General features: G+C 44.3%; 2 protein-coding genes across 2 annotated transcripts; both read right to left on the bottom strand.

Moving 5' to 3' along the window:
• Window positions 1-37,857: 37,857 nt before the first annotated feature.
• On the bottom strand, window positions 37,858-39,396 carry LOC123107594 (putrescine hydroxycinnamoyltransferase 3-like). Its single transcript, XM_044529565.1, has one exon. The coding sequence runs from the start codon at window positions 39,272-39,274 to the stop codon at window positions 37,970-37,972; it is 1,305 nt and encodes a 434-aa protein (XP_044385500.1). The 5' UTR covers window positions 39,275-39,396; the 3' UTR covers window positions 37,858-37,969.
• A 6,437-nt stretch (window positions 39,397-45,833) lies between these two features.
• On the bottom strand, window positions 45,834-47,417 carry LOC123107592 (putrescine hydroxycinnamoyltransferase 3-like). Its single transcript, XM_044529564.1, has one exon. It carries the CDS (start codon window positions 47,268-47,270, stop codon window positions 45,966-45,968), a length of 1,305 nt encoding a protein of 434 aa, XP_044385499.1. The 5' UTR covers window positions 47,271-47,417; the 3' UTR covers window positions 45,834-45,965.
• Between the last annotated feature and the right edge of the window lie 24,672 nt (window positions 47,418-72,089).

The raw sequence follows: 72,089 nt of genomic DNA, 5'->3' as shown, positions 1-72,089 counted from the left end.
CGCCAGGGAGAGATCAAGTCGTGTGTCTTGCAGCCCTCCTAACCTCAAGTATATATAGGGGAAGGGGAGGGGCTGCGCCCCCATCTAGGGTTCCCTCCCTAGGGGGCGGCAGCCCCCAAAACCTCTCTAGGGTGCGGCCAAGGGGGGAGAGAGCGGGGGCGCACCTAGGGTGGGTCTTAAGGCCCATCTGGACCTAGGGTTTGCCCCCTCCCACTCTCCCCGCGCCTTGGGCCTTGGTGGGGGGCACACCAGCCCACCTGGGGCTGGTCCCCTCCCACACTTGGCCCACGCAACCTTCTGGGGCTGGTGGCCCCACTTGGTGGACCCCCGGGACCCTCCCGGTGGTCCCGGTACGTTACCGATAAACCCCAAAACTTTTCCGGTGACCAAAACAGGACTTCCCATATATAAATCTTTACCTCCGGACCATTCCGGAACTCCTCGTGACATCCGGGATCTCATCCGGGACTCCAAACAACATTCGGTAACCACATACAAACTTCCTTTATAACCCTAGCGTCATCGAACCTTAAGTGTGTAGACCCTACGGGTTCGGGAACCATGCAGACATGACCGAGACGTTCTCCGGTCAATAACCAACAGCGGGATCTGGATACCCATGTTGGTTCCCACATGTTCCACGATGATCTCATCGGATGAACCATGATGTCGAGGATTCGATCAATCCCGTATTCAATTCCCTTTGTCTAGCGGTATTGTACTTGCCCGAGATTCGATCGTCGGTACCCCGATACCTTGTTCAATCTCGTTACCGGCAAGTCTCTTTACTCATTCTGTAATACATCATCCCGTGATCAACTCCTTGATCACATTGTGCACATTATGATGATGTCCTACTGAGTGGGCCCAGAGATACCTCTCCGTCACACGGAGTGACAAATCCCAGTCTCGATTCGTGCCAACCCAACAGACACTTTCGGAGATACCTGTAGTGTACCTTTATAGCCACCCAGTTATGTTGTGACGTTTGGCACACCCAAAGTATTCCTACGGTATCTGGGAGTTGCACAATCTCATGGTCTAAGGAAATGATACTTGACATTAGAAAAGCTTTAGCATGCGAACTACACGATCTTGTGCTATGCTTAGGATTGGGTCTTGTCCATCACATCATTCTCCTAATGATGTGATCACGTCATCAACGACATCCAATGTCCATGGTCAGGAAACCGTAACCATCTATTGATCAACGAGCTAGTCAACTAGAGGCTTACTAGGGACATGGTGTTGTCTATGTATCCACACATGTAACTGAGTTTCCTATCAATACAATTCTAGCATGGATAATAAACGATTATCATGAACAACGAAATATAATAATAATCAATTTATTATTGCCTCTAGGGCATATTTCCAACAGTCTCCCACTTGCACTAGAGTCAATAATCTAGTTCACATCGCCACGTGATTAACACTCACGGGTCACATCGCCATGTGACCAACATCCAAGAGTTTACTAGTGTCACTAAACTAGTTCACATCATCATGTGATTAAGACTCAATGAGTTCTGGGTTTGATCATGTTTTGCTTGTGTGAGAGGTTTTAGTCAACGGGTCTGCAACAATCAGATTCGTCTGTACTTTGCAAATCTCTAGGTCATATTATAAAAGTTGCTTCCACGCTCCACTTGGAACTATTCCAAATGGTTGCTCCACTATACGTATCTGGTTTGCTACTCAGAGTCATTCAGATAAGTGTTAAAGCTTGCATCGATGTAACCCTTTACGCCGAACTCTTTATCACCTCCATAATCGAGAAACATGTCCTTGTTACTCCAAGGATAATTTTGACCGCTATCTAGTGATCCACTCCTGGATCACCTTTGTACCCTCTTGCCAGACATGTGGCAAGGCACACATCAGGTGCGGTACTCAGCATGGCATACCGTATAGAGCCTATGACAAAAGCATAGGGGACGACATTCGTCCTTTCTCTTTCTTCTGCCGTGGTCGAGCTTTAAGTCTTAACTTCATACCTTACAACTCAGGCAAGAACTCCTTCCTTGACTGATCCATCTTGAACACCTTCAAGATCATGTCAAGGTATGTGCTCACTTGAAAGTACCATTTAGCGTTTTTGATCTATCCTCATAGATCTTGATGCTCAGTGTTCAAGTAGCCTAATCCAGGTTTTCTATTGAAAAACACTTTTCAAATAACCCTATATGCTTTCAAGAAATTCTACACCATTTCTGATCCACAATATGTCAACAACATATACTCATCAGAAATTCTATAGTGCTCCCACTCACTTCTTTGGAAATACAAGTTTCTCATAAACTTTGTATAAACCCAAAATCTTTGATCATCTCATCCAAGCGTACATTCCAACTCCGAGATGCTTACTCCAGTCCTTAGAAGGATAGCTGGAGCTTTGCATACTTATTAGCATCTTTCAGGATTGACAAAACCTTCCGGTTGTATCAGATACAACCTTTCCTCAAGAAAATCGTCGAGGAAACAATGTTTTGACATCCTATATGCAAGATTTCATAAATAATGCAGTAATCGCTAATATAATTCCAACAGACTCTTAGCATCGCTACGAGTGAGAAAGTCTCATCATAGTCAACTCCTTGAACTTGTCGGAAAAATCTTAATGACAAGTCGAGCTTTTTTAATGGTGATACTTACCATCATTGTCCGTCTTCCTTTTAAAATCCATCTGTACTCAACAGCCTTACGACCATCGAGTCGTTCTGCCAAAGTCTACACTTTGTTTTCATACATGGATCCTCTCTCGGATTTTATGGCCTCGAGCCATTTATCGGAATCCGGGCCCACCATTGCTTCTCCATAGCTCGTAGGTTCATTGTTGTCTAGCAACATGACTTCCAAGACAGGATTACGTACCACTCTAAAGTAGTATACATCCTTGTCATCCCACGAGGTTTGTTAGTGACTTGATCTGAAGTTTCATGATTACTATCATAAGCTTCCACTTCAATTGGTGTAGGTGCCACAGGAACAACTTCCTGTGCCCTGCCACACACTAGTTGAAGAGACGGTTCAATAACCTCATCAAGTCTCCACCATCCTCCCACTCAATTCTTTTGAGAGAAACTTTTCCTCGAGAAAGGACCCGATTCTAGAAACAATCCCTTATTGCTTTCGGATCTGAGACAGGAGGTATACCCAACTGTTTTGGGTGTCCTATGAAGATGCATTTATCCGCTTTGGGTTCGAGCTTATCAGCCTGAAACTTTTTCACATAAGCGTCGCAGCCCCAAACTTTTAAGAAATGACAGTTTAGGTTTCTCTAAACCATAGTTCATACGGTGTCATCTCATCGGAATTACGTGGTGCCCTATTTAAAGTGAATGTGGTTGTCTCTAATGCCTAACCCATAAACTATCGTGGTAATTCGATAAGAGACATCATGGTATGCATCATATCCAATAGGGTGCAGTTATGATGTTCGGACACACCATCACACTATGGTGTTCTAGGCTGTATTAGTTGTGAAACAATTTCCACAATGTCTTAATTCTGTGCCAAACTCGTAATTCAGATATTCATCTCTACGATCATATCATAGACATTTTATCCTCTTGTCACGACGATGTTCAACTTCACTTTGAAATTACTTGAACCTTTCAATAATTTAGACTTATGTTTCACCAAGTAAATATACTCAGTATCTACTCAAATCATCTATGAAGTAAGAACATAACGATATCCACTACATGCCTCAGCACTCATTGGACTGCGCACATCAAGATGTATTACTTCCAACAAGTTGCTTTCATGTTCCATTTTACTGAAAACGAGGCTTTCAGTCATCTTGCCCATGTGGTGTGATTTGCATGTCTCAAGTGATTCAAAATCAAGTGAGTCCAAACGGTCCATTTGCATGGAGTTTCTTCATGCATATACACCAATAGACATGGTTCGCATGTCTCAAACTTTTGAAAAAACGAGTGAGCCCAAAGATCCATCAACATGGAGCTTCTTCATGCGTTTTATACCAATATGACTTACGTGGTAGTGCCACAAGTAGGTGGTACTATCATTACTATATTATATCTTTTGGCATGAACATGTGTATCACTACGATAGAGATTCAATAAACCATTCATTTTTGGGTGCAAGACCATTGAAGGTATTATTCAAATAAACAGAGTAACCATTATTCTCCTTAAATGAATAACCGTACTGCGATAGACATAATCCAATCATGTCTATGCTCAACGCAAACACCAATCTTGATGGTAGAGGGAGCGTACGATATTTGATCAACCTTGGAAATACTTCCAACACATATCGTCATCTCACCTTTAGCTAGTCTCCGTTTATTCCGCAACTTTTATTTCGAGTTACTAACACTTAGCAACCGAACCGGTATCTAATACCCTGGTGCTACTAGGAGTACTAGTAAAGTACACATTAACATAATGTATATCCAATATACTTCTATCGACAGCCTTCTCATCTACCAAGTATCTAGGGTAATTCTGCTCCAGTGGCTGTTCCCCTTATTACAGAAGCACTTAGTCTCGGGTTTGGGTTCAACTTTGGGTTTCTTCACTAGAGCAGCAGCTGATTTGCCGTTTCATGAAGTATCCCTTCTTGCCCTTGCCCTTCTTGAAACTAGTGGTTTTCACCAACCATCAACAATTGATGCTCCTTCTTGATTTCTACTTTTGTGGTGTCAAACATCACGAATATCTCAAGGATCATCATATATGTCCCCGATACATTATAGTTCATCACGAAGCTCTAGCAGCTTGGTGGTAATGACTTCGGAGAAACATCACTATCTCATCTGGAAGATCAACTGCCACTCGATTCAAATGATTGTTGTACTCAGACAATCTGAGCACAAGCTCAACAATTGAGCTTTTCTCCTTAGTTTGTAGGCTAAGAAAATCGTCGGAGGTCTTATACCTCTTGACGTGGGCACGAGCCTGAAATCCCAATTTCAGCCCTCGAAACATCTCATATGTTTCGCGACATTTCAAAACGTCTTCGGTGCCTCAACTCTAAACAGTTTAACTGAACTATCACGTAGTTATCAAAATGTGTATGTCAGATGTTCGCAACATCCACAGACGACGTTCGAGGTTCAGCATACTGAGCGGTGCATTAAGGACATAAGCCTTCTATGAAGCAATGAGGACAATCCTCAGTTTACGGACCTAGTCCGCATAATTGCTAGTATCAACTTTCAACTAAATTTTCTCTAGGAACATATCTAAACAGTAGAACTTAAGCGCGAGCTATGACATAATTTGCGAAGATCTTTTTGACTATGTTCAGGATAATTAAGTTCATCTTATGAACTCCCACTCAGATAGACATCCCTCTAGTCATCTAAGTGATTACATGATCCGAGTCAACTAGGCCGTGTCCGATCATCACGTGAGACGGACTAGTCATCATCGATGAACATCTTCATGTTGATCGTATCTACCATACGACTCATGCTCGACCTTTCGGTCTCTTGTGTTCCGAGGCCATGTCTGTACATGCTAGGCTCGTCAAGTCAACCTAAGTGTTTCGCGTGTGTAAATCTGTCTTACACCCGTTGTATGTGAACGTTAGAATCTATCACACCCGATCATCACGTGGTGCTTCGAAACAACGAACTGTCACAATGGTGCACAGTTAGGGGGAACACCTTCTTGAAATTATTATGAGGGATCATCTTATTTACTACCATCGTTCTAAGTAAACAAGATGCAAAAACATGATAAACATCTCATGCAATCAAATAATAGTGACATGATATGGCCAATATCATATAGCTCCTTTGATCTCCATCTTGGGGCTCCATGATCATCTTGTCATCGGCATGACACCATGATCTCCATCATCATGATCTCCATCATCGTGTCTCCATGAAGTTGCTCGCCAACTGTTACTTCTACTACTATGGCTACCGGTTAGCAATAAAGTAAAGTAATTACATGGCGTTGTTCAATGACACGCAGGTCATACAATTAATAAAGACAACTCCTATGGCTCCTGCCGGTTGTCATACTCATCGACATGCAAGTCGTGATTCCTATTACAAGAACATGATCAATCTCATACATCACATATCATTCATCACATTCTTCTTGGCCATATCACATCACATAGCATACCCTGCAAAAACAAGTTAGACGTCCTCTAATTGTTGTTTGCATGTTTTACGTGGCTGCTATGGGTTTCTAGCAATAACGTTTCTTACCTACGCAAAACCACAACGTAATATGCCAATTGCTATTTACCCTTCATAAGGACCCTTTTCATCGAATCCGGTCCGACTAAAGTGGGAGAGACAGACACCCGCTAGCCATCTTATGCAACTAGTGCATGTCAGTCGGTGGAACCAGTCTCACGTAAGAGTACGTGTAAGGTCGGTCCGGGCCGCTTCATCCAACAATGCCACCGAATCAAGATTGGACTAGTAACGGTAAGCATATTGAACAAAATCAACGCCCACAACTACTTTGTGTTCTACTCGTGCATAGAATCTACACAATAGACCTAGCTCATGATGCCACTGTTGGGGAACGTAGTAGAAATTCAAAATTTTCCTACGTGTTACCAAGATCTATCTATGGAGAAACCAGCAACGAGGGGAAGGAGAGTGCATCTACATACCCTTGTAGATCGCTATGCGGAAGCATTCAAGAGAACGGGGTTGAAGGAGTCGTACTCGTCGTGATCCAAATCACCGGAGATCCTAGTGCCGAACGGATGGCACCTCGACGTTCAACACACGTACAGCCCGGTGACGTCTCCCATGCCTTGATCCAGCAAGGAGAGAGAGGGAGAGGTTGAGGAAGACTAAATCCAGCAGCAACACAACGGCATGGTGGTGGTGGAGGAGCGTGGTACTCCAGCAGGGCTTCGCCAAGCACCACAAGAGACGAGGAGGAGAGAGGTAGGGCTGCGCCAGGGAGAGATCAAATCGTGTGTCTTGCAGCCCTCCTAACCTCAAGTATATATAGGGGAAGGGGAGGGGCTGCGCCCCCATCTAGGATTCCCTCCCTAGGGGGGCGGCAGCCCCCAAAACCCAGCTAGGGTGCGGCCAAGGTGGGAGAGAGGGGGGGCACACCTAGGGTGGGCCTTAAGGCCCATCTGGACCTAGGGTTTGCCCCCTCCCACTCTCCCTACACCTTGGGCCTTGGTGGGGGGTGCACCAGCCCACCTGGGGCTGGTCCCCTCCCACACTTGGCCCACGCAACCTTCTGGGGCTGGTGGCCCCACTTGGTGGACCCCCGGGACCCTCCCGGTGGTCCCGGTACGTTACCGATAAACCCCGAAACTTTTCCGGTGACCAAAACAGGACTTCCCATATATAAATCTTTACCTCCGGACCATTCCGGAACTCCTTGTGACGTCCGGGATCTCATCCAGGACTCCGAACAACATTCGGTAACCACATACAAACTTCCTTTATAACCCTAGCGTCATCGAACCTTAAGTGTGTAGACCCTACGGGTTCGGGAACCATGCAGACATGACCGAGACGTTCTCCAGTCAATAACCAACAGCGGGATCTGGATACCCATGTTGGTTCCCACATGTTCCACGATGATCTCATCAGATGAACCATGATGTCGAGGATTCGATCAATCCCGTATTCAATTCCCTTTGTCTAGCGGTATTGTACTTGCCCGAGATTTGATCGTCGATATCCCGATACCTTGTTCAATCTCGTTACCGGCAAGTCTCTTTACTCGTTCCGTAACACATCATCCCATGATCAACTCCTTGATCACATTGTGCACATTATGATGATGTCCTACCGAGTGGGCCCAGAGATACCTCTCCGTCACACGGAGTGACAAATCCCAGTCTTGATTCGTGCCAACCCAACAGACACTTTCAGAGATACCTGTAGTGTACCTTTATAGCCACCCAGTTACGTTGTGACGTTTGGCACACCCAAAGTATTCCTACGGTATCCGGGAGTTGCACAATCTCATGGTCTAAGGAAATGATACTTGACATTAGAAAAGCTTTAGCATGCGAACACGATCTTGTGCTATGCTTAAGATTGGGTCTTGTCCATCACATCATTCTCCTAATGATGTGATCACATCATCAACGACATCCAATGTCCATGGTGAGGAAACCGTAACCATCTATTGATCAACGAGCTAGTCAACTAGAGGCTTACTAGGGACATGGTATTGTCTATGTATCCACACATGTAACTGAGTTTCCTATCAATACAATTCTAGCATGGATAATAAACGATTATCATGAACAAGGAAATATAATAATAATCAATTTATTATTGCCTCTAGGGCATATTTCCAACAAAGATGATGTCGGATATCCTTGTTATCTACCACCGGGTATTATTTCCAAATACTTCTTGTCTTTTGACAATTGGTACTCTCTTATGTGTGGTAGAAATTATTGATCATCTTTACATTGGCCTTTGCTTTTATTTGCTTTATCTCTTGCCTAGGATTGTGTCAACTCCCATTGTATTCCATACCACTTGTGGATCTTGTTAATTTCTTGACCTTGTCTAGTGTTTTCTAGATATAGTGAAAGTGGTGATCCCACCTCGTGCATTTTGTATTCAAATGAAAATTCTCTATAATGCACTAGTCTTGGGGGAGCTATCCTATTCTCTATAAAACGCTCACCTTGTGATCCTTATCAAGTGTATGTTGGTGGAATGCAAACCGTTTCTTTTTGGTACTTTGTGCCATTATGAAACTTTGTAGAGCACTTGGTTTGTTTGGAATCATTCTCTCTTTCGGGAGTTTGACATCTTTCTTTTTGAGTGTATCAATGGATATCTCATTCCTTGATGTATATTTTATGGATATCCTCTAAGTGATGATTTATTCATTTGGTATCTTTTCTTCGCTTGGTATTTCTTTGTCTTTTGGTCTCGGTTCTTGATAGTCTTGAGCATGCATATTAATTTGATGTATTATTTTTAGCATGCTTTCTTTCTTGGACCCAATATATAGGGGAAACTCCACCAAGTCTCAAATTGGATGAGATGTGCATGAAATTCATTTTCATATCTATATGCACATATTTATGTGGAGTTTGTCCTATGTGTTGTTGGTTCTCTAACTCTTTGGTCCCAATGAGTTCGGGTACCATTTTGTTTGTGTTGTTGTTCTAGGAACAAGTGGAGATGCATTGGATGCTCGGCTCACACACAAGGAAGGTGTTGTCACCATGTGCTTATTGGAGTCAAGCTAGGATGATCAATGAACTACTTTGTACCTTCAATTGGTATCTACTACATCCTTCCAATGTTATCTCGGTAACAAGTATCTTCATATACTTCATGCACACATTTCTTGCATCAACCTTGTGTAGGTTGTATCATGGCATGTTATCCATTCCATCTTGTGATACTTGTTTCCTTTCTCAAAGAATCTCAACGATGATCTCATGTTGCTAGTTTTGATGTCTTTGATGGGTGTGTGGCATGTTATATACTATAAGACCATATCTAGCCATGTGCTATGCTTCCAAGCAAATATCTTATTGGTATATGTATGACCTCCCTTTGGATATCTTGTTCCTCGTGTTGTAACTATTTCGGCTGTATATCCTTCTTTGTAGATATATATCATCATGATTTCGTCTACCTAGAATCTTATACACTTGAGAGAAGTTGCATATCTAGTTGATATCCTTTCTTTCACGTCCACCTTGTCTTTCTTATGTTATTTCTTTGGTGGCTCCGTGAAAGCTTTTGCCTTGAGTGCGTGTCTTCTATCATTGCATCTTGATGCGCTCTTGTGTGGTGAAGATTATTTTCCTCATGCTTATCTTTACGAGGTTTTTGCCATCTTAATTGGCATCCCTCGTCTTGATGCGCCTTTCATCTTCTATCTTCACCGCGGGTTGTCACAAGCATAGGTTCTCTAGATGCTTATTAGTAAACTTGTGACCCCCTTTTGCTAGTTGTGTGTGGGCATGACAGGCCTTGCACCATGTATCTCATTAATTCAAGACTATATTGATGCTTAATGCTCATCCATACATTAGTCTTCTCAAGTGCATTGCCATAACTCACACATATCGGTTTTGGTTGAGCCTATTCTTAAGTTTCCTTTTTACATGTTGCTCAACCATGTGTTTGTTGCAAATACTAGGCTCTGTTTCCTATATGCTCACTTGCACTTGTTGTAAGTTCCTGTTGATTCTGGGTGAGCTATGATCCTATTTTGCGCACTTTGTATCCAAATACAAAAATTCTTATGTGTGAACAAATCATGGGGAGCTACTCTAGTTTCCTTAGAACACTTCTTTGCTCTTATCATAATATCTTTTATTTATGTTTCATGTAGGATCATTGGTCTAGTTGGTTCAATTGGTATCGTTTCATAGCTTGCTTCAATTGGTATCCTATGATTGCTTGTTTGCTTGTTTCTCTCTTTGTTATGTCTTTGTGGCATATCTTTCTGTTGCAATCTTTGTGCCTCAATATAGTTTGTGTTCCTCCAAGTATTTACCTTTGGTTTTGTGTGTTGCATTTCACTCACTTGTTGAGAAATACACAATTTATGGACGACCACAATTGATATTGGCCTTCTAAGCTTTTCGCCATTTTGGCAATCGATGCCAATGGGGGAGAAGTTTCAGAGAGTTTTGTGGAGAAGTTTAGAGGGTTGTCTCTTCTAGCTTTGGTTTGTTCCTACGCATACGCATCTCCTACACATGCATTATTAGTTGTTGCATAGCATGGTGATGCATAATTCCTTATATAAACTCTCTTGAAAGTGATTGTCATCAATTACCAAAATGGGGGAGATTGAAAGGACATGCGGTGCCCCCATGTGTGGTTTTGGTAATTGATGACATTCTCTATGGACTAATGGTTGCATTGAGTTATATTTGAAGGATTTGTCCATAGGCATTTCTTGAAGTCCATGTGTTGGTTTCAAGGAGTTTATGTGTTGACCAAGGTGCTATTAAGGAATTATCCAAATATTGGTCATGTGAGTGTTGAGCTTATTGCAAGCATGTCTTGAAGAAGAAGATTGTGTGATCATTCATGTTTACCTTCAAGACATCATCCAAACGAAGAGAGTTGGAAAGATTCAAGGTTGATCAAGACTAAGTCAAGAGAGAATCAAGTTGATCAACTCACAAAGAGTAGAAGATGTACCGAGAGGGATCAAGTGATCCCATGGTATGGTAAGCATTGTCCATTGCACTTTGTGTACTAACCCATGGTCTATGTGAGAGTCTATGTGGGGTTAGGTACGTGTCCATGGGCTTGCATCAAGAGGATGATATCATACAACCCATGGGAAGGATGACATCAAGTGGTGATCGTCATCAAGATTGCCGTGTGCAAGTTCAAGTGGAGAATCACGAAGAGATCAAGTGCTTGAAGCTTGCCATCCATTGTGGTGTCAATGGATTTGTGAAGATGTGCCTAAGAGTGGCTCACCCATAGTGGAGTATGGGGGAGCAATCATCTAGTCTCCATCGACCCAACGCAATCAAGAAAGGTGGTCCATCTTGAGGAGGACAAGATCGTCATCATCTAGCTCAAGTGGATCATGTGCAAGGCAAAGGTTTGCCCTTGATAGGTTTTCTATTTTACCAGTCTCATGGTGGTAGTTGGGAGAACGGGTTATAGGATCGATAGCCGTACTATCAAAGGGGGCTCTCAAGTGAGTAGCTTGATCGTATCGTTCGTCGAGAGCTCAAACCATTGCATACTTGCATAATGTTTCTTGGTTCTTGTTTGGTTCTCTTTGTGAGTCTTAGAGCTTATTGTCATCTTGATGACAATCTTGAGTTCATCGAAAACGGCGTTCGCATGCGTCTTCTATGATGTTTTCGGTGTTGGAGGTTTTACTAGTCTTTTCCGAGGATGGGTTCTCACCATTTTCTTATGGGACTTTTCTCATTTTCTTCTTATTGATATTTTCTATCAAGATTGTGTTATCCCTTGTCACTAGCTTTCCAACAAACTTGGTTTCGTCGAATTCGGAGTCCGTTTGCAAAAGTTATGGCAGTTTTGGTGTTCTGAAAAGGCTGCAGCGGTACTATCGTGAATTGGAGCGGATGTAATTTTTTACTACCGCTCCAGAGCGGTACTACCGCGGCTCCTACAGCGGTAGTACCGCTCCGGACCAAAAACTTGTCCCAAGTATTGCGGTGGTAGGCCCAGATGTATTTTTTTAGTACCGCTCGCAAGCAGTAGTACCGCTACCCTTTGTGGTAGTACCGCGATCCCTAGCGATAGTACCGTGAGGACGAGCGGTAGTACCGCTCCGGCGGTTCTACTGGCCTTTTGCCTCCTCGTTGTTGTGTTTCAAAGGACTACTACCGCCCTAGCGGTAGTACCGCTCCTTGGAGCGGTAGTACCGCTCGGTGCGGGCTGTGAGCATAACGGTTGGATTTTTCCCCACCTATAAAAGGGGGTCTTCTTCCCCAACGAACCATATATCTCTTTAGCTCATGTTCTTCCCCCATTGTTGACCTTCTTCGAGCTTGCTAACTCTCAATCCCTCCAATGATTCTTGCTAGTTCTTGAGGGAAAAGAGTGAGGAGATCTAGATCCATGTTTCCGCCAATAACTTTCTCCTCTATGTGAGGGGAACCCCTTGGATCTAGATCTTGGAGTTCTTCGTGTTCTCTTCTTTGTTATTCCTCTCATTTTCCTCTCTAGCATTTGTTGCTTCGGTGGGATTTGGGAGAGAAGGACTTGGGCACTCCGTGTGCCCTTGCCATTGCATTTGGTGCATCGATTTGAGTTCTCCATGGTGATACATGGAAGTTACAAGTTGAGAAGCTTATTACTCTTGGGTGCTTGGTACCCTTGAGCTTGTTCCTCTTGGGTGCTTGTGCTCCCTAGACGGTTGAGGTCACCTTGGAGCCATATTCCATTGTGGTGAAGTTTCATGGTGTCGTTGGGGAGTTAATCCCAACCTTTGTGGTGTCCGGAGCTCAATCATTGTGGTATAAAGCTCCGGACAAGTGTTGGGGTCTCCAATTAGGTTGTGGAGATCGCCCCGAGCAATTTGACGGGTTCCAGTGACCACCCCCAAGGGTTGCCAAAGTGTACGGGTTCGGTAACCGCCCCCAAGGGTTGCCATTTGTACGGGTTCGGTGACCGCCCTCAAGGCTCCCTTAGTGGAATCACGACATCTTGCATTGTGCGAGGGCGTGAGGAGATTATGGTGGCCCTAGTGGCTTCTTGGTGAGCACTGTGCCTCCACACTGCTCCAAACGGAGATTAGCATCCGCAAGGGTGTGAATTTCGGGATACATCATCATCTCCGCGTGCCTCGGTTATCTCTTACCGAGCTCTTTACTTATGCACTTTACTTTGTGATAGCCATATTGTTTCTTACTCCCTCCATTCCTAAATATAGGGTGTATAGTTTTTGGCACGGAAATTAAAGAACGCACGTGGAGGGAAATTTTCACAAGTTTTGGGCGAGATTTCACCTGACTAATTGACATGAGAAAATAGAGGAGCTTGCCTGATATAAGGAAATGTAATCAAATCCCTAAAAAAATTATCCAAATGAATGGTGCAAAGCAATACACCTTATATTTCGGTTTTTTCTCAAAAATCTATACACCTTATATCAAGAAATGGAGGGAGTATCATATATCTTGCTATCACCTAGTAGTCTATCTTGCTTAGCATAAGTTGTTGGTGCACATAGGTATGCCTAGTTGTTGTAGGTTTTGTGCTTGACAAATTAACCGCTAGGTTTATTCCGCATTTGTTCAAGCCTAAACCGTAATTATTTTAAAACGCCTATTCACCCCCCCTCTAGGCGACATCCACGATCTTTCAATTGGTATCAGAGCCTCGTCCCTCTTTGTTAGGCTTAACCGCCTAGAGAGTAAAGATGTCGACTAGGGGATTAGGATTCTCTCACACTCTTAGTTTCGATGGCACAAATTTTGATGTTTGGGTAATTCGCATGCTTAATCTCTTTAGGGTCATGGACCCAAATTTAGAGCGAATTGTAGATATGGGTTTTTCTCCTCCAAAGGATCCTCAAAGATTATCTTTAGAGGATGATAAAAACTCTTATCTCAATGCTCAAGCTTCTAATGTGCTTTTCGATGCGTTGAGCAATGTAGTTATATTTCAACTCATGTTGTTCCGGGATGCTCATGAGTTGTGGACAAAGCTTCAAGATAAATATGGCGTTACCAAGTTTTGTGGGGATGATTGTTCTCCCTCCACATCCGGCTGTATAGTCTTCTTAACTTCTTCTACTTCACCTACATGTGGCTTGCCAAAAGGTAATGATATGGTGAGTAGTGTTGGTCATTGCAATGATGATAGTATGTTTATTGTGGATGATCCTTCATCACTATCTTATTGCAATTCTCCTTCTTTGGGCTTTAACACTTCGAGCACTCCAAATGTTTCACATGTTTGTGTTGATAGTCCTTGCATATCATGTAGAAATTGCTTGACTAAATCTCATGATGATATGCTTGCTATATCTTGCTGCCATGATGAAAATGCATGTATTTCCTCGAGTTGTTGTGCTAACAATGTAGAGGAAACCCAACACTCCATGGAACAAGATGTGGTCTTGTATGGTGCTTCAAGGGATCCTAAATCATCATCTATTGCATTTTGCCTTATGGCCAAGGCTTCAAAGGTATCTCCCACTTTGAATCCCAATAAATCTTGTGATGATATTGATGATGGCAAGAGTGATGATGATGTTGATTATGATGAAGAGAATGATGATGTTGCCTCCTTAAAAATTAAGGGGGAAATGATTTTTAAAGCTCTTCTTAAGAATAAAATTGCTCGTTCCAACTTCATGGAAATCATGTCTATTGCTACTGAGGGCAAGAAATATATTGATGAGTTGGAATCTCGTCTTGAGGAGCATGAGGTCACCATTGATAAAATGGAAGGTCATGAGCGTGATTACGCTAATGAGATTGCGGACCTCTCTCAAGCTCTTGAACTTGAACAAACCACCAAGGAATCTCTTGAGGAGACTTTTGCTCTAGAATTATCTAGAGTGAGGGAATCTCGTGATAGAGCTCTTGTGGTGGCCAATGATTTTGAAACTAAAAATGCTAAGCTTGAAGTTTGAGCTCATGCTAGACTCCTTGAGGATTTTGAGCACCTCGAAAATGGCTCAAGGGTCATTAAGGGTGAGCTCATCAAACTCACCGAGTCTCATGCTCAACTTGAAGCTTCTTATTTAAAAGAGCTTTCCAAGTTATCCTCTCCTCTTGTTGTTAATGATGATGCTTGTGCTACTAACTCTATTACTTGTGAAGCCTCCATTTTGAAGGAGAATGTTGAGCTACGGGCTCAACTTGAGTTGCTATCTAGCAATTATGGGAAATTGGAAGAAATTCATGAAAAGTTCTCAAGCTCTCATGATGATCTTCTTGTATCCCATAATGAGCTAAGGGTAGCTCATGAGGCCATGATTTCTAAGGTAACATCTAGTGAGCCTCATGTGGATACTAGCACTACTTCTAGTCAAAATGTTATATTGCCATGTGCTAATCCTTGTAATTCATCTACTCACAATGTTGGTACATCTTGTGATGAATTGCTTTCCTTGCCTTGTTGCTCTAACGATGAAGCTTATACTTCCTCTAGTACTTTTGTTGAGACTAACCATGTAGAGGAAATCAAAGAGCTCAAGGCCCAAGTCACTTCTTTGAAGAAAGACTTGGAAAAGAGTCATGAAGGGAAATCCACACTCAACAATATCTTGAGTGTGCAAAAATCCCCCAATGACAAAGGTGGACTTGGATTCAACTCCAAGAAGAAGAAGAAGTCCAAGATGATCAAGAAGAAGAGCCAAGAACAAGTCAAGAATTCGGCCAAGATTATTTGCTTCAAGTGCAAAATTGAAGGGCATCATGTTAGATCTTGCCCATTGGAGAAGAAACACATTAGTGACAAGCAACAAGGGAAGCGGCCACAAGTTCATTCTCATGCTCAACCTCAAGTTGAAGAAAAGCCTCTTCCCAAGAGGACTCAAGATTATGCTTCTCAAGTTGAGAAATCAAATGAGAAGAAAGTTAAGAGTAGACGTTGCTACCTATGTCACGAGAAAGGCCACCTCGCCTCTTCATGTACTAGTGGTAACTTATCCAACCCAATTATTATTGATGATATCTATTCTCTTGGGAAGGATAATGTTGGCAATGTGTTTGCCAAATTTGTTGGTGCTCAAAGTGGTGTCGAGAAAAGAACCATTTGGGTAGCCAAGCCTATTGTGACTAACCTCTTAGGACCCAACTTGGTTGGGGACCAACAAGCTCAAACTTGATCAATAGGTGATATTGGAGGTCTTTGGAGACTTGGCTACATTACGAAGAATTAAGGGGACTTCATCATTCTTATTGTCTCAAGCCAAGTCATTCGGGTTATCAAGTTTCTATCTTATATCCAATGTTCCTCCTTGCGGGAACTCGTTCTTAAATTGTTTACTTGAAAGTTACTTGCCCCTTAGCATGTTGTGGTTTTGTACCTTGCATGTGCTTGTATATGTTGTGCTTCCAATTTGCTTATCTTTAGAAATCAAGTATGTGTATGTTTGTTTGCACATCACGTACGTGTGTGTGGTGCGCTGAGCCTTTTGCATCTTGTACTTTTCTTAGTTGGCTCCTGTGAGAGATTAATGGAATATCCCATTATGGGGGAGTGATGTGCTTTGTGCACCTCACAATCCTATATATGTGTGTACATGAGTAATACCATCTAGTATTGATATTTCAAGATTATCTAGTCGCTATGTGGTATGTCTTCTCATGAGAAATTCAAATTCTATATTGTCCATTAATTATCTCATGTTGGATCGTTATTTTGCCTCTTGTTTATCTTTAATTGGTATCACATTATGGGGGAGTAATATGCTATGTGTAATTACTAGCCTAGAAAATGTGTACATGTGAGATATTGTCACCTAGAATTGATATTGTAAATTATCTTGTTCCTAGGTGACATGTTAGCTCTACAAGTTGCAATTTGCTTTTTGTTTGGTGTGAAGATGATGTCGGATATCCTTGTTATCTACCACCGGGTATTATTTCCAAATACTTCTTGTCTTTTGACAATTGGTACTCTCTTATGTGTGGTAGAAATTATTGATCATCTTTACATTGGCCTTTGCTTTTATTTGCTTTATCTCTTGCCTAGGATTGTGTCAACTCCCATTGTATTCCATACCACTTGTGGATCTTGTTAATTTCTTGACCTTGTCTAGTGTTTTCTAGATATAGTGAAAGTGGTGATCCCACCTCGTGCATTTTGTATTCAAATGAAAATTCTCTATAATGCACTAGTCTTGGGGGAGCTATCCTATTCTCTATAAAATGCTCACCTTGTGATCCTTATCAAGTGTATGTTGGTGGAATGCAAACCGTTTCTTTTTGGTACTTTGTGCCATTATGAAACTTTGTAGAGCACTTGGTTTGTTTGGAACCATTCTCTCTTTCGGGAGTTTGACATCTTTCTTTTTGAGTGTATCAATGGATATCTCATTCCTTAATGTATCTTTTATGGATATCCTCTAAGTGATGATTTATTCATTTGGTATCTTTTCTTCGCTTGGTATTTCTTTGTCTTTTGGTCTCGGTTCTTGATAGTCTTGAGCATGCATATTAATTTGATGTATTATTTTTAGCATGCTTTCTTTCTTGGACCCAATATATAGGGGAAACTCCACCAAGTCTCAAATTGGATGAGATGTGCATGAAATTCATTTTCATATCTATATGCACATTTTTATGTGGAGTTTGTCCTATGTGTTGTTGGTTCTCTAACTCTTTGGTCCCAATGAGTTTGGGTACCATTTTGTTCGTGTTGTTGTTCTAGGAACAAGTGGAGATGCATTGGATGCTCGGCTCACTCACAAGGAAGGTGTTGTCACCATGTGCTTATTAGAGTCAAGCTAGGATGATCAATGAACTACTTTGTACTTTCAATTGGTATCTACTACATCCTTCCAATGTTATCTCGGTAACAAGTATCTTCATATACTTCATGCACACATTTCTTGCATCAACCTTGTGTAGGTTGTATCATGGCATGTTATCCATTCCATCTTGTGATACTTGTTTCCTTTCTCAAAGCATCTCAACGATGATCTCATGTTGCTAGTTGTGATGTCTTTGATGAGTGTGTGGTAGGAATTCATTTATATACTATAAGACCATATCTAGCCATGTGATATGCTTCCAAGCAAATATCTTATTGGTATATGTATGACCTCCCTTTGGATATCTTGTTCCTCGTGTTGTAACTATTTCGGCTGTACATCCTTCTTTGTAGATATATATCATCATGATTTTGTCTACCTAGAATCTTATACACTTGAGAGAAGTTGCATATCTAGTTGATATCCTTTCTTTCACGTCCACCTTGTCTTTCTTATGTTATTTCTTTGGTGGCTCTGTGAAAGCTTTTGCCTTGAGTGCGTGTCTTCTATCGTTGCATCTTGATGCGCTCTTGTGTGGTGAAGATTATTTTCCTCATGCTTATCTTTACGAGGTTTTTACCATCTTAATTTTCATCCCTCGTCTTGATGCGCCTTTCATCTTCTATCTTCACCGCGGGTTGTCACAAGCATAGGTTCTCTATATGCTTATTAGTAAACTTGTGACCCCCTTTTGCTAGTTGTGTGTGGGAATGACAGGCCTTTCACCATGTATCTCATTAATTCAAGACTATATTGATGCTTAATGCTCATCCATACATTAGTCTTCTCAAGTGCATTGCCTTAACTCACACACATCGGTTTTGGTTGAGCCTAGTCTTAAGTTTCCTTTTTACATGTTGCTCAACCATGTGTTTGTTGCAAATACTAGGCTCTGTTTCCTATATGCTCACTTGCACTTGTTGTAAGTTTCTGTTGATTCTGGGGGAGCTATGATCCTATTTTGTGCACTTTGTATCCAAATACAAAAATTCTTATGTGTGCACAAATCATGAGGAGCTACTCTAGTTTCCTTAGAACACTTCTTTGCTCTTATCATAATATCTTTTATTCATGTTGCATGTAGGATCATTGGTCTAGTTGGTTCAATTGGTATCGTTTCATAGCTTGCTTCAATTGGTATCCTATGATTGCTTGTTTGCTTGTTTCTCTCTTTTTTATGTCTTTGTGGCATATCTTTCTGTCGCAATCTTTGTGCCTCAATATAGTTTGTGTTCCTCCAAGTATTTACCTTTGGTTTTGTGTGTTGCATTTCACTCACTTGTTGAGAAATACACAATTTATGGAGGACCACAATTGATATTGGCCTTCTAAGCTTTTTGCCCATTTTGGCAATCGATGCCAATGGGGGAGAAGTTTCAGAGAGTTTTGTGGAGAAGTTTATAGAGTTGTCTCTTCTAGCTTTGGTTCGTTCCTACGCATACACATCTCCTACACATGCATTATTGGTTGTTGCATAGCATGGTGATGCATAATTCCTTATATAAACTCTCTTGAAAGTGATTGTCATCAATTACCAAAATGGGGGAGATTGAAAGGACATGCGGTGCCCCCATGTGTGGTTTTGGTAATTGATGACATTCTCTATGGACTAATGGTTGCATTGAGTTATATTTGAAGGATTTGTCCATAGGCATTTCTTGAAGTCCATGTTTTGGTTTCAAGGAGTTTATGTGTTGACCAAGGTGTTATTAAGGAATTATCCAAAGATTGGTCATGTGAGTGTTGAGCTTATTGCAAGCATGTCTTGAAGAAGAAGATTGTGTGATCATTCATGTTTATCTTCAAGACATCATCCAAACGAAGAGAGTTGGAAAGATTCAAGGTTGATGAATACTAAGTCAAGAGTGAATCAAGTTGATCAACTCACAAAGAGTAGAAGATGTACCGAGAGGGATCAAGTGATCCCAAGGTATGGTAAGCATTGTCCATTGCACTTTTTGTACTAACCCATGGTCTATGTGAGAGTCTATGTGGGGTTAGGTACGTGTCCATGGGCTTGCATCAAGAGGATGATATCATACAACCCATGGGAAGGATGACATCAAGTGGTGATCGTCATCAAGATTGCCGTGTGCAAGTTCAAGTGGAGAATCACGAAGAGATCAAGTGCTTGAAGCTTGCCATCCATTGTGGTGTCAATGGATTTGTTAAGATGTGCCTAAGAGTGGCTCACCCATAGTGGAGTATGGGGGAGCAATCATCTAGTCTCCATCGACCCAACGCAATCAAGAAAGGTGGTCCATCTTGAGGAGGACAAGATCGTCATCATCTAGCTCAAGTGGATCATGTGCAAGGCAAATGTTTGCCCTTGATAGGTTTTCTATTTTACCGGTCTCATGGTGGTAGTTGGGAGACCGGGTTATAGGATCGATAGCCGTACTATCAAGGGGGGCTCTCAAGTGAGTAGCTTGATCGTATCGTTCGTCGAGAGCTCAAACCATTGCATACTTGCATCATATTTCTTGGTTCTTGTTTGGTTCTCTTTGTGAGTCTTAGAGCTTATTGTCATCTTGATGACAAGCTTGAGTTCATCGAAAACGGAGTTCGCATGCGTCTTCTATGATGTTTTCGGTGTTGGAGGTTTTACCGGTCTTTTCCGAGGAAGGGTTCTCACCATTTTCTTATGGGACTTTTCTCATTTGCTTCTTATTGATATTTTATATCAAGATTGTGTTAGCCCTTGTCACTAGCTTTCCAACAAACTTGGTTTCGTCGAATTCGGAGTCCGTTTGCAAAAGTTGTGGCAGTTTTGGTGTTCTGAAAAGGCTGCAGCGGTACTACCGCGAATTGGAGTGGATGTAATTTTTTACTACCGCTCCAGAGTGGTACTACCGCGGCTCCTACAGCTGTAGTACCGCTCCGGACCAAAAACTCGTCCCAAGTCTTGCGGTGGTAGGCCCGGATGTATTTTTTTAGTACTGCTCGCAAGCAGTAGTACCGCTACCCTTTGCGGTAGTACCGCGATCCCTAGCAGTAGTACCGTGAGGACGAGCCGTAGTACCGCTCTGGCGGTTCTACTGGCCTTTTGCCTCCTCGCTATTGTGTTTCAAAGGACTACTACCGCCCTAGCGGTAGTACCGCTCCTTGGAGCGGTAGTACCGCTCGGTGCGGGCTGTGAGCATAACGGTTGGATTTTTCCCCACCTATAAAAGGGGGTCTTCTTCCCCAATGAACCATATATCTCTTTATCTCATGTTCTTCCTCCATTGTTGACCTTCTTCGATCTTGCTAACTCTCAATCCCTCCAATGATTCTTGCTAGTTCTTGAGGGAAAAGAGTGAGGAGATCTAGATCCACGTTTCCACCAATCACTTTCTCCTCTATGTGAGGGGAACCCCTTGGATCTAGATCTTGGAGTTCTTCGTGTTCTCTTCTTCGTTCTTCCTCTCATTTTCCTCCCTAGCATTCGTTGCTTCGGTGGGATTTGGGAGAGAAGGACTTGGGCACTCCGTGTGCCCTTGCCATTGCATTTGGTGCATCAGTTTGAGTTCTCCACGGTGATACGTGGAAGTTACAAGTTGAGAAGCTTATTACTCTTGGGTGCTTGGTACCCTTGAGCTTCTTCCTCTTGGGTGCTTGTGCGCCCTAGATGGTTGAGGTCATCTCGGAGCCATATTCCATTGTGGTGAAGTTTCGTGGTGTCGTTGGGGAGTTAACCCCAACCTTTGTGGTGTTCGGAGCTCAATCATTGTGGTGTAAAGCTCCGGGCAAGCGTCGGGGTCTCCAATTAGGTTGTGGAGATCGCCCCGTGAAATTTGACGGGTTCCGGTGACCGCCCCCAAGGGTTTCCAAAGTGTACGGGTTCGGTAACCGCCCCCAAGGGTTGCCATTTGTACGGGTTCGGTGACCGCCCTCAAGGGTCCCTTAGTGGAATCATGGCATCTTGCATTGTGCGAGGGCGTGAGGAGATTACGGTGGCCCTAGTGGCTTCTTGGGGAGCATTGTGCCTCCACACCGCTCCAAACGGAGATTAGCATCCGCAAGGGTGTGAACTTCGGGATACATCGTCGTCTCCGCGTGCCTCGGTTATCTCTTACCCGAGCTCTTTACTTATGCACTTTACTTTGTGATAGCCATATTGTTTCTTATCATATATCTTGCTATCACCTAGTAGTCTAGCTTGCTTAGCACAAGTTGTTGGTGCACATAGGTGAGCCTAGTTGTTGTAGGTTTTGTGCTTGACAAATTAACCGCTAGGTTTATTCCGCATTTGTTCAAGCCTAAACCGTAATTATTTTAAAACGCCTATTCACCCCCCCCTCTAGGCGACATCCACGATCTTTCACCAATTCCCCTCAAACTCCACGTGGTGCCTAACCAGTGGATACATGCAACAAATTTTGGGTGTTGGATGCTTTTATAATGTTATTTTTTTAGGGATATAATGTTATTCATAATATGCAGTCAGTTTCTGACAACCAACCTTGAGATGGTTCTATAATTGGCTCTAGTCGAACAAGTGACAACAATAAAAATATTGCTACAATTATTTGTTCTAGATGGATTATAATTAGAGCTTGTTGGAAAAATATAATATCATATATCCTGTTATTCTTTAGACCTTTTATTTCTTGCTATAACCACCGGTGATGGTGATTACTAGTGTGAGCTAAAATAATTTTGATGAAAACTGACTCCGTGGGCCGGTAAAAGTATGTGTACTAGTATTATCTAATATATATGAGCATTTAATTTCGATGAAATAGCGGTTGCTTGGCCTTCAAACCGGACCGGTTCCCTGTAGAAACCCCGAACCTTCCTCAAAGATAGCCCAGTTTCTAAGTTGTGTGCATCATAACTTTTGTGAAAGCAATCTCAAATTTTTACCATAGCCTCTAGGAATCATATAATGACACCCATGCTAGGTTTCATATTTTTTATACTTCGTTTGCAGTTTTGGAATTAAAAGACCAATAACAACTCTCATGTTTGGAATTACTTTACTTTTCTTGGATAAGGCCTGAAAATAGACTTAAGAAGACATAGTAATTTTAAACATAAATTTACTAATTTCTTTCAAGCACTTGCAATTTAAATTCTACTGACCAAATGCCTAGAGAGTGCACTAAATGACTTAAATATAGCAAACGAACTCTGAAAATGCCACATTTTGAAAGAATATTTTCTATTGTATCTTGAGCTTAAAAACAATTCACGGCCATTCAATGAAGCAACTATTACTTTTCCTTTAAACATGACTTGTTCCCTATAGAAACCTAGCTTCTTACTTGGAGATGGTCTGATTTCTAAGCAGAGTACTCCCTCCATTCCATAATGTAGTGCACGCACACTTTCTGAGATTTAATTTTGACCATAAATTTAACCAATATGGGCGACTGTGGCGGGAGCATGACATATACCTTTGAATTTGTATTTGAAAAAAAATAAAGGTATATTTTTTAGTAAAATGATTTATGCATTATTGGTCTAATTTATGGTCAACATTGAATGTCAAAAATCGTGGGTGCACTACATTATGAAATGGAGGGAGTATGTCACAAAATTTTGCGAAACCTTCTCCAATTTTGACCACAACATGTTGATTACATATGATGGCATGACACCAAGTTCCATGTTTTTCATACTTCGTTTCTCTTTTTTGGAATTTAAAAACCAATAACCTTCATGTTCGGGTTCGAGTCTTGCCACACTAAGATTTGAAATTCCTTTAATTATCTTGGATAAGGCCGATAAATAGACTCCAGAACACATAAGAATTTTTTAAACCAATTTGATAAAAAAAATAATGCACACATAGTTTATATTTTAACTATATTCACTAAATTCCTATAAATTCACTATGACTCAAGTATAGAAAACGAACCCCGACAAATGCCAAATTCTGACATGGAAAATGTAATGATATATCTTGAGTGTAGAAAAAGAAATCAAAGTCAACCAATGAAGAACCTTCACTTTCCTTCAAACCTGACCTATTCCCTCTCGTAACCTAGGTTCTTAGTTGGAGATGGTCTAGTGGACGTAAAAAATTGTGCTAAACCTTCTCAAAATTTTACCACAATATGATGAGTACATATGAGTGCACAATGCCAAGTTTCCATTTTTTCGAGTTCGTTTGCATTTTTGCCGGAATTAAAAACCCATAACCTCCATGTCCAAGGTCGAGTCTTGGCAGCCAGAGGTTTGGAACTCCTTTCCTTTTCTTGCATAAGTCCTAAACATAGACTCAAGAACACAAATTGGATTTTTCAACCCAATTTTGCCTAATTTTTCATGCACTTGGAGTTAAACTTTTTGCTATATTCATTAAATGCCTAGAAATGCAGTAAGTGATTTAAATATAGTAAACAAACCCCAAAAATGCCAAGTATTGACTTGGAGCAAGTAACAATGCAGTTGAGTGTAGAAAATTAATTCAAGGTCAACCGGTGAAGGAACCTATTTGGCTCAAACTAGGCTCATTCCTTCTCCAAACCTAGATTCTTACTCATGATGGTCTGGTTTCTAAGAAGTGTACGTCATAATTTTCATGAAACCTTCTAAATTTTTTACCATAGCTGGTTGATGCCATATGAGGGCACCATGTTGTGCTTCATGTTTTCAGACTTCCTTTGCATCTTTTGAGATTAAAAAATCAATAACATCCATGTTCAGGGTCAGTCGTTTGCACCCTGAAGTTTGAAATTCCTTTATTTTCTTGGATAAGGCCTAAACATATACTACTCCGTGACACAAATATTTTTAACTCAATTTTGACAACTTTATAATGCACATGTAGTTCAAGTTTTAATTATATGCACCAAATGTTTGGAAATGCACTAAATGACTTAAACATAGCAAAACAACCCCAAAAATCAAATTTTAACATGAAACATTTAGTGGTGTATCTTGAGTCTAGAAAAATTAATTAAGGTCAACCGACGAAGCAACCGTCACGTTGACTTGAAACCTAACCCCTCACCTCACGAAACGTAGATTCTTATTCGGAGATGGTGCACTTTCTAAGCAGTATATATGTCATTTAAGGGCTCCATGCCATGTTTCATATTTTTCAGACTTAGTTTGCATTTTTCTGAATTAAAAACCAATAACCAGTATGTTCGAGGTCGAGTCTTGGCACCATGAGGCTTCAAATTCCTTTCTTTTTTCTTGGATAAGGCCTAGACATAGACTCCAGAACAATAATTGGATTTTTAAAACCCAAATTAGCCCTTTTTCATGCACTTGCAGTTCAAATTTGAAATATATGCACTAAATGCCTGAAAATGCACTTAATGCCTGTAAAATGAAATAGATAGGGGCAGAAAAGACACTAAATAACAAATAATGTTGAAAACTAGAGAATAAAAAATAAAATAAAATAAAATAAATAATATACAAAAAAGTGGAACAAAAGAAAAGAGAGAAAAAGAAAAAGAAGGGAATAAAATGTTGGCGAGTTCCCGTCGATAGAAACTCTGCAAAGGCGTGCAATGTCAAGTGCAATGCGGTATGAACTCGGCAATCTTCCGATTTGTCGAGTTTATTCCGTGTGGCACTCGAGAAATGTTGTGTATGCCGTGTGGCAAATGATATGCACTCGGCAAATAATCTGGCACTGGGTGAAATCAGAGATTCTGGTAGTGATCTATCAGAGGCGGTGGACAATATTTCAGAAATAAAAAAAAGAAATATATGTTCTAAAAATTATATTATATAATTTTAACACTTTTTTATTAAGCATGATATACAAAGTATGCTTCCGGCAAAAAAATAGTCTACAAAATATGTCTTTATTAAAAAATGTAAAAAATTATGTGGACCTAAAATGGAATGGTCGATTCGAAATCAGGCTGATCCGGGCAAAAGTACTATTTGGCGACGCAATACATCTTTTCTAGGAGTAGTTTATCTTGTGACTAGTACGCATGCATGTGCAACGCACGTGTAATAATGTAAAAAACTCATCATTCGTCTTTGGAAGAAAATATATCATGTAATTGAATGCTCGTGCATTGCTACGAACAACAAACTTATACATAGGTATTGATCAAAACAACATTATAACTCATAAGAGTAGCATGCAATTATGATTTTACGTAGACAAATATCTCCTTATATTTCTTAACCTATAGAGGAATCACCTTAAATCATACAAGGTTTCTTTTCTTGCCTCGCATGAAAAAAAATGTGTATACAGTATAATATATTCCAAAACAATAAGATTCCACTTCGACTTCAAAAGTGTTTCCAGAAAAGTTATACTTCGACAAAGTATACAAATCAAAAGCAGAACCAATTATCTCTTACAAAATTGCTTCACAATCTGCTTGACTATTACAAGATTGCTTGACAATCTGCTTGACTAATTATCTCTTACTAAGCTATAGACAATCTGCTTGACTAATTATCTCTTAGTAAGGTATAGACAATCTGCTTGACTATTACAAAATTGCTTCCCTTTTGTTGTTGAACAATTTTCAGATACAAGTATCATAAGAACATCAATGCACTTTACCTTTCCCCTGTCTGAACTCAAGGGAGACCAAGGTGCTTCTAGATACTTCTTCTCATCTCAGTTTCTCGGTTCTCTATATGTTTTAGATTTGTCTCACTTGTCAACCCATTGCTTCCAGGTTTTGTCTGGCAGAGAAAAAGAAAGATCATAGGCAAAGGATTGCAGTGCCTATTAGAAGAAATTATCCATATGTTTAGTAATGAATCCAAAAAAAAAAGATAGCTTGTCATAATTCAAAGGAACATATGTTGCCCATGCTAAACATGTGTAGAATAGTATCGGCATTTTACACAAAAATCGACCAGTTCCATGAACATAAATTCATGCTTCTAGAAATATTCTCATAGAAATAAAAAAAAGTATACTCCTACCTGTGCCAGAAAACTCGTTTTTCAACAAGCAGTTGCTGCCCAATACCCTTCACAGAGTCCCTTCACACCATGATTTCTCCAGATAGAACAACCAAAATAGAACATTTCATTATAGTCGCGATACATCTGACTACAAGGAGATTTAATGACATTTCGTTCTGCAACATACGTTAGCTCTATAGTAAATGAGGCAGTAACACCTGGACTAATTTCCTCTGTAGAAACCTGAAAATAGGCTAGTAGACCAAAACTTCAAAAAAGGAAGGTTATCAAGGTTTCTACGTTGTAACAAGTCAATCAGTTGGTCATTCTTAACCTTAAGTCCCAGGCAAATTAAGAAACTTCTCATAAATAGTAAAACACCAATATAGAGCAATGTACTATCAGGAATTGACATAAGCTAATATACATATTCTAAAGTTACCTGGTAGAAGATGATCAACCTACCTGATAGACGACTTTCCCCTTGTTTTCTTTCTTTCCACCCAAGCCTAATATGGAATGGCATATAGAAAGTGGGGGGGGGGGGGGGGGGGGGGGGACGGGACTTGATTTCAATAAGTCCGAGAATGGTTGCAATAAAATGTAGGTAAAACAACATGACTCTTGTAAGAAAAGAAAGTCAGTGACAGGATAATTCAAGTAAACTCGTAGGAGCATGGATGGATGCTTGTTAATTAACAGGAACAAATAAAGCCTGAATACAATACATGGAAGCTTTAGCATTAGAGGACATATTTTCGACACTGAGTTTTTATTTTAAGAACGAACTGCACCAGTTTCTAAATCTTAGATTTGACCTACAGATCAGAACATCTTAATCTGACGGAGGTTTAATAATACGCGGCATCTACAATAGACAGTGTTGGTGGGTACCAACTTATGAACCTTTTTTATATATGTTTGCATGAAATTAGAATCAAACATAACACGTAATCACTCCATTAAATTATTAAGCTAAGAGTGTATCAACAACTCATGAAGTGCTTCTGCCCAATGCTTGGTGCAACCATTGATGTAGCTCCCTTAGTACTCACGTGTTGACAAAGGGCATTACAGGAAAATAGGAGGTGCCCAGTCTTTCATAATTTCTCTTTTCAGTGCAGATGAACACCAATTTAGTAATTTCTCCCTTCTGAAGAGATGTGATACACTGAGCATACAATTCGAGTTAATTTCCCCTATTTTTTGAGGAATCTATTTGTTACCATTAGGTGTGACAACTTCATCTGATCGCATAGCAAAACAAAAGGCAAGAGGTATTTAACAAAAAACTACCACATTTCATGGAACCCTGCCTACAAACTACCACTCTACAAATTTATGCCAAAAACTACTACTTTTTGTCTAATCTTTGACTAAAAACTACCATGTTGGGAAAGTGCCCAATTCGCCTCTTCTAAACACCTTTCTGACAGGATGGGCCCACCTGTTAGCATTAATCTTCTTCCTCCTCTCTCTCTGACATTTCCTCAAACACTTCATGTGCACTCCGCCGCTCTGCCCCGCTCGTCCTCCCACACCGTCGCCCCGCAGCACCTCGTCAGCCCGCGCCGCCCCGTCCAGTTCCTCATCGGCGACCTCCCGCTCCGGATCCGCCTCCCACGCCCGCGACCAGTGCCGCGCCTCCATGCCGTCTTCCGCATCCCCGGCCTCCTCATCGCCGCTTCGCCCATCCCCGGCCACCGGTGCCCTCGCCGGAGCTAGCCGTCTCTGCCACGCGCGGCCTCTCCCTCGCCCCGCCAGTGCCCTGCTCAGCATCGCCGCCGGATGCCTCAAGCTCCAGATCCGGCCGACCTCGCCGCTCCCCTCGGCCTCCCGCAGCTGCCTGTTGCCGGCCATCCCCATGGTTCGAGGAGCCCGAGCCTTCATCTGCTCCTCTCGCCCTGCACCGGCCTCCACCAGCACCCATGGCCGCCGCTTGCTAGTCACCACCACAGCCGCCGCGCCCCTGCTTGCTGCTTTGACTTCATGCCCGAGCTTCGTTTTCGTCATGGACGTGGGGTAGCAACACGGCGAAGTGTTTGACGAAATGCCAGAGAGAGAGGAGGAAGAAGATTAATACTGACAGGTGGGCCCATCCTGTTAGAAAGGCGTTTAGAAGAGGCGAATTGGGCACTTTCCCGACATGGTACTTTTTAGTCAAAGATTAGACAAAAAGTGGTAGTTTTTGGCACAAATTTGTAAAGTGGTAGTTTGTAGGCACGGTTTCATGAAATGTGGTAGTTTTTTGTTAAATACTCGCTCAAAGCTGCTGTGATTAGATCTCAATGTCTGGAAAAATTTATCCAACAACCTGCTGAAAAATACAAAATCTGAAGCATAAGTATATCAGTGTAGGAGACAATTGAAACAAAGAATCTGATACGTGCATAGTCAGCCTATTAGTTAATAATTTATAGATAATTTTATTTAATTGGCGAACGCAGAACTAAAACTGCTACTGAAAATAATGAGTAAGAGTCTCTAACATTAACATTGTTCCGAATTAATCATATAAACCATCGCTAGTTGTATAGAGAACATAACTAAAACTACTGAAGACATTTATCTAATCAAAATTTATTTCAAAGTATCGAGTCACAGAGGGAATCGAATTCGAAAGCACATTTAACTTGCAGGGCACAAACAGTACAACAGTACTGCCGGGCTTGTGAACGTTGGAGAAGATGCACACAACTCATCCCGACTACTGGTTCCCCTTGCTCCCTATACAGGATGATCTGGTCATGAGCAGTGTTGATAGATGGTCACGTACAGTACCAAACTTTCTTGTTCAGGCGTTAGGGATTAATGCACTGTGGTTGCATGAACAGGCTATAAAAGAATGGAGCAAATATTTAGGGATAATTGATCACTTGCATGCATCGTGAGAACAGGCCATCTGGGTGTTGCTCATCGATCGGCTCTTGTACGTATCAGGAGAGATACTCCCATCGCCACCGGTTATTAGGAAGTCATACATCCATAGCATCAGAGAAGTGAATTCATCATCTAGTCCTCTAGGCTACCTTTTGTAGATCAAATCAGCATGAGGATCAGACAGAAAAGAGAAGATAAGCGAAGATGGACGCTTACCTGGATCAACGAAACGTTGAGGTAGGAACGTCCCGATCTGGACGCCCACCCAAAAGTTGGAGAAGGCGGCGGCAACCTCAGGCCCGGAACGACGGGGCTGTGGCTCGGCATGCCGTGGCACTGCGCTCGTGCGGGGGTGTGGTGGCGGGGTTGCGGCTCGGTGATGCGGCGGTAGGGCTCTCGTGCGGGGCTGCCATCATGGGACGTCGGAGGAAAGGGATGGAGTGAGGTTGTCAAGGCGAATCATCTTTTCGATCCTACATGCGGCGGCTGGGGAAGAAGGTTCATCAAGAGGGAGGGGCGGAATAGAGCTGGAGGGGAGAGATTACAGGAGGTGATTGCGGGAGGGAGATGGTTGACTCGCCTGTGGGGATCGTGCGGAGGCGCTCCGGTCCCAGGCAGACGGCAGACCGGCAGAACATTGTACGCCAGCCGTTCGATTGAAAGGCAGACCATCAGAGTAATATTGACACTTAGATTTGTTTTTACGGATCAGATCGAAGGGTCTAGGTTATCTTATGTACACTTTGTGGCGTGGCTTTAGGAGAATTCATGTTTGCTTTTTTAATAGTAGTGGAGATGGAGATTACATGCAAACAAGATCAGAACCTGCCGAGCTTTACGCCATGAACCAAACCACTCATGCTATACTGCTATCCCACGCCACGCTAGCCCGTCGTGGCTAACAAACTCACAGACGTAACCGCTCCTTGAGGAGCCCCCTCGGCGACCGCTTCACCGTCGCCCATCGCATAGCCTGCCACCCGAGTTCTTCCGCGCTTCGACCTCTCAGTGCCCGGGCGCGGCCAGCCTAGGCAGCAAGGAACGCCCGCGGTCGGCGCACCGCATCCTCCTCCTGCTCACGCTCGGTGCCCTACTCCGGCCGTGGTCCAAGATGGAAGACCCAGCTCTGCGTTCTCCGCTCCAAGGTCAACAATCTTCATCGTCCACTCGAGAAAAAAAAGCTACGGATCGCGTACAAACCAGGAGGCACGAGCTAACCGATTTCAAACCCACGATGTACCTCAGAAACCCATTCGAGCGAGGGCAAAGAAGCCACCAAGTCCTGATTTGAAATTTGAAATGACAGATGGAATTTATTTTTCGATCGGCATGGATAAAGTTTATCATGCATATTGCAGGAAGGTGTTTAAGCATCTTAATTGCAAATTATTTAAGTATGTTGTTATACTTATACTAGTTAAAATCATGCGAAGGTCGATGAAGAATCTGGCCAACATGCATACACAATCAGATCACGACCAAACAAAACGGACTCACGTCCAGAATCTTTATTGATCAATTCGACAATCGCCTGCTGAAACTGAAGCGTACTACCTAGCTAGTAACATGATGCATGTCATCGACGACGACATGCATATATACTCCTAGAATAACTATTATTGTCTAGCTACATGTGGATTTATTGGTGGTACGCCTCCCTAGCTAATAACAAGACCAGTCTACTCCTTGGTACACATCTCGCAGTTGCAGTAGCGCATGATGACGTGCTTGGTGGTGCAGTGGGCCGACTTGAGCACCAGGTCCGGGCTCTGGTTGACGCACTCCATGGCGCAGTGCCACTTCATGCATATCATGGAGTAGAAGCGCTCCTTGTAGCACTTGCGTTCTGCATGCATGTAGATACATATATATAGAGATGCAGTTAGCCAGCAAACATACAAACATCATCGTCAGTAGAGATCTTCTCTGTGGAACAGAGATGTAAAGGGGAAGAAGGAGATCGTGTTTGTAAAAGAGATGGGAGATGTGAAATGGAACACGTACCTGCGAGAGTAGGGCTTGCGAGAAGCGCGAGCACGACGAGGAAACAGAGAGCGGTTCTCCTCCCCTCCATTGGCGCAGCGCGCAGATGCAAACTCACTCTGATCTGATGTGATCTGCTCTTTCGTTTGCGAGGCGAGTAGAGCTTGGAAGGAGATTGAGATTGATGGTTCACTCTGCCGGGCGGCACAGGTATATATAGGAGGGAGAGAGGTGGAGGAAGGATTGCTCAGATCCACGGAATCTCCTAACGACGCCGCCCGCTTCCCGTGGAGGCGACCGCATCCAGCGCTTGAAGGAATCAAAGACCGTTGTTACGCCTGTCGTGCGAGGCGATCGGGAAAAAGGAGAATATACCGTCTCGGCTGTTCCGCTTGTCCGCGCCTCACTCCAGATATACATTTGGGCCGCACAAATGTAGAGCTACACTATTCATCATTAGTGCAAACACCGTCGTAGTGTAGCTCTACATTTGGGCCGCATGTATGTGGTTGCACTAATGAATAGGCTATTGGGCCTCGTCATTTGGGCTGCATGTGTATGGTTGCACTAATTAAAATGCCTAATCCTCAAAAAATAAAACTAATTAAAACGCCTAGTAGCAGCATCACGTAGCTAAAGCGTCTATCCGACCATACTACACCAACATGGACAGGGCTCGCGTTGAGGAGGTGTTCATGCAGATTGATGCACGTGTAATTCTTGGGATCCCGCTCTGCACCCGATCTATCCAGGATTTTTGGAGCTGGCACTTTGAGAAAACATGGTGCTTTCTCAGTAAAATCAGCATATAAATTGCCTTTTTGTTCTAGTGAAGCGTACAAAATGCTGGTGCCATGAGTGGACAGCGGGCTCATCTAGCTAAGGGCCATCTAGATGAGAGCGCTCCATCGCATTTTTATTTCCCCCTGGTTCGCTCGATCACATTTGATAAAAAAAACATTTGCAAAAGACAAACATTAATGAATTCGCAAATGTGCACAGATTTTGAAAGAAAAGACATGGATTTGAAAAAAGTTCATCAATTTGACAAAAACAATTGTGGATTTTTAAAAAAGTATATCAATTTTGAAAAATAGTTTGCCAAATTTGAAAAAAATACGTCTAATTTTCTAAAAAAATATTTGAAAAAATCCTGGAATTCGAAAAAATGTCCAAACATTTCATAAAAAATACTCAATTTGAAAAAAAAAATCCTCAATTTGAAAAAAGTTTCAAGGATTTGAAAAATGGAAAAAATAAAAAAAATACAAAACATGCATGCTATCTAATCAGGCTAGGTAGATGGGTGGTTGCTGAAGCGTACCTTAATGCAGGCGGTCACTGGTTAGATTCACCATGACTATGCTTTTTTCCCGGGTTAAAAGACAGAAAAAGGGTGGATTGACGGCCCAGAGCGGAGGGGGTGTCTATGCCCGTTTGCAAAATGCATACTAATGGGCAACTGAAGCTCCAAATAGGAAACACCCGTTTAACACCGCGGCGACTATATCTCGCTTATAGCAAGCCCTACGGTTCACTTGTGTGAAGGGTTTTTTCTTGTCATGTCTAATTGGCCAGCCCATTTAATCTCCTCGACCGCACGCTCGGGATCAGAGAGATAGGTCACTCGTTTTTCTCAGAAGCTCTCTGTTTTGTAGGTTGTACTGGTTTTTGGTCCAGTTTTTATTTTATTTATTTTATTTTATTTTATTGGGTTTCTTCACTTCTTCATAGTTTTCTTCGGTTTCTGTCTTTCTATACTTTTTTTATCGGTACTCTTCATTTCTATCCTTTTTTTACTGTGATTTGTTTTTGGTTCCTTTGTTTCTTTTCTCTATTTTTATTGGTTTTTTTACTTTTCTTTTTACCATTGGTTCTCTTCGTTTTCCTTTCTTTCCTTCTCATTTTTCACCTTTTCTTTTCTTTGTTTTTTCCTATTTCTCTTTGTTTATTTCTTTTTCTTTTTCAGTTTTAACTTTTTATTGGATTACTTCATTTTCTGTATGCATGAGGAACATTTTTTATATACACATTTGGCTATTTTTCCAAATACATGATTAACATGTTATTAGGAAGTTTATATTTGTTATGTCTATTTTGTCCATAAATATTGTACATTTGTTTTGTACATCAGGAATATTTTTATATACACGTTTAGCATTTTGAAAATACATATTTAACATTTAGTAAACATATACTTTTGTTGTGTACTTTTTCCATAAACATTGTGCATTTCTTGCATACATCAGGAACATTTTATATATGTACGTTTAACATTTTTCAAATTGGGACTACATCTTAAATTATATTTCTATGTCTACTTTGTCCATATGCTCTGTACATTTTTTGTATAAATCAGAAATTTCTATACATGTTAAACACTTTCCACATACATGATTAGCTTGCTTGAATTCTTATAATTTTTTGTCTATCTTTTCCGATACACATTTGATCCGGATCATCCTACGGGCATCACTATGTCAAGAGTCTATTTGCCAAGTGCCACGTGCCACTTTTACCTCACATACATAAAGGTGAATCACCTCCTTTACACGTACTCACTTGTGCCCTTCGAGGATGGTATACTTCTCGACCCCTCTCTCGTGCGCATACATAGGTGTGAGCGGAGCTATACATTCATTGAGAAGGAGTCCAAGCTCAAGAGGACTTGTACACCATCATCGAGGTTGACCACATCGAGGGAGCCGAGGAGCCTTGCCAAGTACACGCGAAGGAACGAGAAGGCCACATGGAAGAAGGAGTCCAGCAGCTAGAGGAAGAAGCACGGAGCAGAAGACCTCGTGCGCAGGACCTATCCAGAGACTTCCTGGATACCACGTGCACATAGGCCCCTGGACCCCCGTGCGCACGGGCCCTCGCTGGACCAGCTGACCTCCCTGTGCGCACGGGCTTGTACCATGCCCACGGGCGTGACTTAGCCCGTGTGCCCGGGGCTGCCTGCGAGCTGGACGAGGAATGCCCCTCCACTTCATCCCTCACCTCCAGCCACCTATATATTTCGCCCCTAGGTCATTTGTTAGGGTTAGCAAAGGATATGATATGATCTAGATGAGCTTTGCTCCTTGTACCTCCTCTTGAGAGAGAGAGAGAGAGACCTCTCCCATGGAGATCAAGACCTCCATTGAAGAAGATCCCTAGTGTATTCAAGACCCCATCTAGGGAAGGATCCCCGTCATAGGATCACCAAGACCTCATCTCCCTTTGGGATCTGGGATGAACTCTATCTTGTATCTTTCCCTTTGTTGTTCTTGTACCTGTGTGGATCTTGTGTGGATGTGAGTCTAGTGGATGTGTGATTTCGGCTTGTTCTTGAGTGTTGCTCTTGTGATTCCCTTTTTGTGTTCTTCTTGTTCTTGAGGATTTTCCCCTCCAATTCGTGAAAGATTCATCTTAGAGTTCCACCCTACAACAACATTGTATGTTTTTCATATATATTAGATCTAGACCAAGAAGGTTCATAGTTCTTCTCTTATTATGGACATTAGATACCTCTATGCCTCTTCATGATTCTCGTATTACTCATGTTAATTGTAGCCAAAAGAAAGTTAGCGAGATCATAGCAAAAACTGTCGTGTAGAAGACAGAACCATGACCTGGATTGCAAGAGTCTTTCGGATGCTATGGAGCTGGCTACGATTGATTGTATGAACTGCTTGAGTTGAGTAATACAATTTTCTACCTGTAAAAAAAAGGAGCAGCCTTATGCGTGTGAACCTTGGTCCGTATATTTATATCCAAAACTAATGTAATCACAGGCCGCTGGATTCAGCGCTAAAACATGCAGGTCCGGTCGTGTAGGAGGACTTTTATTGTAATACATGTCTCATTAATAAAATAAAGATTTAATTATAAACCACGTAAACAGCAATATTACAGGTCTGGAAAGATAGAATAATTCTACGTAAAAAAATCAGCGCATATCCCTCTCCACCAAAGAAAAGGAGGTAGATCATCTCTTCGCCTGAGTTTGACGTGACTCCATCGCTAATCTGCACCTTTACGGACCTTCAACATAGTTTATCTGAAACAAAACCATTGCCGTTGAAAGAATCAGACCAGGACAACGTGTTCCGGGACATTGCCCTCGAACTCCAGAACCGACGCCCCGCATGACTATAACATCGGAGGAGGAAATCAGAATGGTCAGCCTCCAAATACTAACCGAGCACTAGATGCACCTTCTTTCCGCTGTCACCTGCGTAGACAGTCACGTGCACGTACTCCCGGATGATAAAACCTCTCTGCTTCACGGCAGGAGTACTTTATAGGACCCCTCTTGACCACCTCCATCCCGTATTATTTGTCGCCGATGGACGCAGTAAGTAGTATATTCCTGACTGAATAACGAAGACTGGTCACAAGTACGAGAAAAAAAGTCCAACGGGACATACGCACACAACCACTCTGCATTCTATTTTGAAGTGCAGGTGAGGTCACGAGTCACGGCCCTGCCTCACTTTCAACACAAGACCACGTCCGTTCCAGAACAACTGCGCATGCACCATGTTTCCTTAACACATGGGAACTGCTTTATTGTACCATCCTCGTCACGACCAAAAACGTCTGGCTGCGACGGAACAAAGTGGGAATGCAATTTGCGCTGGCCGCCGGCGTCACCAACCGTCCATTCACCGGATTTTGAATTTGCCCAAGCCCGGTCGATCGGTGGACTGCGTCCTTTCTCCGCCAGGGATCGCCGTCCGTAAGTCAAAATCCCTCTCTTTTCCGACCAACATGGAAAAAGTACTCCCTCCCTTTCATAATGTAGGATGTTTTCATGTAGTGTCAAAAACGTCTTACAATGTTATGGGACAGTGGGAGTAGGATTTATATGTGTAAAAAAAGGCTTCAGGCCCACCTAGTACATGTTGTAAATGCACACACACGTACATCATCACTCATGTTGCTGATAAAAAAATAGAGTTTAAGATTAACAAAACCATCACAAATGCATCATCATCGGCATGATATCATTAATCGCGTATCACACATGCTCAATTTGGATGGACGCAGTACGATTCCAAACAGTTGTGGTGGTCGAGAGAGTCGTTTACTTAAGTGTCCTGCTGAATATGAAATGTCGAGAAACAATGAAAATGAAATATCATCTGCGAACAGTTTTAAAAAATATCATACCCCCAAAAAAGATTATGAAATATCAAGAAACATTGAATATGAAATATCATCCGCAAAAAATGAAGTATGGAGAAACAAAATATGAAATATCAAGAAAAGTACTACAGATGTTTGAGCATAATTAAATGGTAAAGCAAATTGGCCGTGTGAATGTTACATGGCCTATGTCCGCAACGGTTCAAATTACTACCAATATACAATAGTTTTTTTAGGGAACTAATATACAATAGTTTCATGAGAAAAGTCAATGATAAACCTGAGGTAGACCTAGGCATATATGCGGCCAAAAACCCTGTTGGTCGGACTTGAAGCCCAAAATGAAAGCCTGAAATGTGTAAAATATTGTATTTTATGGAGAACAGAGACAATAATTCATTTTTGTCCTGCAAATTGGTTTAACATTTGTTATCAAATTAATGAATTTTTAGGCCTTTGCTCGGGTTGTCGGGTTGGCCTTGGTATTTTTCAATTCAAGCTTTGCAAGCCCACCCAGAGCCAAAATTGAACCTGGACTGCAAAATTGGTTTAGATAAAAAAATGTTTACCTTCAACCATGCTTAAATACTAGACAGTGTTCATCAATTCAGTGATTCAAAAAATTATTTAAAAAACATGGATGTGGGGATTATTGCTTGGAAAATATAGAAATGGCAAGAGATTAATATATTCCGATTTGTCTTCTTTGTACAGAATATATCATATTTTGGTTGAACATTTCCATACAGAAGACAAAAAGACAATTAAAAAAATCTTGTTATTTTCACCCTTAACATAATAGTAAAAAATTCTTGATGGTTATTTTGTCACTTCTCATTTCTTAGCATTACACGCATCTACGTATTTTGTAAGACTCGTACAATTCCGTTTTGCTAACTCAGCTCAATTTAAACGATTAAAAAAATCTAGTTATTAATTCGCATGGTTTCATACTTTCATTGTTTAGTGTTCAAGTCGGACGGACAATACTTCAGTGTCAAAATTGAACATCTGTTCAATTTAACGTACTAACATACCATCAAAAAGATTAGGCATACATTGGTATATAATGGAAAAACCAAATCAAAAAAATCCTTGTTACTGGTACATCAGAACCTTTGTGTGTACAGTAGCACCATACAATTCTCAAATGAAAAAAAACGTGCTTTGCACGTAATCAACATTCTTTTCTCTGCTGAATGCTGATCCTCAGTTATCAATCTACCGATTCTCAGTTTGTCCACCTACTCCATGGAGTGGCAGCATTCTTTGAACGCCTGGAGATTGTGCTCAAAGACGGGGACGAAGGCATCGACGCTGCCGTCGCCGAAGTTGGACGGCGCGAGGAAAAGCATCCCCTCCGTGGGGAAGTAGGCCGGCATGAAGTAGCTCGGGCTCCCCGTGCCGAAGTCCAGCTCGTAGAACGGGAACGTCAGCCAGCTGTCCACCTCCACGTCCGGACAGTGCGCGTCCTTGCAGACGGCGCTCCGCGCCAGCCCCTCCTTCTCGGCGGCGCCGGAGGTGGCGAAGTCGACGAAAGATTGGAAGTAGGCGCCGTCCACCCTCGCCACCTCGTCGTGGATCACCTGTGCGGCGTGCTTCAGCGGCCGGTTCAGGAGGTCACCCACCGTGGAGCGCGGGAACGCCCAGAGCACCATGTTGCCGAAGTGCTCCGCCGGCTGGCCGAGCCGGTGCCGGCCGTCCACGGACAACCGGATCTTGGAGGTCTCCTCGGGGCTCAGGTCGCGCGCGCGCGTCATGGTGCGCCAAAGGTGGGCGAGGATGGTTTCGAACCGGCTGAACGGCCGGCCGCGCCCTTCGGACGCCTTGGCGCGGAGACCGGCGATGAAGTCCTTGGAGAACTGCGCCTTGTGGATGACGATGTTATCTGCGGCGTCGCCGTGGTGACCGACCACGTCGGTGGGCGACGGCAGGTAGTATTCCCGGCTGCGGTGGTCGTGCTCCACGCGAGGCGACGAGCGTGGCTTGAATAGCTCAGCGTGGTGGTGCACTGGCGGGAGACCCATGGGGAGCCCCCTGGTGGCGCGCCCCCAGGCCACGAGGAAGTTGCTGGTGGCGTGGCCGTCGGCGACGACGTGGTTGGACGTGAACCCTACGGCGAGCGAGCCGCAACGGAACCGTGTCAGCTGCAGCAGCACGACCTCCTGGTGCTCCGCCTCCAGGTCAGGATGCAGCTTGAGCAGCTCAGGCGTGGGCTTCGAGGGCGCCATGTCGACGAGGTCCGCGTCCACGGACGCCTCAATCAAGCGCGCGCCACGGTCGTTGAGGATGACGGAGGGCGTACCGTCGGGGGACTCGCCGAGATGCCCGGCAAAGGCGCGGTACTGTGCGAGGACCATGGCAAGGCCCTTCTCGATGGAGGCCGTGGTCGGCGCGGGCGGCGCGAAGGCATAGATGATGGCCATCTGCATCTCGAACGTCACCTTGTCGAAGATGGATAGTGGAATGTACTCGGTGGCCGGCACCGGCGCTTCGCCGGCAGTGCAGGAAGGCTTGACGAGCCTGGAGCTCAACACCTTGACCTCCATTGCTGTGTACTGTGGTTTCTCTGTAGGACGAGACCGGAGAAGTGGTTTCTCTGTGGCGAGAAAGATCAAAAGTTGGCAACAAGAGAACAAGCTTGTACTTGGAGGCGTTGCGGTCTTGTACTCTTGTGTTGTGTGTCTGATTTTGTGGTTGTCCTGCTGCTGGTTGTACTTTTTATAGGACGGTATTGGAAGTCTCGAACACGCTCGCGGGAAACGGTAGCGGCCGGTAGGTGAAATCAAACTACTTGAGTCTAGTACTCCTTGTTTTGAGACTTGAGACTTGGACTGCCCGCCTCTAAACGATGCATGTGTTTGACTAATGACCGGCTGTTACCTAGAACATGCAAATGTCACAAGTCTAAACCGTACACTCTATTTTCACTCCTTTGCCTGCTTTACAAAACGGACCAATATGAAGTCCAGTAGGCAATAATACAACTCATGTTATTTATTGTTTCACCTCATGGTATGTCCACGAGAAAACACTGACTGCTAGTCCCATATATGGATGTTTGACTAGTTAGGGCATTTTCAACGCCGACTCTCAAACCGTCCTTATCCGTCTGGATGTAGCTGCCCGGACACCGCAAGTCATCCATAACTGACCCACATCGGTCCTCGAAGCAGTCCGGACCACAATTTTCCGGCAAAGTTTAAACAAACTGGGAAATGGGGTTTTGTGGGAGCCCGGACATGAGCCACGTAGGACTCCGACACACCCAGTCCACCAAAAACTGAGATGGAGCTCGCGCTTTTGTAGCTGGCCACACTGTTTTCGTCGCGTATCTCCTACTATTTTCTTCCATCATCCCGTGCTCTCCGCCGAATTCCGTCCTTTTCCCCCACTCTTCTTTCCTCCCGCTACCGACGCATGGACCCGGAGGAGATCCCGCTGGAGACGGAAGTTGTGGAGAATCCGAGCTTTAAGCTCAAGCTTGAAGGTGGCGGAGAGGTTTGACTTGTTGATGAAAGCGACAGAGAAGAAGCTCAGGTTCGAAGAGAAGAGGGACACGGTCGAAGAGAAGAAGGTCATGCTCTTGGAGAAGGTGGAGATCGCAGCTGCTTCGGAGGACGCGAAGATGCTCACCTTGAAGGTGGTAGATTTGGATGACGAAGCCATCCATTTCAAGATGTTGCAGCGGCAGAAGGACGACAGATTGAGCGTGAGGGCTTGATTGACGGCCCGGCAGGGCAAAAAAATCCAACTTTTTGCATGGACTGCCGGACTCATATTCTTTTATGATTAAGCATATGAAAACTAACCATTTGCCTCTTTTTGGTTGTGATCAGCTGAGGATGTGATCCGGTGCGCGCAATGAAACGGACGTATTTGAATTTCAAATTGCCCTTTACTGATAGACATATACTGACTAGCTTTGGATGGCGCCAGGCTTCCGCATCCTTGTCTGCAGACCGGTCTTCTCTGTCCGCGAACGAATGAGGTGCCGATTTCCGAGTCAGCATTGAAGATGCCCTTAAAACAAAATACTCGATGAGTATTTTTGCAGTAGGCATGGGCACTAACGTTGGCACTGATCACTAGAATTTTGGCATTAGATAAACATGGCTTTGGTAGAGGCGGCAAATCCCAGTTAGCAAAAACAGATGAATGATTCTAAATCATGGTTGCAAAGAGATGTCCGCATACGTATTAGATAAGCATGGCTTTGCTTAGATAGACAGCCGACGTCTAACCTTTGATGGAAAAAAATATATTTGATGGTGATCGTAAAGGCATGTCCGCATACCCATGCGATGAATCAGTTTTATGGGTTTTGACAAGGATAGAGGTCGGTGATCTTGATGCACATCATCTGCCCATCAGCCAGTGCGTCATAAACATCAAACGCAGCGCAGAAGAACCTGCCCTTGAGGATATACCATGAGTTGCTGAAGAGTTTGGGTGCAACCGAAAGCAATTACTTTTTTAAATGATGAAGACAAAAGATTCAATGTGTTAGTTTAATGTGCCTTTCTCCTTGGTCGTTGTGTTTTGCATTGATCCACCGTGCTTGATTTAACCGGATAATGACATGCATGCATGTTGTCAGTGTCACGCATGTTGATCCACCACGCATGAATAAATAAACTTGACTCGTTCCTGGAAGATTCTACTAGCTGTTTGGCACATCACATCAGGACGGCAGCTTGTTTCCATTCCCCGAATCCGCAACCAGTTTGGCTGACACCGATACGATGCCAGATCAGATGCAAAGGTCAGAGCAGAATATCCTAGAGATGGCGGCGTACGTCGCATGTCTACTCTACTAGGAGAGCACTGCTTCCAGGAAGGAAGACCACGGCAAGTCGTTGTCGACAAAAGAAATCTGACCATGGGTCGGCCGGAATAAACATTACGAAAAAATAGGCATGGTCGTCTTTTTTTTTTTGACGGGAAAATAGGTCCGGTCGTCAGTTTGAATTTAGAGCAAAGAGATTCTATTTTCGTCCCTTCCGAAGAAACGTCAGCCAGTATATACTACAATATCTGTCTAACAAATACTTTCTTCGTCACATAATATAAAAACATCTAGTGTAAACAATATTTTTATATTATGCGATGGAGGAAGTAATTTTCTCCACCTAATCATATATAGTACACCCTCGTCAAAATCAACGAATGCTCCCCTGCTAGTGCAGAAATTGACGGAGGAGTGGTCCTCACCTCACATAATCTATATAGTCTCACCTCTCTTTTTGATGAAGACGGCTTCCAACGCTTTTTTGACGATATCCAAACGCGGACAAGTTAACGAGGGCTGATGGTCGCAGTCTAGGAAAATTCGAGCGACACAACTGCACACGATGACTCTATCTTGTTTCCTTTAGCGAGCGCGTTCAGCCGAGCCATAACCAATTGGCTCGTGTTATTAGGTATGGCAGGCGCATCCATTTGGCACGGTATAATATTGAACACGGTTTTGTTGATTCCCAGTCGTCTTAGAATTTCTTAGTTCTCGGTCCACATCGTGGACTGTGTTTGATCATGGTGTAATTCAATTTTTTTGAAACAGAAGCAAAAGCTTTGCCTCATCCATTAATTAAGATAGAAAAGAGTTTATTACAAGACATCCAAAAAAATACGGCATGCGGATTACTCGCATGAAATAAAAGACCCTAACTTCTTTGCACCGGCGACAACCCAAAGGTTGGCCTCGGTAGCAATGGAGGAGAGCAATATTGGCGATGGAGCACTCTTATGTTTGAACACTCTTGCATTACGCTCGTTTCAAATTGTTCATGAGACGAGCATGGTGAGGGAGGCCTTGGCTTGGCGGTTCGGCGTGCCATCAGGCAGAGGTGCTTGCCCACCACTCCTCCACCGAGTCGAACAAGGACCAAGCGGAAGTGTCAAGCCCATGCATGTAGAATTTCTCAATGACCAAAGACCAAAGATGCCGGGTGTAGCGGCACTTGTAGAAGAGATGAGGTCCGCATTCTTGCACCGTCTTGCAGGGATCGCAGTTTGGCCACCCACGCTTTGCCAATCTATCCGCCGTCCAAATTCTTTTTTGAAGGGCCAACCAAGCAAAAAAATTGACTTTGGGGGGTGCCCAAACCTTCCAAACCATTTTGTCCAAGGGAGAAATAAGGACCGTCCCTAGGAACTGTGCCCTGTACGCAGAGGCCGCCGAGTATTGTCCACAGGTCGTGTGTTTCCAAAGGATATCATCTTCTGTGATCTCGTCTAGATGGACCTCATTTAGTATCATCCATAGAGCGAAGAATTGCATGATGTGCTCAACGGAAACGTTAGGAGGGGGGGGGGGTTGATCTTGAGAATCCAAGCGTTGTGCTTCAGAGCCTCCCTCACCTTCTAATTCCTTCTCTTGAAAGCTTCATAGATGAGCGGGGCAATGTCTTTAGGCTTTCGCCCAAGAAGCCAAGGGGGGTCCCAAAAGGGTGTCCTCGCACCGTTACCAACGGTGATGGTGGTGGAAGCATAGAAAAAGTTGAGGTCCTCCTCGTTACATGGATTTGCCATTCCCACCCACATCTTGGTGGACTCCTTCCATTCCTACCACGGCCATCGCAAACGGAGAGCCCTCGTAAACATGTCTGTGTTGAGGACCCCGAGTCCTCCGTATTTTACAACTGTTTCGGTTGGTTATCTGCCCAAATGGATTGTTCCTCCAGATGGCTGGGTTAAACACTAACGAATCTTGGTCATGAGATGGAGGCCCGGAGCTGGAATGGTTCTTCGAGACAACACAAGCACTATTATCTCTCTTCATGAATGGATCTGTTTTCTTGTACAGACGCGATGGAAGTTGGGCTTTGTGCCTATATATATGGAGGGTCTCTCCTTATAGCGAACATATCTTCCTATTTTGCTGAAAATAGACTCATCTGTGGTGAACATTCTCAAGGACTCAGTTTCTATTGCAGCACATGTACGGATGTTCGGTGAAACTGCAAAAATGTCCTACATTAAGATTTTTGAACTGCAAAAACGTTCCACATTTAGTTACAAAGGGAGTAGTTAGTTTCAAGTTGACTAAGATATACACTCCAGACTAAACAAGACGTCAATAGAATAGCTACGGACCTTTTAACCCAACACCATGTGGACTCCAGTCTTCCAGAAGAACTACGCATGCAGATGCACCATGTTTCGTTAGTTAGTTTCACCGAACATCCGTACATGTGTTGCAACACTAGACGTGGTTATCCCATCTTTGTCATTACCAAAACGAATGGCTAGGACGAAGCGAAATGCAATCTGATCGGCTGGACTGGACCCTTTCTTCCCCTTTGGATAGCCATCGGTCAAATTAAAGTCCTTTTGTTTCCGACCAAGAGGCGGATGGGTAAAAAGGTTGTGTGAACATCGAATGCATGATGTAAAGGCCCCACACACGTACATCATCACTTATGTTTCGTCTGCTAGTTAAAAAGTGAAATCACCGAACTTTAACATTAACATAATCAAGAAAAATGGATTGTTATCGACACGATAATTTGACTAGCATGCTTCGGCATTGATTATCAGTGGAGACCACTTGCAATATTTCTTTAACCTTTGTGTCCAAGCAAAGTAAAGTCTGAGACAAAGTTTCTAATACTAAAGTTGAGGAGTGGTCCTTGTAACTGAATACCTTATCGTTTCTCTAGTCCCAAATCTTTCATACTCCCTCCATTTTTGTATATAAGGCCACAAACTCATATTGCAGGTACCAAAGCAAAAGTTAATGTCTTCTAAGTCAATGTTGCAAGGCAGTTTATCTCCTTGTTTGTCGTGTAAATTAATGTGTATTCTTCTTTTTCATGCACATCAAGCCAATGCTCTCACTCCCGCATGCATGCAAGGGGTAGTTAATGTCCTCCTTTACTAGTACTATGAGGCAAACACCATTAATATTGCATCGATTGATGTTAGTGGCCTTATATATCTGCAAATTGTTATTTTGATAGTGGCCTTGTATATAAAAATGGAGGGAGTATAAACAACAGTGCCACCGAGAGCTAGTTATCATTGTCGAGGCTTAGGGAAGTGGAGATAGGGGGGGGGGGGGGCACGGGAGTCAAAGGTTGATCCAAACCTTGGGCACAAGGGCCATTATTTGCATGTTGACAATCCTAATACCATGTGTTCATGATTTTGTTTCACCTTTTTTATAAAAATAACCGAATTCAGGTTTGAAGGGTAATTTCATATTCCCATGTACTCAAGAACATGAAACAGTTTTTGTGTTTGGAGAAAATAGGCTGAAATTAGTCATAACCAATACTTTTGTAAGGCACTAAATACGCTTTCTACCTACCTCTCTCTAAAAAGGCTTATGAGGATTTCCAAACTTTGAATCTTTTCCTACAAGATTTAGTGCTTAATGTTAACCTGCACAGCTGGCAATTCCCCTCGGGAGCAAATCTATATAATGTGTCTAGTGGACGAGAGGGGCTTTTTAGCACCTAGGAGCATATGCTCCTGGTTTTTAAAATGTGTTTTAAACGTATTTTAAAATGTCACAACATTCTGACAAAATGTTTCACGCGTACATCTCGACATTCTACGTAGTCACAAAGTTTTTGAGGCATGGAGCAACTCTTTCAGATAATTGTATCCTTCAAGATTGGGCTCAGTGGAACCGAGATCTTCCCGGGCGCTGCCATGGTGTTGTTCTTACTGTTGATGTATCTTTGTTAATTACTCCCTTCATCCCATAATGTAGGACGTTTTGTGACACTATTATGGGATGGAGGGACTAGTTTCTTAATTAGTTTCTTTTTGCTAACTTTTATGTAGTCTTTATTTTCGTTGTGCACTTTTTTGCGCTTTTATAAAACCCTTGCTTGTATCATTTAATAATTAATAAAATATCCCTAAAAAATATGTAACAGAGTCCCGCAGTTTCCCTCAAAAAACAAAATACACTTCCATTTTTTTAAGCCGGCCCATCTTAAACCGTTTTAGGATAATTATGTAATTATTAATTCAGTGATTTTGTAGTTTAGTGTTCAAGTCGGATCAAACAGTAGCTAAGATACGGTATATTGGTGTATAATCGAATTTGTTTGATCCAAAGAATCATGTCAATTGTACATGGAAACATCTGTGTACATACTGTAGCACTACAATCCTCAAAAAGAAAAAAGAGAACACATTGTTTTTTATGCTCACACTCTCAATAAATGAACTAATGTATGTGCCTCACTCCCTGTTTCTTCGACTAATTCACAGTTAGGCCACCTACTCCAGGGAGTAGCAACATTCTTTGAACACTTCGAGGTTCTCTTGGAATAAGGGTACGAAGGCATCGACGCTGCCGTCGCCGAAGTTGGACGGCGCGAGGAAAAGCATCCCCTCCGTGGGGAAGTAGGCCGGCATGAAGTATCTCGGGCTCCCCGTGCCAAAGTCCAGCTCGTAGAACGGGAACGTCAGCCAGCTGTCCACCTCCACGTCCGGGCAGTGCGCGTCCTTGCACACGGCGCTCCGCGCGAGCCCATCCTTCTCGGCGGCGCCGGAGGTGGCGAAGTCGACGAAAGATTGGAAGTAGGCGCCGTCCACCCTCGCCACCTCGTCGTGGATCACCTGTGCAGCGTGCTTCAGCGGCCGGTTCAGGAGGTCACCCACCGTGGAGCGCGGGAACGCCCAGAGCACCATGTTGCCGAAGTGCTCCGCCGGCTGGCCGAGCCGGTGCCGCCCGTCCACGGACAGCCGGATCTTGGAGGTCTCTTCGGGGCTCAGGTCGCGCGCGCGCGTCATGGTGCGCCACAGGTGGGCGAGGATGGTTTCGAACCGGCTGAACGGCCGGCCGCGCCCCTCTGACGCCTTGGCGCGCAGACCGGCGACGAAGTCCTTGGTGAAGTGCGCCTTGTGGATGACGATGTTGTCGGCGGCATCGCCGTGGTGACCGACCACGTCGGTGGGCGACGGCATATAGTACTCCCCGTTGCGGTGGTCGTGCTCCACGCGAGGCGACGAGCGTGGCTTGAATAGCTCCGCGTGGTGGTGCACTGGCGGGAGACCCATGGGGAGCCCCCTGGTGGCGCGCCCCCAGGCCACGAGAAAGTTGCTGGTGGCGTGGCCGTCGGCGACGACGTGGTTGGACGTGAACCCTACAGCGAGCGAGCCACACCGGAACCGTGTCAGCTGCAGCAGCACGACCTCCTGGTGCTCCGCCTCCAGGTCAGGATGCAGCTTGAGCAGCTCAGGCGTGGGCTTCGAGGGCGCCATGTCGACGAGGTCGGCGTCCACGGTCGCCTCAACCAGGCGCGCCCCACGGTCGTTGAGGATGACGGACGGCGTGCCGTCGGGGGACTCGCCGAGCTGCCCGGCAAAGGCGCGGTACTGGGCGAGGACCGTGGCAAGGCCCTTCTCGATGGAGGCGGTGGTGGGCGCGGGCGGCGCGAAGGCGTAGATGATGGCCATCTGCATCTCGAACGTCACCCTGTCGAAGATGGACAGTGGAATGTACTCGGTGGCCGGCATCGGCGCTTGGCCTGCACTGTAGGCAGGCTTGACGAGCTTGGAGCTCAAGACCTTGACCTCCATTGCCGAATATAGCTATTACTAACTGGTTGCTGTGCACTGAGCTTAGACCGGAGAAGTGGTTTCTCTGTGGCTAATCAAGTTTGATCCGTCGGCGAGAAAGATCAAAAGTTGGCAACAAGAGATCGAGGTTGTACGTGAAGGCTTTGCGGTCTTGTACTCTTGTGTTGTATGATTTGGTGCTTGTCCTGCTGCTATTTATAGGACGGCATTGGAAGTCTCGCGGGAAACGGTAGCCGGTAGGTGAAATGAAACTACTTGAGTCTAGTAAACCCCTTGTTAATTAGTGTAGTTGAGACTTAAGACTTGGACCCGGCCCGCCTCTAAACCATGCATGTGTTTGACTAGTGAACGGGCTGTTACCTAGAACGTGCAAATGTCACAAGTCTAAACCGTACTTCTGTTTCAGTCCTTTGCGTGCTTTACAAAACAGACCAATATGAAGTCCAGTATAGGCAATAATACAACTCATGTTATTTATTGTTTCACCTCATGGTATGTCCACAAGAAAATACTGGCTAGCCCCATATGGATGTTTGAGTTAGTGAGTTTGCTTATTTAGGGCCCCTCCAATGCTGACCCTCAAACTACTCATATCCGTCGGGGCGCAACTGTCCGAACACCGCAAGTCATCCAACACCAGCCCCCATAGGTCCTCGAAGTAGTCCGGGCCATAATTTTCCCGCAAAGTCGAACCAAACAGGGGAGGGGGGAGGGGACTTTGCTGGAATCCGAACATGAGCCACGTAAGACTCCGACACCCTTGTGGCAAAATCTCTCACTCTTTTCTTCCATCTCGCCGCTCTCCACCAAATTCCCACCCTTCCCCCCTCTCTCTTATTCCCTCCCGCCGCCAGTGCATGGATCCGGAGGAGACCTTGCTGGAGAAGAAGATGGTAGAGGATCCGAGCATCAAGCTCAAACTTGAAGGTGGCGGAGAGGTTTGACTTGTCGATGAAGGCGACCGAGAAGAAGCTCAGGCTTGAAGAGAAGAGGGCCATGATCGAAGAGAAGAACGCCGGGTTGATATTCTTTTGTGATCGGGCATGTAAATACTAAGCATACTTGCCTCTTCTTGGTTGCGATCGGCCGAGGATGTGATCCGGTGTGCGCTATGGAACCCATGTATTTGAATTTCAAATTGCCTTTTCTGGTGGACATATAGTTGCCGACTGGATGGCCGGCTGCTGCATCCGTGTCCGCGGACTGGTCTCCCCGTCAGCAGATGGATGTGGTGTCTGGTTTGTGCGTCAGCACTAGAGCATCTCCAAAGCGGGCCCTCAAAACTGCCCACAACCGTCTAGACGGCACGACACAGACGTGTCTAGCCATCCAACGCGGGCCTGGATCGATGCGCCGACCGGTCCGGACACACTTTTTCCCACAAAATCGAAACAAACTTGGGGGGCTTTGCAGGAATCCGGACAACAACCACATAAGTGAAGGAAATATGCCCTAGAGGCAATAATAAAGTTATTATTTATTTCCTTATATCATGATAAATGTTTATTATTCATGCTAGAATTGTATTAACCGAAAACTTAGTACATGTGTGAATACATAGACAAACTGAGTGTCACTAGTATGCCTCTACTTGCCTAGCTCGTTAATCAAAGATGGTTAAGTTTCCTAGCCATGGACAAGAGTTGTCATTTGATGAACGGGATCACATCATTAGAGAATGGTATGATTGACTTGACCCATTCGTTAGCTTAGCACGATGATCGTTTAGTTTGTTGCAATTGCTTTCTTCATAACTTAGTGTGCTATCAAACATCACAACGTAACTGGGTGACTATAAAGATGCTCTACAGGTGTCTCCGATCGTGTTTGTTGAGTTGGCATAGATCGAGATTAGGATTTGTCACTCCAAATATCGGAGAGGTATCTCTGGGCCCTCTCGGTAATGCACATCACTATAAGCCTTGCAAGCAATGTGACTAATGAGTTAGTTCCGGGATGATGCATTACGGAACGAGTAGAGAGACTTGCCGGTAATGAGATTGAACTAGGTATTAAGATACCGATGATCGAATCTAGGGCAAGTAACATACCGATGACAAAGGGAACAACGTATATCGTTATGCGGTTTGACCGATAAAGATCTTCCTAGAATATGTGGGAGCCAATACGAACATCCAGGTTCCGCTATTGGTTATTGACCGGAGACGTGTCTCGGTCATGTTTACATAGTTCTCGAACCCGTAGGGTCCGCACGCTTAATGTTCGGTGACGATCGGTATTATGAGTTTATGTGTTTTGATGTACCGAAGATAGTTCGAAGTCCCTGATATGATCACGGACATGACGAGGAGTCTTGAAATGGTCGAGACATAAAGATTGATATATTGGATGACTATATTTGGACACCGGATAATTATCGGAGTGCCGGGGGGTTATCGGAACCCCCAGGGGAACTAATGGGCCACGTGGGCCTTAAGTGGAGAGAGAGGGCCGGCCAAGGCAGGGTCACGCCCCCTCCCCTCTAGTCCGAATTGGACTAGGGAAGAGGGGGTGGCGCCCCCCTTTCCTTCTCTTCTCTCCCTCTCCTTCCTCCCCCCTTCCTCCTCCTTGTAGGACTATGAAAGGGGAGTCAGGACTAGGAGGAGGACTCCTCTCCTGGAGCGCCCCAAGGGCCGGCCGGCCTTCCCCCTTGCTCGTTTATATATGGGAGCAGGGGGCACCCTAGAACACACAAGTTGATCATTGATACCTTAGCCGTGTGCCGTGCCCCCCTCCACCATAATCCACCTCGGCCATATCGTTGTAGTGTTTAGGCGAAGCCCTGCGCCGGTAGCTTCATCATCACCGTCATCACGCCGTCGTGCTGACGAAGCTCTCTCTCGACACTCAGCTGGATCGAGAGTTCGTAGAACGTCACCGAGCCGAATGTGTGCAGATCACGGAGGTGTCGTACTTTCGGTACTAGGATCGGTTGGATCGTGAAGACGTACGACTAAATCAACCGCGTTGTCATAACGCTTCCGCTTACGGTCTACGAGGGTACATGGACAAAACTCTTCCCCTCTCGTTGCTATGCATCACCATGATACATCTTGTGTGTGCGTAGGATTTTTTTTGAAATTACTGTGTTCCCCAACAATAGGACTCTGACACCCCCGACATCCAAAGCCCCTCTTGGACCTCGCACGCGTCCATCCTCCCATCTTCCTTTGCATCTATTTTCTCTGTTGCCTACGCCGCCGCTCCACCACCTCGGCCGCCCCGCCACACCCTTACTGGAACTCAACGACTCCGTCTCCTCCGGCGCTACACCCGGGGTCTAGGCCACTTCTCCTCCACCGCCATTCCATACCTCTCCTCCGACCGCCGCACATGTACCATCCACCCCTATTATACTCACCATGACCGACAACTGTTCGGTGAAATGTCTGTGCTAATTTTTTCTGTCCCTTCTTCTTTGAGGCAATGGATTCGGATATGGAGTACATATACGAGCACTTTGTTGGGTCGTCCGATGGCTCGATTGACAAGGTGGACTACACATATAAGATGGCGATGGTGCAGATGGTCCATGTAGACGCGGAGCGTGCGGAAGAGCATGTTCTCAATTCCAAGGGATCGGTTAAGGGTCATCAAGTGACCTTTTTTTTAAAGGAGAGGATATAAGCGGCTAGCTTTGGAGGGCTGGCTCCCGCATCAATGTCCGTTGACTGGTCCCGGTCCGCAGATGGATGCGATGTCCGATTTGCGAGTCAACGTTGGAGATGCCCTTAGAACAAAATACTCGATGAGTTCTTTTGCAGTAGGCAATGGGCACTGACGTTGACACTAATCACTAGAATTTTGGCATTAGATAAAGGGTCTTTCTAGGACACATCTAGATGTGACATAATTATGTCACATCTAAGATGACCTCACCCTATTTGTAGCCCTCCTGTGTTGTTTCGTTGTTCGATTGTTTGTCACCCGTTGTTGCTCGTCCTGTTTAGTTTGACGCTTCCAAGACTGGGCCGTCCTCCTCCTCCACCCACCCACAATCTCGGCAAGTTTCCTGGCCCAGGCCTTTTGTTTGTGGGCTTGTTGTTTGTTCTAAAACAATAATTCTTGGGACCAGGCCTTGTGCGACTCCAGGTCTGGGCACTTCTTGTCTCAAAAAAGAAATTCTGGGCACTTTGCTTGTAAACAAGCTTGATAGAAAAAATGGCAAAAAAAGTGGGGCATTCTTTTTGTCAGGTGATGATGATCTTGCCCCTGTCACCACCACAAAGAACACACACACACACACACACAAGAAATTGAAGATCTGGGACAAAGGAACAGAGAAACTTGCAGGAGAGAAAAATGCGGGGCAGTGGTGCCTCTTACCAAGGTGGGTTTTTTTTTTGAATGGTCACCGGGGGAGGGCAAAGCCCTCCACCTGAATATATTCAATCGAATTTGCCTAGAAGCCTCGCGGCTCCATACAAGATAGGTTCAAATGAATCAGAGTACACGGGGAAAACAAGAGAAGAGAAGCAACCGAAAACACACACACACACACACACACACATCCAACAGAACCACCGGAAGACCCGCCGAGAAAAGGGCACACAGGGAGAAGAAGGCCTTCCGACAATCCGGAGCTGGACGCACCCACACCACCGACCGCCATCACAAATCTCATCAACCAAGGTGGGTTTTCTTAATCTTCCTTTCAAGATCCTTCTGTGTGATATGCTTCTTCTGAACCCCATCCGAAAATCAGCATGCTTTTGCTTGTTTCTTTCTTGACGGAACAAAAAAATTGGTGGTTGGTCTGTGACAAAAAATTGATAGTGAACAGCATCTAGATCAGAGCCTGAATCAGTTGTGTTGTGGCAAAAATAAAGAGAGACAAAAAAACTCATATCTAGATCCAGTGTGTGGCAGATTTTTTAGCTAGATCTCAGAAGTGGTAGCTGTAGTAGAGATTGAGAGATCTAGATAAATTGACTGAACCAATAATTCAGTTTTCTGAATCTTTTACATACAGTGTGTGTACAGTTAGATACAGTATGCAGTAAGTGAGAACAAACAGAGGGAGAAAAACTTCAATTATTCATATATATTCCTCCCATTATTTAGTATCACAAACATGATGTTCAGCTGGTATAAATCTAACAAATTCAATCTTACTGAACAAATTCTCTAACAGATTCAGTCTTTATCAAAAAATTCCTGGCTCAAGCTCAATGAATCAAAAAATCCTCATCCCCCTACTGCCCAACCCCCCTAGTTCCCAACCTTACCTACACAAAATTTACCAGCAAGCCGACGGGTTCTACAGTTCAAATCGCGGGGCTGAGTTGAAATGAGCTGAACCAAAGTGGCCTGTATGCTCCTAGAAAAATAGAGTTAGGTTGTTTGTGTAAAAAATAATGACTATACAATATTGATCACAGTAAAAACTAGGGGCTAAAAAAATTCCATTTATATTAAAAACAAAGTAGAAATCCTTTTTTTCTCTTATGGAAAAGTATCTTGTAAATTTTTATTCCATCAAAAATGAACAAAAGATCTATCAAAAATGGAATTGGGATCTATAAAAAAATAATGACCCATGACAAAAAGATTATCGAGCGGGTTGCAACTGGGGGCCAAAATAAAACACACACACGCACCCCCCTAGTTGCGAGTTGGTTATCGACATGCATTGCGGACCCTTGAGACACACACACACACACACACACACATAGACACACACACACACCCTAATTGCGAGTTGATGGTAAACTTGCAATTGTGGGCCACGAATAAACACACACACACACACCCTAGTTGCGAGTGGATGGTCAACTTGCAACCGGGGGCCATGAACAAACACACACACACACACACACGCACGCACACACACACACACATACACACACACCTAGTTGCGAGTTGATGCTTGACATGCAACCGGGGAACCCTTGACAAAAAGACACACACACACACACCTCTAGTTGCAAGTTGGTTATCGACATGCAAATTGGGGACCCTCGGCACACACGCACACACACACACACTCTAGTTGCGAGTCGATGCTTGACATGCAACTGAAGACCCCATGACAAAAAGACACACACACATACACACACCCTAGTTGCGAGTTGATGATTAACTTGCAACTAGGGACCCTTGACAAAAAGACACACACCCCCCTAGTTGCGAGTTGGTTATCGACATGTAGTTGCGGACCCTTGAGACACACACACACACACACCCTAGTTGCGAGTTGATGGTAAACTTGCAATTGTGGGCCACGAATAAACACACACACACACACACACACACCCTAGTTGCGAGTGGATGGTCAACTTGCAACCGGGGGCCATGAACAAACACACACACACATACGCACGCGCACACACACACACACACGCACACACCTAGTTGCGAGTCGATGCTTGACATTGCAACCGGGGAACCCTTGACAAAAAGACACACACACGCACACACCTCTAGTTGCAAGTCGGTTATCGACATGCAAATTGGGGACCCACGGCACACACGCACACACACACACACACTCTAGTTGCGAGTCGATGCTTGACATGCAACTGAAGACCCCGTGACAAAAAGACACACACACATACACACACCCTAGTTGCGAGTTGATGATTAACTTGCAACTAGGGACCCTTGACAAAAAGACACACACCCCCTAGTTGCGAGTTGGTTATCGACATGTAGTTGCGGACCCTTGAGACACACACACACATACACCCTAGTTGCGAGTTGATGGTAAACTTGCAATTGTGGGCCACGAATAAACACACACACACACACATCCCCTAGTTGCGAGTTGATCAACTAGGGGCCATGAATAAACACATAAACACACACACACACACACACACACACACACACACACCCCTAGTTGCGAGTCGATGTGCAACTTGCCACTGGGTGTCCTCAACAAAACACACACCCCTAGTTGCGAATCGATGCTTGACATGCAACTGGGGACCCCTTGACAAAAAGAGAGAGACACACACACCCTAGTTGCGAAGTTGATGGTCAACTTGCAACTGGGGACCCCTTGACAAAAAGAGTCACACACACACCCTAGTTGCGAGTTGATGGTCAACTTGCAACTGTGCGAAGTTGATGGTCAACTTGCAACTGGGGACCCCTTGACAAAAAGAGTCACACACACACCCTAGTTGCGAGTTGATGGTCAACTTGCAACTGGGGTTTCTCAACAAACACACACATCCTAGTTGCGAGTTGATGGTCGACATGCAACTGGGGACCCTTGACAAAAAGACACACACACACACACTCACCCCTAGTTGTGAGTCGGTTATCGACATGCAACTAGTGACCCTCTACACACACACACAAACACACACACACACACACACACACATCCTTAGTTGCGAGTCGATGAGCGGGTTGCAACTGGGGGCCACAACAAAACACGCACACACGCACCCCCCTAGTTGCGAGTTGGTTATCGACATGCAGTTGCGGACCCTTGAGACACACACACACACATAGACACACATACACACACACACACCCTAGTTGCGAGTTGATGGTAAACTTGCAATTGTGGGCCACGAATAAAAATACACACACACACACATACACACACATCCCCTAGTTGCGAGTGGATGGTGAGCTTGAAACTGGAGGCCACGAATAAACACACACACACACACACACACCTAGTTGCGAGTCGATGAGCAACTTGCAGCTGGTGTCCTCAAAAAACACACACCCCCCTAGTTGCGAGTCGATGCTTGACATGCAACTGGGGACCCCTTGACAAAAAGAGACATACACACACCATAATTGCGAGTTGATGGTCAACTTGCAACTGGGGGTTCTCAAACAAACACACACCTCCTAGTTGCGAGTTGATGGTCGACATGCAACCGGGGACCCTTGACAAAAAGACACACACACACACCCCTAGTTGTGAGTCGGTTATTGACATACAACTAGTGAGCCTCTACACACACACACACAAACACACACACACACATCCTTAGTTGCGAGTCGATAAGCAACTTGCAACTGGGGGTCCTCAACAAACACACACCCGTCTAGTTGCGAGGGGACCCTCGGCACACAAACACCCTAGGTGCGAGTCGATGGTCAACTTGCAACTAGAGGTCCTCAACAAACACACCCCCCCCTAATTGCGAGTCGATGCTTGACATGCAACTTGAGACCCCGTGACAAAAAGATACACACACACACACACCCTAGTTGCGAGTTGATGGTCAACTTGCAACTGGGGACCCCTTGACAAAAAGACACACACACACACACACCCTAGTTGCCAGTTGGTTATCGACATGTAGTTGCGGACCCTTGAGACACACACACACACACACACACACACACACACAGAGAGAGAGACACACACACACATCCTACTTGCGAGTTGATGGTAAACTTGTAATTGTGGGCCACAAATAAAAACACACACACACACACATCCCCTAGTTGTGAGTTGATGGTCAACTTGCAACTGGGGGCCACGAATAAACACACACACACACACACATACACACACACACATCTAGTTGCGAGTCGATGGGCAACTTGCAACTGGGTGTCTTCAACAGAACACACACACCCCCTAGTTGCGAGTCGATGCTTGACATGCAATTGGGGACCCCTTGACAAAAAGAGGCACACACACACACCCTAGTTGCGAGTTGATGGTCAACTTGCAACTGGGAACCCCTTGACAAAAAGATGCGCACACACACACACCCCTAGTTGCGAGTTGATGGTCAACTCGCGAGTTGATGGCCAACTTGCAACTAGGGTTCTCAAACAAACACACACCTTCTAGTTGTGAGTTGATGGTCGACATGAAACTAGGGGTTCTCAAACAAAAACACACCTCCTAGTTGCGAGTTGATGGCCGACATGCAACCGGGGACCCTTGAAAAAAAGACACACACACCCTTAGTTGTGAGTCGGTTATCGACATGCAACTAGTGACCCTCTACACACACACATACACACACACATCCTTAGTTGCGAGTCGATGAGCGGGTTGCAACTGGGGGTCCTCAACAAACACACACCCCTCTAGTTGCGAGGGGACCCTCGGCACACACACCCTAGTTGCGAGTTGATGGTCAACTTGCAACTAGGGGTCCTCAACAAACACACACCCCCTAGTTGCGAGTCGATGCTTGACATGCAACTGGAGACCCCGTGATAAAAAGACACACACACACACACACACACACACACACACTAGTTGCGAGTTGATGGTCAACTTGCAACTGGGGACCCCTTGACAAAAAGACACCCCCCTAGTTGCGAGTTGGTTATCGACATGTAGTTGCGGACCCTTGAGACACACACACACACACACACCCTAGTTGCGAGTTGATGGTAAACTTACAATTATGGGCCACGAATAAACACACACACACACACACATCCCTTAGTTGCGAGTTGATGGTCAACTTGCAACTGGGGGCCACGAATAAACACACACACACACACACACACCTAGTTGCGAGTCGATGAGCAACTTGCAACTGGGTGTCCTCAACAAAACACACACCCCCTTGTTGCGAGTCGATGCTTGACATGCAATTGGGGGGCCCTTGACAAAAAGAGACACACACACACACACCCTAGTTGCGATTTGATGGTCAACTTCCAACTGGAGACCCCTTGACAAAAAGACGCACCCACACACACCCCTAGTTGCGAGTTGATGGTCAACTTGCAACTGGGGTTCTCAAACAAACACACACCTCCTAGTTGCGAGTTGATGGTCGACATGCAACTGGGGGTTCTCAAACAAACACACACCTCCTAGTTGCGAGTTGATGGTCGACATGCAACCGGGGACCCTTGACAAAAAGACACACACACACCCCTAGTTGTGAGTCGGTTATCGACATGCAACTAGCGACCCTCTACACACATACACACACACACACACACACACACACACAGAGAGAGAGAGAGAGAGAGAGAGAGAGAGATCCTTAGTTGCGAGTCGATGAGCGGGTTGCAACTGGTTATCAACTGTGAGTCGATGAGCGGGTTGTAACTGGTTATCAACTGTGAGTCGATGAGTGGGTTGCAACTGGTTATCAACTGCGAGTCGATTAGCGGCATGCAATTGGAGACCCTCGACAATTGACACCTAAATAGTCGCGAGTCGATAATTTACACCTAGATAGTTGCACCAAAATACCCAACTGCAAAAAACTAGTGGCGAAATGATGGTGGAAAAACTAGTGGCGAAACACTTACAAAAAAATTATAGTATAGAAAAAAAAGAATAAAAGAACATAGTGACATAACAAAAATATCCAAAGCACACAGACAAGTCAGGTCGTCTTCTTCTTCAGATTTCGAAACAAATAGTGGCGAAACACTTACAAAAAACTAGTGGCGAAACACTCACAAAAAATTTATAGTATAGAAAAAGAAAAGAAAAAAAAGAACACAGAGACATAACAAAAATATCCAAAGCACACAGACAGGTCAGGTCGTCTTTTTCTTCAGATTTTGAAACAAATACAAACAGAAAAATGGAAGAACAATGGAGGGAACGGGAGAACACGGGGAGCGGAACAGGCGAAAGGAGAGTGACGACTCGGTGGTGGCTAACGTATCGATCTAATGTACTCTTGGGCTAGACTTCGTATATTCCAAAAAAGCCCATATCAAACAAAGGAGACACTGGCCCAACAAAAAAAACGAAAAAACAATTCCTCTCCGCTGTAGGCCTCCCGGCCCGAGAAGACGATACGAGGATCGATAACGATGCGGCAAACACTCGATCAAAACAAAGCAAACATCTGGCAAAAAAAAAACAAAGCAAACAGATCGGACGGCTGGACATTTAGATGTGAGATCACTAAAAAACATCTAGATGTGAATTAGTCATGCTGTTAGATAAACATGGTTTTGGTAGAGGCGGCCGGTTTTCTAAAACAGATGGAAGATTCTAAATCATGGTTGTAAAGAGATGTCCGCAAACATATTAGATAAAGCATGGCTTTGCTTAGACGGCCAACGTCTATCCTTTGATGGAGAATATATATTCGATGGTGGTCATAAAGGCATGCCCGCATACACATACGATGCATCAGTTTATGGGTTTTGACGAGGATAGAGACCAGTGATCTTCATGAACATCATTTGCCATCAGTCAGTGCGTCATAATGGGCTTCGACGAGGATAGAGGTCAGTGATCTTGATGCACATCATCTGCCCATCAGTCAGTGCGTCATAATCATCAAACGCAGCGCAGACGAGCCTGCCCGTGAGGATATATCATCAGTTGCTGAAGAGTTGGGTGCAAGTTGAATTTGTGCAGCCGAAAGCAATTTTTTTTAAATGAAGGCAATGTGTTAGTTTAACGTGCCTTTCCCCTTTGTGTTCTCTTTTGCATTGATCCATCATGCTTGTATTTAACCGGATAATGATATGCATGCATGATGTCAGTGTCACGCATGTTGGGCTACAAGGAATAAATAAACTTGACTCGTTCCTGGAAGATTCTACTAGCTGTTTGGCATGCAGGACGGCAGCTTGTTTCCATTCTCCGAATCCACCAGTTTGACTGACACCGATACGCTAGCAGGTTGTTTGCCGCAGCTGAATATACGATTCCCACGGCTCCTACTAGGCAAACATCATCGGTTTCGGCAGGCCGATGTTTGCCTGCCACCTACTCCTACCACGCCACTTTTCTTTGCTGGTCTCCAGAATCCAGATCAGATGCAAAGGTCAGAGCAAAATATTCTAGAGATGGCGGCGTCGCATATGTACAGTACTAGGGTATAGGAGAGTACTCCTTCCAGGAAGGAACGCCACGGTTAGTCGAGCCTCAGTGGTTGACAAAAGAAATCTGATCATGGGCCGGCAGGAATAAGCGTTGCGAAAAAATAGGTCTGGTCGCCTTTTTGTTCTGACGGCAAAATAGGTCTGGTCGTCTGTTTTAATTTAGAGCTAAGAGATTCTATTTTCGTCGCTTCTGGAACAAACGTCACCCTGTATATACTACAGTATCTGCCTAAGAAATAATTTCTCCACTTAATTATATATAGAACAGCCTCGTCAAAATCGACGAATGCTCCCCTGCTAGCGCAGAAATTGACCAAGGAGTGGTCCTCGCCTCACATAATCTATATAGTCTTACCTTTCTTTTCTTTTTGATGAAGACGGCTTCCTACATTTTCTTGACGATATCCAAACATGAACAAGTTAATGAGGACCGATGGTCACAGTCTAGGGAAATTCGAGTGATGCAACTGCAGACGCCAGACGGTGACTCTATCTTGTTTCCTTCGGCGAGCGCGTTCAGCCGAGCCATAACAAATTGACTCGTGTTATTAGATGTGGCAGGTGCATCCATTTGGCACTGTAATATTGAACACTATTTTGGTGATTCCCAGTCGTCTTAAAATTTCTTAGTTCTCGGTCCACGCCATGGACTGTGTTTGATCATGGTGCAATTCCTAATTCTGCTGTTGTTCCTTTTTTTAAAAAAATCTGCTACTGTTCGGTTGGTCATACGCCCAAAGAGCCCTGCTCCAGTGCTCCCCCCCTAACCTAATTTCGGAGGGGTATTTTTGTCCCCGTGAATTTGTTTTTTTCCTGGCCCGCCGCAGCCCAGATCCAAGCCCTGTCTAGCCCTGTATAACCCAGACTGTATACGTACAGTACCTTGGTCCGAAAAAAAACATCACACGACCCCACGTCCACGTAAGACCTGCCGAATCCAATCATTCACGCGAGCAGTCCATCAATCTCGCGAGTATTGATGCAGCTCCATAAGTCACGTAGTAGATCTCCACCGGCGGCTATCTCGTCGCCGGCGATCTCGTCGGACAGCGGACGCGACAACGTTGTGAATCTCCAACGATCGCGCACAGGTACCGCATCCCGCGTCCCCCCTCTAGTCTCGCTCGCGGCGACATCGAACGAATTGGCGCCGCGCCAGTGGCAGTGGTTAACCTAGCGGAGCGGGTAACCTAGCTACCCGGCGGCGCATGCGATCGTGGATCTTGTTCCGGTAGTGCTGCTCCTCGTGATCTGGGTTCACGTAGCGTCGGTTGCCGTCGGCTGTGCGCACCACCAGTATCGTTATTTCATGTGGCGGCTAACCTAGGTATCCGGCGGCAGAGGTAATCACAGATCTAGCTAGGTTTTGAGATCGTGCAGTTCCTCGCGATTGAAAGTGATCACGACGGGTGTCGTGTCCATCTTCCTTAATAAGTTTGGCAGATCTGAACGGCCTTGGTTGCGGTTGTTTACATAACATCCGTGATCGTGTGCTATGTGTTTTATATTTCATCATTGATAATGTTTGCACATGTGATGATACATAATATTGGTTGTAGGAAATGGCGGACGAGGAGTTAACTGATATCATGGTAGACATGGAGTTTGGAGAACTGATGAAAGACTGGATAGAAGATTGGTCAGATGATGAAAATTCAGATCGTGAAGATCGGTCAGAGAATGGGAACGAATGGGACGATCTTAATGTGAGTGGCATTGTCATGTTGTAATTTTTTGGTGGCATCCGACAACATTAAATCTTTGTGTTGAAAATTTATAGATCGATGAGCTTGATGATGATCAGGAAAACAACTCGGAGCTCTCGAATGAAGATTACATTAGTCAGGTACGTAAGTGAAATTTTTGTTGGCATGCAAATTGAATTTCTTCTGGAATATTATATGATAAGTAATTATGTATTTGTGTTGTATTTTTCAGTTCATTTCCGAATGTCATAATGCGTACGACTATTACGGTGAATCCGACGCGGAGACATGCCTTAACGACGAATCATTAGATGCACCTAGTTGTGGGGAGTTTGAGTCGTCGGTCATCATGAGTGAGGTATGTGTGTAATCAATGTTCTATGGAAGTAAGTAATGTTAAACCATAGAAATCTGTTTTCGTGGCTGTGGTTTGATTGTGTAGGTGACACAAGATGATGGTGCAAAGAATGTCCAAGATACTGCCAGTGCAGATGATAAGAGGGATATGTTCATGCAGATAATGGAAATGACCTTTACGTCTCACGATGCTGCGTATGATTTCTACAACAGCTATGCTAGAGATAATGGTTTCAGCATTAGAAAGAATAAGGTCAGGTATAGCAAAACAGAGTCACGTCATATGCGTTATAGGCGGTTTGTTTGTTCAAGACAAGGGAAACGTGACAGCAAGTTGCTAACCGAGGAAGGACACAGCCGTAGGCTCAGAGCCGAGACACGCTGCTTTTGCGAAGCGCACCTGACCGTCAAGCTTGACCAAAAGCGTGGGGTTTGGTATGTTGAAAGTTTTGAGGACAAGCATAGCCATATGTTGGCAGGACCGGACGAGGTACCTTTTCTTTGGTCCCACAGAAAAATCAAAGAGTACCAGAAGCATGAGATAATGTCCATGGGAGCTGCAGGGATTAGAATTCACGACATGATGGATTGCTTCATCAGCAAACATGTATGGTACGGCGGTGTTGGTTTTACCAGGCGTGAAATATACAACCTTTGCGCCAAGGAGAAGAGGAAGCTGCTTTCAAAAGGTGATGCTGCCACAGCCATAGGCATCATGGCCAGTAGGAAACAGAGGGATCCTAGCTTCTTTTTCGAGTACAGGCTAGATAAGGAAGGACATTTGAATAGGATGTTCTGGTGCGACTCCCAGTCTCGTCATGACTATGAGGACTTCGGCGACGTGCTTGTATTTGACAGCACGTACAAGATGAACCGCTATGGTATGCCATTCATACCTTTTGTTGGTCTTAACAATCACCGGAAGACCACTGTTTTTGGTTGTGCCATAGTTTCGGACGAGACCGAGGAGACATACGTGTGGCTTCTACAGACTTTTTTGAGGTCCATGTGTCAAAAGATGCCTAAGAGTGTTATCACAGACACCGACGCTGCGATGATCAAGGCAATTCGCGAAGTCTTGCCAGACGTGTGGCACCGTATATGTACGTGGCACATAGAGAAAAATATGAAGATTCACCTCAGTCACAAGTCCTTGAAGGAGTTCCGAACTCTTCTGTACTACAGCACGTCCACGACAACGTTTGAGGAGAGATGGCACGCATTTTCCAAAAAATGGCAGTCGGAAAAAACTGTAACATGGTTGAGGCGGATGTATAAGAAGAGGAGACTGTGGGCCGCGACATATGTAACAGAGGGGTTTTGGCTTGGCATGAAAAGCAACCAGCAGAGTGAAAGCCTGAACTCATGCCTTCACCTCCACCTAGACGGTGAAATGACCCTGGTGGATATGATTTTGCACTATGAGAACGCCGTTGTGCGTATCCGTGAAAACGAGGCGCGAGATGACTGCACGGCCTCACAGAGTTTACCGGTGCCAGTTACTAGCTCGAGGGAACTTGAGATAGCTGCTTCTCACGTCTTCACTCCAGCAAACTTCTATATGTTGCAGGATGATCTTAGAAAAATTGACGGCATGGAGATTGTAGAAATTAAGCTGGGAGACGGATCACAGCAGTACATCGTGGCCTGGAAGAATAACCGGAAGCGCCATTTTGGGTGGAGTATACACCAGTAAATTCCGCAGAAACTATAAGGTGCAGCTGCAGAAGAATGATTCGAAAGGGTCTACCTTGCAAGCACATATTCCATGTACTGAAGCACTTGAACATATCTGAAATACCAAAGTGTTTAGTTCTTATTCGGTTCACGAAAGAAGCAAGGTTGGGACTGCCCGCGAGGCGCACAAGCGATCTGTTGGGATTTGGTTGGACTGGGGCCGGGGAAAGAATGAAATATAGCCAGGTCAGTGTGTTAGCGTCTGAAGCTATGCATGCGGCATGCAAACACCCTGCTTTGTGGGATCAGTTACAGGAGAGTTTGAAGGCTGTGATAGCTAAGAGTCATGAGTATGATCTGCTACAGGAAAATTTGTTGAAGCAAACAAATGACATCAGTAAGTGTGCAGTTGAATATGTGGACGATGGTGAAGGCAACATGATTGAGGTTAAAGATCCTATGAAAGTGTCAAGCAAAGGTGCAACAAAGGCAGATGAGAGCCGCCCTGTCTCGAAAAATGGTAGACCACTCTCTTTTGATGAGTTGAAAACCCGGTGCGGCGCTTGCAAATTGGTAGGACACACTAGACGTAGCAAGAAATGCAAACTAAATTAGAAGTAAGTGTTTGTATGCATTGTGGATTATTAAAGTTTGTATCATTCATTAACTTAGCTTGTCTTCTATCAGGTGCAGAAAAGTGGAGAAGGAACAAGAGTAGAACACTTGCTTCAATTATTTACTGTGTTAATCGGCCGGCTCATACTTTGGCTAAGGTAGCTGTAGGCGCTTGTGTTTCTTTGGTTTGGAGGCTTTGGCCCCCTGATTGTATCCTTAGTGTATTAGCAGACGAGATCCCAGTCTTTGTTTAAATAAAGTAAGATGTTTCCCTGTAAACAAAAAATCAAAAAAATTCTTTACTGTGTAATGACCGGGGCGGGAGGTAGAAAGAATATTATTGTACATTTCCCCTGCCCACGTCCTAAATGCCATTAAATAAGTAACTGTACCACTCTCCTCCCCACCACACACTCACCCACCTCCCACGGGCGCCGGTTCGAACTCCCCTCTTATCCCCACCTATAGTAGATCAAGAATACCCTCGGCGGCGACCACTGCAGCCGCCTCCATGGAGAGAAGCCTTGGCTGGCAGAGAGCGATGATGGACCTCACCGGCGATGACGAGGGGTGGCACGTGCAGTTGATGGAGGTGTGTGGCTGGTTCCCCAGCACGGAGATGTTGGTCAACCACGCGCGTGGCCTCGTCAAAGTCCTCACCGACGCCGAGAGGAAGCACGCCTTCCCCTACGGCCGCAGCGTCCCGCCGGCTGTCCTACTCGTGTGGGCAATGCGAGAGCCACGCTGAGCGACTCCCCTGTTCAGCGCGCAAGGTGGTGGATGTAACGCTCCACCACCATGATGCTGCGGCCAGATTCAGCACGCATCGTGTCGAGTGCAGACCGCGTCGACGTCGAGCTCGTTGTCCCTGCGCCCGTCAGCCCGGACTACCAGGTCCGCCATGTGTCGAAGCCAGTGCTGCCGTTGGGCTCTGACGTCATGGAGGACGACGTGGAGGAGGTACTGGTCATCCCTGATGACCATGAGGAGGGCGAGGAGGACGCTGTGCAAATGGTAGCGCCGGTCGCCGTCGAGGATGGCAAGACAATGCCCATCGACGTCGAGCTCCTTCCCCTCCTCCCTGACATAGTGAAGGTGGAAGAAGAGGAGGTGGCTCAGGATCAGGTGGCGCAGCTGTCCAACAGAAAGGTGGTCAAGAAGAAGGCTTCTCCGTGTGTGGTGCGCCACTCACGCCGCCTCAAATTTCTGAAGAAGTGAAGATGGGCACAGTTGCTGAAGGAGGAGGAAGCTGCTGATTATCTTAAGTTAGGTCTGTTGTTGTATGTTTCAGCATATAAGTTAACATTATTTTGGGTTTGATATTGGTTAGGTATGCTTTTATATGTAAGCATATAAGTTATGCAATCGGTGCAATCGGTACGGTTTGATCGGGTTCTTTGTGGCTGAAGAACTGAATATCTACTGCTCACCCAAAGTGCCAAGTTCAGTTAAATTTCTGAATATTGAATATGTATTGTTGCTTTGCTTCAGTGTTGCATGGAAGCTGCTAGATGCTGCTCCTATGTTGCAACAAGACAATGAACTAGTCTTCTACATAAATCAGTAGTGTTGCTAGGTGATGTGCCCATGTGCATCACATACCAAATATAGAACATGCCAAAAGTGCATTGTCTGTCAAATACAGGACATGCCAAAAGTGCATTGTCTGCCAAATATAGAACATGCCAAAAGTGCACTGTCTACCAATCATGATGGCCCCATGTTATTTATGCTGCAATCTCTGTTACACTTTGCCCATAAACTGAATAGCAAATAATTCAGCATCATTTCATTATGTCAATTACAATGATGTCAATAACTTTATGAACAATCTACTTGCTAACTATGATAGCAATCATAATGGCAAGCATGCCAAGATATAGAAGACCTCCGAATCCTAAAATCCTATCCCTATAGAGCAATATCTCCTTGTGCATCTTAACCATTTCCCTCTTTTCTTTCTCATTCCTTTTAATTTCAGCCTCATATTCTGTAATCTTAGTCTCCAGTTTCTTGTTCTTCATGGCAAGATACTTAATGACTGACTTTGCTTTGCTATCCCACACCCCATCAACCCATTCAACATACTCAGAACTGATATCATCCTAAATAAATCATGAGCAATTCAAGTCATTTTATAACTGAACTTGTCGCTACAAGCGTTAAACACTGAACTTTTTGCAGCTTGACCGCAATAGCAGTACTAGTTTGAAGATCATGCTCAGTAGACTAACCTCAAACACACATCCCCCGAGTGCGCTGCCAAAATTGTCTGCATCTATGCAGACACGACCACTAGGAGTTTCCTGATGACCACATAGATGGAGCTTGTCATGGCCACAGGTGATGAATTATGGGCGATAATGCTGGGATGTAAAGAACAACGGTAAAGAACTTACCTTTTTGCCACCAAAGTGTAGCACTGAAGAAACCCTAGCCGTGGGTTCTCCCGGGCCGCCGCCTCCCACGAAACCCCCGTCCCCTGTTCCACTAGATCCGCCGCCGCTGCCTCCTGTGCCACTAAATCCAGCCCACCTGCTTGCAGGACCCAGGGTTCGACCTAACTTGCGGTCGCCACCGCTCTTCTCGCCGCAGCTGTCGCTGCCCGACGCCTAGCTCGCTGTCATGCTTTCGCCGTCGAGATTTGGAGGCGCAAATAAAGAGGTAGGGCTAGGGATTTGGAAAGGGAAACGAGAAAAGGGGAAAGATCGATGTGAACCTGGCAAAATTGGCTGGTGTAGCGTTGCCGGGAAGATAGCCCACCTGTGGGGCCCCTCATGTGGTTAGATGGGCCGTGCCTGGCATTATGGTGAGTACAGAAAAAGTTAATTATACATATAATAAAAAACGACAGGTTTGTAAAACAAACTAGAAAAACATGATGCCTGATAACACGCGATAGGGCCAACGAGCTGACATGGCTAATTTTGATGAGTGTAATATTACATTTTGGCTCGATATATTTACTTATCTACCATGACTACTTTTCATAATAATGTGATGAGGGGGAATTACTAGGAGATTATGCAAGATGATGACATGCAGATAGCTAAGGCAGAATGCTAAGCTTGGTAGAGTTTTAAAAAAGTTAAGATTGTGAAAATTTTAATATGAAACTTACGAGAGCAGTTGAAGAGAAAAATAGACTATTATAAAAAATTGGAGAAGGAGAAAAATGTTAAGCAAGAACACTTGATAAGTGAAGCCGTGAAAAATACAATTATAAAAAATTGGAGAACGAGAAAAATATTAAGCAAGAACAATTGATAAGTGAAGCCATAACTTTATTGGTACGACCAAATTGTCTTCTCCGAGCGAATTTTATGACCGAATTGTCTTGTACGAGCGAATTGTCTGACAGACACATACACATGCATATGCCCTGTTTATTACATAAAAATGATAGAACCCCTAAGATAATCATGCCGTCGAAACCTTCGACCGGACTAAATCCAAACCACTAAAACTTCAATCTTGCATGCCGCATGAATTCTTCAGGCACGCCTTTTCCTTGCGATTTCGCGAATTTTGTTCTTCACACACTCCATCGAGTTTGAAGGTGACATAATCAACTCTGCGACGAAATGTTTTCTCCTTGCGTCAACGGTGGCCTGCAAAAAATGACATAAAGGTTACATGAACCAAAGTTGCTACACCACCATAGTAGTTAGTCTACAAACGAAAATAACAGCATACCTGTGTAAATTGGCGGGTGATTCGGTCCCCGTCCCAATGTTCTAGACATTCTGTGACAAAAAGTCCACAAGAGTTCCTGGTACATATGCAAACATTAGCGGTGGGCAATACAAACATGTGTGTTGTTGTTTGATTGTGCATGATGTCCTATTAACTCACCCATCCTCTTGCTGGGGTATGTCATACTCCTTGATAGGCCACTTACTTACATCCGGATATTTCCCAGGTGTAATAAGATTTTCCTGACGCATATCGTGTGCTATAGCCATTCACTATAAAGAGGATAGTGTTAAAGAACAATCATAAACAATATGTAAGAGCAATGGTACAAATGTTGGTTACATTACCAGTGCTTTAACAGTCCTCTCAGTCAGGTCCAGAGGATAGAGCAAATCGAGAGCTTGGAATTCTTTCTTGATCATGTGCATGACCACGGTCATCCAGTGGCTATTGTCGATATTCAACGCGATATACATCTACAGTGCAAAAAACCATTACGGATCAAAAGAAATACTTGATGAACTATCCTGTAGTGATGAATCACAAACATTACGTACCTTATCACGCACAGTATACTCTTTCATGACTCTATTAACTGCTCCAGCTTTGGTCAGAGCACTATCCATGTTGCAGCTTGATGGCAATGGATCGTCATGTGCGATAGCACGATCTACAAGGAATTTGGACCTCCACACTGGACAGAGGTAACGATCATGACCAACACGCAGCTCCAAATGTCCCATATAAGCATCAATAACCTGCATAGAATATCAGCGCATTACATGTTGAAAGTTGAGACATAGATTATTGAGCATTTTAAAAATAGGACATGCAAGTAGTACTTACATCGTCCGACAACCATCTATGAGCTAGTACCGGTAGAATCCTTTCGGAAGTCAGAGTTATGCCATGCCCTTCACTGTAGTAAATTTTTTTGTTCTTGTTCTTCTCAGTGCTAGCAGCTAACTCGACAAATGAAACAGCTGCATCAATTATTTCCGGCGTCAACTCATCTGCCACAACCTCCGGCACATTATTGTTCGAAAATAGAGCTGCATGAAATAATATGAACGTCAACAATGGTGATCATATGCATTGGTAGTAAATAAAAAAATTAAGAATGTTAGTTACGATACCTCTAGTAGCAGTACTAGTACCAGAGGTTCTCTGACCACGGCTGGTACTCTTGCCGGGCTTGTCAAGTGCGTAGGGGGATTCAAATTTCTTGGGAACGTTCCGCTTCCGCTTACCGTACATAACCTCCTCATCCTTATAGATTGTTGCACCCTTTTTTCCATTCGCCTTAGCCATGAACTTGCTGACAGAAGATGGACAAATGTCTATGTCCGATGAAGGTGCTAGAGTAGAAGTACCAACCACCCAAGGGTTTTCCGGTGTACCCCCACATACATCATTACGCTTAACAGGTGAAGCTTCTTTGTGTCCATTCATCTTCGGTGGGGTTCTCTGTTTGGCAAACTAAATCGTGAGAACATTTCTGGACGTAAAAAAATTAAATGAGAAAATTATAGACAGAAAGATAAATACATAGTACCTCAGGTACGGTTTTATGGTCGGGAAGCACTTTCCATGTCTTCCTTGTACACGAATTCCTTCTTTTCATATGGACCATTCTCGAATGAATCCACTTCGTCCGGATCATTCTCCGCGGATGGCACGGTAGCAGCCGGCTTGTACATGACACCTGCTTTGTTCAACTTCTCCAACAACCTCTGCAATAGAAATATAAACTTAGTAATGGTAGCATGGTTTAAAATAGCAAACATACTGTAAACTAAAGTTTGGGTGTGATACTTCAGCAACTTGATCAGGGATTTGCCTCATCTGGGTGTGTATGAAGTCCATGCACCGCTTCATTAGAAGCTCCATCAAATCTTCCGACAATGCGGCTGTCGTCGACTTCTTTGCGTTTCTAGTTGCAGGCTTGGTTTTTGGCTTCATGGTAGGCGCATTATTTGGGATGTTGGGCTCCTGAGCACTATACTCCTGGGTGCACGTGATATTATTTTCGATCTGCATGCGATATTGAAGTACATGTGATGAATAAAAAATAAATAGTATTAAGTTACAAAACATTTAAGAAAGACGAAACACAATGACTTACCCTTACGTTACCACGGCCGCGCCCATTATCATAGTTGAACCTATCTCTCCTAGTGGCTGCACCTTCTGTCCAGTTTCTCGTAAGAGGTTGTATGGACAAGTTGGGATTATAGGCGCATTCACCTTCGACCGTCTCCTAGTACAAGTACTACAAAAAATTATAAGGATTTAGAGTTAGTAATACATCACATAAAATTGCAATGATATGATAATTGACATTATGCAACAGGTCTCATATGTGTACCTGCAAGAGAGCCAAATTGCCTTTCGGCCATTGGCGGAGGTGTTTGGCTTTCTTCACTATGCGAAGGCAATCAAGGAGAACACGCATGGTGAAGACATTCCAGTTAATCTTTGAAATACGTTTCATATCTTCGACCAAAGCGTAGTACTGCTTTGGCACAATCTTGCTCGACATGGGAGCAATAATTGTTCCTAACAGGACAAGCACTACTTTGCGAAGGAAATCGTCATCGGTGGCTTTACTTTTAATTATGTCCTCAATGAGATTATCTATCACTATGTTTTCTGATGTCTTACTGAGAAATTGTGGCGGCACCCGCTCCTTCATGTCCTCGCCTTCTTCAGTCAGAATGTCCGAAGCGGGCAGTCCTTGGTTCTCGAGGTTAAAGATGCACTCGACGTCGACCGCACCGAGAGTCACCTCCCCAACCTGCTCTTGTATAATGAATCTGCCCGTGCTGGCCTGAAAATTCTCAATCATATACCTAATCAGCAGGGTACGCATCTTAATAGATGGTATCTGCAGCATGCCGCGCAATGATGTATCAACCACTCTAGCGCGTTGACCGCTCGATAGATCTGCAACAAGCTTGCACCATTTCTCAACTGCGCATACTATTTCTCCATTCAGCTCATCCATCCTGTTGAAAGAAAATATATAACTTCATGACATTAGCTAACACTAAAGAAAAAATAACAATAAGCATGCAAAAATATAAAACTTTATGGCAGTAGCTAACACTAATGCAAAAATAACACTAATGGAAATACAAAACTTTCACCATGTATACTGCAACATGCAGCCAAGTGTGTGCTAACATGAGGCAATAAAAAATAACTACAATTGGTAATTGAATTTACTTGCATCTTATCAAGTTCTTGGAGTATCATATAAATTATATAATCAATAAATTTAATATGGTAAACTGTTACTAATTCGTCTGGTTGTCTTACTAACAGGGTGACAAATTGTTCAGCTGTAAATAAACTAGAGTCTATAGCAATGGTACCTATTTGAGGTTCATCAACATCTAATGTTAATAACTCTTTAATGTTCTATGTGAACAACAATATAATTGGATCGTGTGAAAAAATATAATTGGATCTTGTGACAAAAAATGTATTGCATCATGCTTCTCGAGAAACAACATCTTATTCTACCATGCTATGAAAGAACCAAAGAATGTTTTCATCTACGCCATCTGGTCAGAACGCATCTACTCGAGTTCATACTAGTTGAAAATATGTGGTAAACCTAAGTCCATCAAAGCAACGAGACGGAGGAAGTAGCTTGCTATGAAGGCGCGAGGGAAGGAGGACAATTTACTTGATCGGTCGACGAAGATGAAAGAAGTCGGCGATGCGTTATCGACGTAGTTCGTCGAGGTCGGCCTGCACGTGCGGACGACCTTGATCTTCTCGGAGTTTTTGTGGCGTGTGGGATGCGGCGGACGGAGTTGTCGACGCCTCGCCGGCAGGAGTCGATCTAGTCGACGACATGTGCGAGGAGGAGGAGATTATATACGAGGTCGACGCCTAGGTCGTCGTAACTTCCCTGTGGCCAATCTCGCGATCTATATTTTCCTCCGTTGAAGTGAGGCTGAATGCGCTCCTCAATCGTAGGGATTAGGAACATATGGATTAACACAATCCCAGAATTGTGTAATAGAACGGCAACTACTCCCGTGATCGACGTGCGTGTGAGCGATGTGCATGAAAAGCGCAGCGTTGTGGGCTCCACAATATGGATCTGACACTTATTTGCGGTCTGGGCCGGCCCACCTACCTGCATTGTTTCTTCCCTCAAAATAAATATCATTGGTTCATCCCTAAAAAAACTCTTTGTGACACGTATTAGTTATTGTATACTTGTATATGTTCAACAATATTTATAGTATCTCTATCATTTCTACAATATTATACATGCATCGAGTGTCGGAAGTGAACGATACTTGTCATGCATGCATGCCATGGTTGTTGGCTTTCGTAGTAATTTCAAAAAATTTCCTACGCTCACGCAAGATCATGTGATGCATAGCAACGAGATGGGAAAGTGTTGTCTACGTACCCACTCAGACCGACTACGGAAGCGTTGACGCAACGTAGAGGAAGTAGTCGTACGTCTTCCCGATCCGACTGATCAAGCACCGAAACTACGACACCTCCGAGTTCGAGCACACGTTCAGCTCAATGACGATCCCCGGACTCCGATCCAGCAAAGTGTCGGGGAAGAGTTCCGTCAGCACGACGGCGTGGTGACGATCTTGATGCACTACAGCAGCAGGGCTTCACCTAAACTCCGCTACAGTATTATCGAGGAATATGGTGGCTGGGGGCACCGCACACGACTAAGGAATAGATCACGTGGATCAACTTCTGTGTTCTAGGGTGCCTCTGCCTCAGTATATAAAGGACTAGAGGGGGGAGGCTGGCCGGCCAAGGTGTGGCGCGCCAGGAGAGTCCTACTCCCTCTGGGAGTAGGATCCCCCCCCCAATCCTAGTTGGAATAGGATTCGCAGAGGGGGAAAAGAGAGAGAGGGGGCCAACCACCTCTCCTAGTCCTAATAAGACTAGGGGAAGGGGGAGGCGCGCAGCCCATGTAGGTCTGCCTCTTCTCTTTTCCACTAAGGCCCATCATGGCCCATTTAGC

Source organism: Triticum aestivum, chromosome 5A (assembly GCF_018294505.1).
Source record: "Triticum aestivum cultivar Chinese Spring chromosome 5A, IWGSC CS RefSeq v2.1, whole genome shotgun sequence".
Taxonomy (NCBI): Eukaryota; Viridiplantae; Streptophyta; class Magnoliopsida; order Poales; family Poaceae; genus Triticum; species Triticum aestivum.
Note: the sequence above shows the minus strand (reverse complement) of the source record. Positions and strands in the feature narration are given on the sequence as shown.

Excerpts from the sequence above, each read along its gene's own strand:
- LOC123107594 (XM_044529565.1), bottom strand. The coding sequence starts at position 39,274 with ATGGAGGTCAAGGTGTTGAGCTCCAGGCTCGTCAAGCCTTCCTGCACT.
- LOC123107592 (XM_044529564.1), bottom strand. The coding sequence starts at position 47,270 with ATGGAGGTCAAGGTCTTGAGCTCCAAGCTCGTCAAGCCTGCCTACAGT.